General features: G+C 41.3%; 1 protein-coding gene and 2 pseudogenes across 1 annotated transcript; 1 reads left to right on the forward strand and 2 right to left on the reverse strand.

Moving 5' to 3' along the window:
- Positions 1-236: 236 nt before the first annotated feature.
- Positions 237-18,566, reverse strand: C4H21orf62 (chromosome 4 C21orf62 homolog). The gene is made up of 3 exons (XM_032630639.1): positions 18,490-18,566; positions 1,596-2,840; positions 237-1,431 (listed from the first exon to the last, which is right to left on the reverse strand). Exon 2 carries the CDS (start codon positions 2,779-2,781, stop codon positions 2,122-2,124), a length of 660 nt encoding a protein of 219 aa, XP_032486530.1. The 5' UTR covers positions 2,782-2,840; positions 18,490-18,566; the 3' UTR covers positions 237-1,431; positions 1,596-2,121.
- An 8,725-nt stretch (positions 18,567-27,291) lies between these two features.
- LOC116752716 lies at positions 27,292-27,947 on the reverse strand (annotated as a pseudogene).
- A 41,151-nt stretch (positions 27,948-69,098) lies between these two features.
- On the forward strand, positions 69,099-70,684 carry LOC116752763 (annotated as a pseudogene).
- The last annotated feature ends 1,405 nt before the right edge of the window (positions 70,685-72,089 follow it).

Genomic DNA, 72,089 nt, shown 5'->3' on the forward strand with positions numbered 1-72,089 from the left:
TCAGGCTTGATTTATAACTTAATTAGCTTTCCTCCTCTATTGATTTAAGTCCCATTGACCCACAATTATTTCTTATAAGAATCACATGTTATGCACACATTAAGATGCTCATAATGTCTAACGTCAGTTAATTTTATACTTTATTAATAAAAATCTATTAAAATTCAATTTGTTACATTTTCAGTAACTAATGACAGTAAATATATTTATTATTAATCTTTTCACTTGTATCCCTCTTGCCATTCTTTCTCCCTCTTTTTTTCTTCTTTGTCTTTTTCCATCACTTTAATCTTACCTCTCAAATACAATGTCAGTAATGAGGTCATTACATTTTTCTATTAAAATTCGTATTTTGGTCTTAGTTTTGGCCTAATTTAAACACTGACATTATAGATGCATGCTAATTAGCCCTAATGGCCAAATCCCCCACCAATTACGCAAATGTAGACATTTCAGGTTATTTCAGTCACCCTGTGTTAAGGTTAAGAGAAAAATGTGATGAATGTGATATAAAGTCATCAATTCCAAGACAGCCTGTCATTTCATAATAGAACTATTTCTTATTATGATATCATAAATTCAGTAATGTTTCAAATTCTTTGCACTCTGAATTTAGACATTTATACCATAATTGCCACAGATTCTTTATATTCCACTTTAATGGTAAGTTGGGTCTCTGGGAGAGAAGATTTTCTTCGTACAAGGATGAGTCAGTTTAATTAATTAATTTTTAAATGTATTTATTTATTTATTTTTTGGCCGTGCCACATGGCTTGCAGGATCCCACTTCCCCAACCAGGGATTGAACCAGGGCCCTCAGGTGTGAGACTGCAGCATCCTGACCTGGACCACCAGGGAATCCCCAAGTCAATTTAATTAAAAAAGAAATACGTTGTGTTAGTTCCTTGTATCAATGCACATAAAACCATTTTGTGTTAACCCCATCATACAAAGTATCTTGACTTTCGTTAAGTTCTTTCGTTAATTATTAGTTATTATCTATTAGTAATCTGGGCATATTTACCCATGGGAGTAATGTTATAAGGGACTGTTACATTCCCAGGCTAGTCCCTAGTGTAGTCAAACATAGTTCTCCTGGTATTAATCTAAGTTCTGATTTCTGGAGCAGGAGAAGGAGGTGGGGTATGAAGACAGAGGAGAAAGGGGGAAGTGGTACAGCGGGGCCTACGATAGTAGGCAAGACAAGAGAGGGACATGAAGGGCTAGAAGAGGAAAACTTTCCCTGGGTTTAGGCCTTGCTCTAAGGAAAAAACCCGATGCACTTGGCTTTTGTGACTGCCAATTTTGATTTCTGTATCCCTTCCTCGGGACCCTAGTGCCCTCATTCAGTCCTAAGGTCCCACCCTATTCTCCAAGCTTCAAACCTCCCTCACTAAACACACTCACAAGATTCCCCTTCCTCAATGTGGCCTCTCCCGTTGCGGAGCACAGGCTCCGGACGCGCAGGCCCAGCGGCCACGGCCCACGCGCTCCGCGGCACGTGGGATCCTCCCGGATCGGGATACGAACCCGTGTCCCCCGCATCGGCAGGCGGACTCCCAACCACTGCGCCACCAGGGAAGCCCCAATGTGACTATTCTTAACAAGTTATTTGGAAAATACCAGTCTAAGAGAGCCTAGGCATTCTGTGGCACTCACAGTCTCAAAATGCTGAAGTCTATCATTCTCTACTTAGGGGAATTCCAACCTATCTAACAAAATGAAGCAAAAAAAAAAAAAAGAAAAAAATTAAGGCAATGTTTTGAAGGAAGGCGCCTTTCTTGGGGGTCATCCCCTCTGCTGGGCTCCACTAAGCAGTTCCTGGGGTGCACTGGTCTCTCCATTTCTGATCTGACATTTCTCCACCTGCCCCCAGGAGCAAGGACCTAGCCTCTAGCTGGCCCTCAAGGCTCGTTTCTGGACTGAATCAAGTAGGTTTTTTGGTTTTTTAATTTTGTTTTACCATGGATGGGCATGGGCAGAGCAGAGAGGGCCAGCAGAATGGGGGCTGGGGGTGAAGTGAAGTTGAGGATAGGAATACCCATAACCTTGTTCACAGATTCCTTGTTGAAATGATCCATAACGTGCCAAAGGTCCCAAAGGTTGGACACAGCTACAATGTTAGTAAATGAATGTGACAACATAGTTATTGTTGCTTAGAACTGGGAAGGTTTTAAAGTAGGAAAAGTAGGGGAAGTTGCTGGCCATGCTGGCAGAGTTTGCAATACTGTATGATTTTAAGGATGACTCCCTGTTGAAAAGTGCCATATCTAAGAAGGAGATAGACATACAGGTTTGCCAGCCTTGGTGTAACAACATGGGCTTCTCTCTGGATTCTCTCTCCCCACCATCGTGGATGAGTAAACTCTGCTCTGGGGAGGGATGCTTGGCCTCGGTGCTGATGCGAAGCCTCTTCAGACCACAAATAGCCAGGTACTCAGTGGGGAGAATGTTGGCACTGCACAGAGAAAGCTTCAGGTCCCGGACCAGCGTGAAGTTCAACAGGGGTCCCAGTGCAGATGTGTCTGTGAACCAGATGGTCAGATGGTCATTGTAGCTGGTTTGCTCGACTGCAAAAGGCAGGACGGTTTTACAGCTGCACATCAGGTTGGCCAAACTGTAGTCACAGTCCCGGATGTCTGCAGAGCAGCTGCACTTCCGAATGGTGTTTTCCTTCGTGAAAATTAGCGTGCTGTTCTTCTGAGCTCTCGCGAAGCAGTCAAGTGCAAAGACGCCCAGTGCACCGATCACAAGGAGACTGCACCCAGAGGGTGGTGCCATTCTTGTCTCAGGGTGGGCCAGCGAGCTTCCCCTTCATGAGCCGATTCATTGGAACTCACCTGAAAGAAAATGTGCAGCTCTGTGATCACAGCCTCTCATTAGAAACGTGCAGCTTCCGGAAAAGGAGCCCCCTAAATAACCCGTCGTAAACTTTCTCTCTTGCAGTTTCTAGCAAAGGCAGACAATGCTAGGAGCCCAAGTGCAGGCAATGCTCTTTTCTCAGAACCTCCTGGGAGGCCTCAGCCAATTCCGTGAACTCTGCTCACCTGAGCTGTGAAACTCCCCGTGATGTCTGTTGGTAGTGAGACTAACATGCCAACAAGTAAGCAAGAGCAGATGCCGGACAGGAGACCTACCGCAGCCTGTCTGTGGGCAGGGATTTGGAGTGATCTAAGTGCGTATTTCCAAACTTCCTCCAAACTTCCCGTTGCCAGTACTGAATACCTGTCTACTCTCTAAACAGGCACATATCCCCACCCCCCCCTCAATATCTGACTTCCTGGAATTCAGGAGACAAACAGTTCCTTGTCGGAATCAGCTACCCACGTGCTACCTGTTAACACAGCATGAATACCGGTGAAACATTTAGTTAATGGTAAACTTCAATTTCTAACTAGACAAACATGCTCCCCTCGATCATATTAATCTGTTTGTAGGACCATTCATACTTTTCCTGGTCTCCTAGTCCAGTATTAGAATCCACTTTAACTGTGTTACTCGACAATGAAAAGATTAATCACACACCAGTTAATCACAATGATCCTGATTTATCTACGCCTTTCCCAGAACACATTTTATAAATTGACTTTATTAAATAACTTACTATAGGGCTCCAAAAGGAAGCAATATATAAGCACTGTTAAATGACCTAAATAAGGTAGGAATGCTTGTTTAATTTAAAGAGCAACCCTGATGTCCAATTTGGGGGGAAATGCCCTACAGTGCCTGGCATATAATAGACGTGTGATCTTCTTTTATGGTGTGAGTGGAATAAGACATTATGAAATAGGGCACCAGATTTCAGTTTTGCAAAACTAAGGAAATTTCTCCTGAGTTAGCTGATGACTGAACAGACAGACCAAACAATACGGTTCAGTGCATCTATACATATGGTGGTAGGCATGGCAAGATACTGGGGATAAGACCTCTGAATAGGAGAGTCCAGAGCTAGTGATGGCCCCCTGCAGGAAGCGTGGTAAGGAAGGATTGATGGAAGGTCGCTCCAGGGAGTTACACATGTGTCCAAAGAGGATGGTGACAGCAGGAAAGAAGCTAGGCAGACCTGCATCCCTCAGGGAGTAAGATGAGGCTACGAGATGGCAGAGTAAGTCAATGTGAAATCTAAGGTGGGGGGCAGGGCTAAAAACGCTGGGGTCAGGTACACAGGCAGACAGCACAAGTCCATCGGCAGGTTGGTGGCGTGAGTGCTGGGAGATTCAAAATCAGCTCAGCCAAGTAAACTTGAATGGATGGTAAGACATTGGTTCACAGCAATCCTAATACATTCATTCATTCAACAAATGCCCATTGGGAGTTTACTAGGTGGCAGGCACTTTGCTAGCCCAGGGGATACAGCCCAGAATAAGACAATGAGCTTATGTTCTAAAGGACTCGATTCTGCTTCCAGAGCCCAAGGTGGGTCAGGCCTACGTGTGAGGACCAGAGGCTATGAGAGTAGGGAAGGGGAAGGAGGCAAGGGCAGGAGTCAGGTAAGGCCAAGCAGAAGAAACAAAAATGGGCAAGAGCCAGACCCTGCCCCAAGGGCTCATCTGCAAAAGAGGAAGACCAGGAAGGCTGAACCGAGAAAGCTGTCCTGAATGTACCCACAAATACAGGATCATAGGGGAGAGGTAGGCTAAAATCCAGTCGGGAGACTGGATAAGGCGTCTGAGAGTGTTTGTGTTTATTTTGAAGTTGGCACAGGGTTTTCTTCTTTTTTTATTTTAAGTATAAGTAGTGTTTTTATTCTTTCTAAAAATGGATTTTTCAAATGGGTTTCTTAATTAATTTTTATTGGAGTATAGTTGATTTACAATGTTGTGTTAGTTTCAGGTGTACAGCAAAGTGAATCAGTTATACATATACATATATCCACTCTTTTTGAGATTCTATTCCTATATAGGCCATTACAGAGTATTGAGTAGAGTTCCCTGCACTATGCAGTAGGTTCTTATTAGTTATCTATTTTACATATAGTAGTGTGTATATGTCAATCCCAATCTCCCACTTTATCCCTCCCCCACCGTTCCCCTTGGTAACTGTTTGTTTAAAGTAAAAGTTTGTTTTCTACGTCCGTAACTCTACTTCTGTTTTGTAAATAGGTTCATTTGTACCATTTTTTTAGATTCCACATATGAGCGATATCATATGATATTTGTCTTTCTGTGTCTGACTTACTTCACTCAGTATGACAAACTCTAGGTCCATGGCACAGGGTTTTCTTAAAGGATTTATTCATTAGTTCATTTTGTAGTAAAAGAAAGGGCTTTGAGAAACATGTAGATCCAGAATTCTCCCTGAACGAGAGGCTTAACAATTTTAAATTGTGTTAGAATGTAGTGGCAAATACCCCACTTAGTAAGGAACAGTGCATAATGTATTAAATACAGATAATTTTAGATGATCACCTGTCCCAGATTCCACAGGAGGTTTCTAGGACTTCATGTCCCAGTAACCCCAGCATCCCAGAACTAGGAATGCTGTCATCAGTATCGATGACCTGCTCTGACCCCAGCCTTAGAGGGAAAGGGAGGGATGGGCATCTATACATCAGCTGGAACCTGGTGACCAAAGTGTCTACCTCATTCTTTCAGGTGCTGTTACCATTCAGAGGCGTGCATTGAAGAAGACAAGGGGTAAGAAGGGAAAAAGATATGGATTTCCTGGAGCTCTCCAGTGGAGCTGGAGATCCCCAAAGGGATTTGTGAGCAACTTCCTAGCAGTCAAGGCCCTGGCTGGGCCTCAGTAGCGAGGGCACTGCCTTCCGGACATCAGGGAACTTGAAGGCCAGAACAAGGAGGCCAGATGCCTGAAGCCTCATGAAGGGTCACAGAGGGGGACAAGTATCCCTGGTAACCAATTGATGGGGTTTCCGCAGAGATGCTAGTTGGACATTTTTCTCCTTCCGTTTTTTTTTTTTAATTTTTATTGGAGTATAGTTGATTTACAATGTTGTGTTAGTTTCAGGTATACAGCAAACTGAATCAGCTATACATATACATATATCCACTCTTTTTTTAGATTCTTTTCCCATATAGACCATTACAGAGTATTGAGTAGAGTTCCCTGTGCTATACAGTAGGTCCTTACTAGTTATCTATTTTATATATAGTAGTGTGTATATGTCAATCCCAAACTTCCAGTTTATTCCCCCCCGCTTATCCCCTGGTAACGGTAAGTTTATTTTCTATGTATGTGACTCTACTTCTCTTTCGTAAATAAGTTCACTTGTACCCTTGTTTTTAGATTCCACATATAAGCGATACCATATGATATTTGTCTTTGTCTGACTTACTTCACTCAGTATGACAATCTCTAGGTCCATCAATGTTCCTGCAAATGGCATTACTTTGTTCTTTTTTATGGCTGAGTAATGTTCCATTGTATATATGGACCACATCTTCTTTATCCATTTCTCTGTCGATGGACATTTAGGTTGCTTCCATGTCTTGGTTATTGAGAATAGTGCTGCAATGAACACTGGGGTGCATGTATCTTTTCGAATTATGGTTTTCTCCAGATATATGCCCAGGAGTGGGATTGCTGGATCATACAGTAGCTTTATTTTTAGTTTTTTAAGGATCTCCTTCAGCTTTATCGTGGATTTCTTTCTTTAGGTTTGTTGAACGTGGATTATGAACACCCTACTTGCACTATGTATCTATTCATCTGTGGGCAAATTCCAGCCTGGCACGAGCAGAGTGAGCACAGATACATCACATTGCCCCCGCCCCTTGACCTGCTCCTGCCCATGGTAGGGGGGGCACTGTTGGGAAAGACACTCCTTTCTCTGGGGGTTGCTCAGCTTGTAGAAGGGAAATACGAATCTATTGGTAACTGCCTTGTGTCCAGAATGGGTGAGCTTGAGAATGAAGCCAACACAGAGGAAAACAGAGACAAGAAGTAGAGAGACATTCCTAACAGTCCTTTTCTCAGCGCCCAGATCAAGCCACGCCTGACATTCTTCCTTGATTTTTTTTTTGGTTTTTTTATTTCTTCCTTGATTTTTAAAAATATATGAGCCAAGTTGTTTTCCCTACTCAAGCCAATCTGAACTGGGATATCTATAAGAAGCAATTAAAATTGTCTTGGTACACTGACATTTGGCGAACTATGCTTTTTTCAGTCACTCGGTAAACATTTGTCGAGCGCTTGCTTTGTGCCAGGCACTGTGCTAGAAGATAAAGCTAGTAGGAGCTTCGTCAAGGGGTTATACCCCAGTCAAAGACACACTGGAACCAGTGATCACAGAGTAATGTGATAATGATTATAATAACAATTTGTACGGGATATTAAGTCTGAACCTAGCACTTTGTTATAAAGCAGAAACTAACACACCATTGTAAAGCAATTATACCCCAATAAAGATGTTTAAAAAAAAAAAAAAAAAAAGTCTGAACCTAGGACTGCCTGGGAGTGGCTAAGTTCATAATATCTGATTAGAGAAATATTTCTTGAGTGAGAAACATAAAAGGGAAATTACCTACGTAATTAGCATAGAGTGACCAGAATTTTTAAAATCAAAAGTAAGATAGAGAGATTGACAGGATATGAGGTTGGCAGGGGTGGCAGTGGGAAGGGGCAGTCGAGGGGTCCTGTGGGGCTGGAATCCTCTGACTTCCTCTGACAGATCATTTCTCAGCATCCCAGTTTTTTGTGGGCTCCATCATTGAGACTTACAGACTGTGTCCTAATATAAGCCCCCTCCACACCCCTAGGGTTGGGGCATAGGGAGAGCCAGGGGCATAGGGAGGGGCAGGGGGCGTGGGTTCTGTGTGTGGCCATTCTGCTTATGCCATGCTGGAGTCTGCCCACTAATGAACAAATGCACAGTGAAACTAGGGCAAAGGTTCATTCCTCCCTTACATACAGCCTAATGCCATTAAAGGGGGGTGGAGTGAGGGAGGGTGTGCTCCGCTCCACAGTCATTCAGCGACTCAGGCTTTATGTATGTATGCATGTATGTATGTATGTATTTATTTAGGCCAACTTCTAGGGCCCTCAGCTCCTCCACAGTATTTTTTTTCTTTTTTCTTTTTGGCCGCACTGCGCGGCATGCAGGATCTTAGTTTCCTGAGCAGGGATCGAACCCGCGCACTCTGCAGGGGAAGCGGGGAGTCTTAACCACTGCACTGGTGGGGGAGTCCCCTCCACAGTATTTTCTGCCCACATTTCATGGGCCGGAACTCAGCCACATGATACCACGTGGCTGCAAGCAGCTCGGAAATGAAGCCCAGCACTTTGCCAGGAGAGGAGAGGAGAATGTGGGTATTGGTGGGCACTAGAAGTTTCTGACGTACCTAGGTTGTGAGATACAATGAACAGCTTTATGCAACCATGACAAAAGACGCTCAGGTGGTGTGAGTCCACCTAAACTTTTCAGGCGAGATGCTGAAAACCATGTATGGCCGTTAAATCTTTGATCTTTGAATCACTGAACATGTTTAGAAACCAGAGCTCCTATTCAGACTCATTTGAAATATTTTTATATCTCAGTTGGAGAAATCCTGAGAGCAATTACTACTAGCAGCTAGCTGCATGAAAGCAAAGACTCCTGAAGTGAGCAGATACAGACATCAGTTACTTCAAAACAAATTCCACACAGATTCCTTCTCAATCTAGGATTACACCCCAAATGTAGATAATGTTTATACTTGGCTCCAAAAGGAATGTTTCAAACTGGACTAGTTTTGTTTATAAGAAGTTATTACTAGTAAGGAGATATTGTGTCAGCGGGAGGATAGCATTTGGACCATTTGCCTGAAACAGATTTGAAATGTCATGAAGAATGATGCTTTGAATTCGATAGGCTTAACCCAAAAGACAAGACATAACGATTGTGGGAAAATAGAGTGACACTCTCCAAATCCTTACAGCAATCAAAAATTGAATGATTTCAAATTTTAATTCAGATGTAAGTTGAATTTGAAATTAGAAGTGAGTTTTTTTTTAAGTGCAAAGACAATTAAGGGAAAGACTCAATTGAAGAAACTGGAGAAGAGAAGCAGATGCTGATGAGATGCTCCAGCAAGAAGCAGACAGTCTGAAATATACATCTGAACACAGCACGGGGAAGAAAGGGAGAAGATATCCAGCGTGTGGGCATCCCAAGAAACCCGCTTTGAAGCAGGACTTGCGGAGCTAAGTGAGGATGTCTCTCGTAGATGTAATCCCCAGAGTGTGTCCCTGCAAAAATCCTTGAAGATTTGGAGGTGGCGAAAATGAGAGGAATTCCTGAAAAGGAGACAATTTGGAATCTTAGGTGTATCCCACAAAGTGAGACGTGTACCCATACTCTTGGAGTGTATTTTGTCAAAAGGGCACACACTGCCTGCTGACATGGACAGCAGTTAAGATGGCCTCGCTCACTGCTGGAGTCTAATGGGTTGCTCAAGGAACATCGCATGTACTCTGGGAACAAACAACTGGGCAACTAACTCTAAGGTGATGTGCATGGTGAGTGCTTATTAAAGACACAGACCAAGTGTTGGGCAGGGAGAAATGGGAAAGACTCGCAGAGATGGTGCTATGTGGACTGAGGAGAGAGGGGATGGGGTGAGGAAAGCTGAGGTGCTGCATATAGAGGAGTTGCTTGAGCAAACTCTCAGACTAGAGTACTTGGCATGTGTTGGGGCCATGAGGCCGGGGCTGTGCCAGCCAAGTTAAGTGGTTTGATCTCCAAACGCTTCTAATCTTCACCCCACCAATAAAACCCCTCCCCAGTAGATATAATTTTTAATTTATAAAGGTATTAGAAATACCATAATTATACTGTACACGAAGAGTAGAATTTTAAATACTTCAGATGAAAACTAAAAATGGAAGTTTGAGTATTGTCAGCTCTACCCCACTGGCTCGTGTACTCCCTTTGATGTACACACCCCCTTTGGAGGCCCCTGCTAGAGGCAAAAGTGAGGCGCTGAAGGTTTGTAAGCAGGGGAGACCCGTGTAGATCTGCGCTTAAGGAAGTTCATGGAGGTGCCAGGTGTAGATTGAATTAGAGGGGCAGAGACCAGAAAACAATGAGTTCTAAGTGAGAAAATGCTTTTCTTTTGTATTTTCTTTGAAGGTTTATCTCTCTCCACTTGCTGGCTCCTTCTAACTCCAGGCTCTCCAGATAAATTTATTTCAGTATCTGGAATCCTTGAGGGGGTAGAGGGCACAAGAGAGTGGGATTGAGGAGGTGGGAATGAGGTCGAGGCTCCTGCCCTACTGTCCCCTTGCTGTGCCTTCCTCTTAACTCCTTGGTCATCCCCTCATCCACTCTTTTCAGATGGCTGGTGCTAAAAGCCCACTCATACAGGGGTCTAATATCACTTGGTTAAGCCTTAGTACAGACTTAAGTAAACACATTCTTGCCCAAGGGGATTGCGCTTTAAGCCTTATCCCTACCTTGCCCCTTGTTAGAGGGATAGCGAGGGTTAAATAGAAATACAGGAGAAGTGTGGGGTGAGACTCCTTTCTAGGACCCAGAATTGTGTGGCCACCTGTTCTCAGGCCCAGTTCCCACTCGTTTGTGGCTGTGCAATCACCCTTCCCATGGAGGTCAGGGAGGAAATGTTGGCTACTCTGTGTTCTGTGGGTGAGAAGCTCGCAGAGATGCTGGATGAAGGCTTTAGGTGGAGGATCTTGAGAATGATTTTTTGAAAAAAAAAAGATTTTTAGCATTTTCCTTTTCCTTGGCTCTGCTCCACAAGTGCACTGCAGGGGACAGTTTAGAGAGAAGCACTACATAAGATGATACTGGAAAGAGGAATAATGTTCTTATTGCTTAATATTTCAAAGCTTATAATGTTGAAAGCGAATTTGGGTTTCTCCCCCATGTTTTCTTACTAGGATAATTGTTGTCTTTTCTTTCTTCTTCACATTCCACAACGGCACACTCCCCATCCCTGGTACGAGCCACTAAATTTTCACACACCCTTCCAAGTCATTCTGAAGTCACCACCTTGTAAAGTCTCTGTCGACAAAAATCACTTCCCCTTCATCGAAGTTCACGTGGTTCATCGTGAGAGGCAGGAAACAGGGTTCGCTGTGATTCTGATGGGATCAATTTCTCATTTGATTTATACAGTAAGACCTACACTATTTGCTATCATCTGATAGATTTCCTCATCTAGAAAAAGAGGAAATACAAGTTCATGTCTCCATAAGTTGGAATTTAGGCCAAATTAGCTTCAACATCCAATTCCGGTCTTCAGGAAGACCGGAAAGCATTTTTGTGATTGTTAAACTCACTGAATATTTTTGGGCCAAAGAGGTTTTCTGAGTCATTTTTCTCAATATGGCATGGGAATGATAATACCTACCACACAAGGTTATAATAAGAGTAAAGCAAGGTGCATGTCATAATATATAGTCTATCAGTGCTGTTCGTAAGTACTATTACTACCACTCATAAGCAACTATAATACACAGAGTACTATAGTACTATTCATAAACTATGGCATTTTGTAATGTCAGCATTATTGTGATAATAGGAATATATATATATATATATATATATATTTGGGGTATTAGAACATCCCAAAAGCCACCTTCCCAAAAATCCAAAGTAATGCTTAATTTAATGCACTGCTTGCATTGAAAATTTGAACAGAGAACAGGCTCAACATAAAACAAAAAGATCTTCCTGTATCATTTTTTCTTGAACCTAATTTACAAATGTCCTCCTGTAAATTCTGAAGAATGCGAGGCCTTGAAATTATTAGTAAGCAACTCTGGTAAACGGAAATAACTGTCCAATTCCCATTTCTACTCATTTAAATGTGTGTAAAATGTTTACAGAGACAGCAAGAGCGTGGGATATGATCAAAACACTTTCTTTCTGGTCTTCTACTGTGTTTGCTAGATATTGTGGTGGCTGAATAGCGGCCCCTAAAGATATCCATGTCCTTATCTTTAGAACCTGTGAATATTACCTTACAAAGCAAGGAGGATTTTACATATGTGATTGAGTTAAAGATCTTGAGATGGGGAAATTATCCTGGATTATCTGGGTAGGCCCAACGTAATCACAAAGGTCCTTCTAAGAGGGATACAGGAAGAGAGAGAGAAGAAAAAGTGACAACAGAAGCAGAGACTGGAGTGATGTGGCCATAAGCCAAGGAATGCCCGCAGCCTCTAGAAGCTGGGAGAGGCAAGAAATGGATTCTCCTTTGGAGTCTCCAGAAGGATTAGCCCTGCCAATACCTTGAATTTAGCCAAGTCAGACTGATTTTGGACCTCTGACCTCCAGAAATGTGAAAGAATAAATTTGTGTTGTTTTAAGCCACTAAGTTTGTGGGGATTTGTTAGAATGGTGATAGGAAAGGAATACGGAAATTATGGGGAAACAAAACCACCCAATCAAACCACTTTTGGATCAAGCACACTAGCTCCTCTTTATTCACAGCCCTGCAGTATTCACTAGTTGTGTCATGTGTCTTATTACTCTCACTAGACTGGATCATAAGCTCTTAGGGTAACAATGTCTTAATCTCCTTTCCATTCTTCTGTAGTACCAAGCTAGGAGCTGTCATAGAGTAGCCGCCCTGTATTGGACCCAGCCCAGTCTGAACAGATGCATCTGGACACGTCTCATGAGTTCAGAGGGTGACCATATCCAGGTGGTTATTTGTATATGTGGAATTGTTGAGAAAAAAGAAGGAAGAGTAAAGATGATGTGTGAGGGCCTGGGGCAGGAATGGGTGGAGGGACGGGACAGCACTTGCCTCTTCTTAACCCCGACTAATTAAAGCCTTGGGCTGAGTCCAGTGGAGTTGTAGGCAGATACTGTATGGACGGCTCTCAAGAACTTGGAGATGCGGGGCACAGTGGCACCTGCCCAGGTGAGAAAGTGTGACACCGAGCAGGGGACAGAGTCATTCTCCCCACTTCTGCACTGAGGGCAGCCCAGCTCTGGCACAGTGAGGGGATAAGGGGCAGATAGCATCATTTGGCCTCTCCTGGAGGACAGACTAGGATGTCCCCAGACCCTGCTCTCCGGGCAGCAAGTTAACAGGGAGCCCCATGGCAGTGGCATGTGGGGGGCAGTCAACATCCAATGGTGGCTGGGGACAGAGGCACATGAAAGGACCATTTGTGAATACAGGTGAGGCACTCCTGGGGACCCCAAGAAATGATTAGAGGAGACTCTATTGTGTAGACATGGGGGTGGGAAGGAGGCAAGGACCTGTATCAGGTAGATGGGAGCACAAACCAACCAGATACAAGCGATTAGTGTTAATTAAAACTTATTTGTGCCCACTGGTTGGTGAAGCCAGGAACTCTTCAAGTATCAATTGGATTACTGCTTTCAGATTAAACGTAGTTAATGATAGAAATGAACTAAAGTGCTCAAAAGCATCTAGACTAAGATAATTAAGAACTAACTGGGGACTTCCCTGGTGGTCCAGTAGTAAAGAATCCGCCTTCCAATGCAGGGGACACAGGTTCAGTCCCTGGCTGGGGAACTAAGATCCCACATGCTGCAGGGCACCTAAGCCCTCGCGCCACAGCTACTGAGTTTGTGTGCCACAACTAGAGAGAAACCCGAGCACCGCAACAAAGATCCCGCGTGCCACAACTCAGACCTGATGCAGCCAAGAAAATAAATAAATAGTTTTTAGAAATAGCTATATATATATATAAAGCTATTTTTTAAAAGAACGAACTGAAAAGCAGACGTTTTATGTTTTGAAAGCATTCAGCTTAATTGAATGTTGATTTCGCCCACGAGTTTGTCTATTGGATGCTGGAACAATTGCTGCTGGTACGCTGTGTCAGTCAGATTTCTGATGTGACAGACCCCTGGTCTTCACGTTGACCATGGTTTCCCCAGTCCTTAGCGCCTGACTCATAGAGGCACTCCGTAAATATTTCTATTATCCAAATAAATCCCTATATTAGCTAAGTCAGAGAGGCATGTTATTGATCCTTTGCTTCCTCTTTTACCTTTTACCTCCTGGAATTGTGGAGTGTATCATATCAAATTAGCAAGCAAAATCCATCTTCTTCTTTAGCAGGAATTTCAGCATGTGGTTCAGCCGTGACGGAGGAAGTATAAGGAGATTTTGTGTACTGGTGAGAGGGTGGCAATTTAAACTCAATATCTTACGCCTTGCTTGTGAGTCTCCTTGAAGGTCATCGAATGACATCTGGCAAAAGACCCATGAGGCATCCGCAACCTCTTGTGACTTTACCAGTGAGCATCGTCTAAGTTTGCAGTTGCCTTGGAACTTTTCTGTGAATCTGATGGGGACAAAGGGTGAAACACACTCACCTAGGATAGGGACCATGAGACCTGAGTCAGGACCCCAGATCACCGTCCTTCTACCTCACTCCACATGGCTTCCCCAGGCTTCAGGGAGGCATGAGTTGAGTTAGTATGTATTGATCTCACAGATATTTGTGGGCATCAGAAGCCATTGCCTTAATTGCTCTCCGTTGAGGGATTATAATAACCCCTGCTGCAAACTTCCCCACAATCTAACATTTAAGCATCCAGTCTTGTGAAACTAATTCAGGGAGAGCTTTGCTCAAATTACTGGGCCTGTATTATATGAGTGTGAGGTTGCCAAGGAAAATAAGTCTGAGTAATCCCTTTGCTAGGAGATGAGAAACAAAAAAATGCTGGCAGACCTTTAATATTTTAATTACCCGCTTCCAGAACAATAAAAAGGGATTCAGGCCTTCCACTTACAGTTGTACATTATTAGAGCCCATAAAATACCTTAAACTATGTCCTTAAGATGTAAGCCTTAAGCTTTTTCCTTTCATCTGTATTCAACCATTAGATTTTAGACAAGTAAGAGTTAAATTTTTCCTTTAGTGGTTTTAGTTACAAGTATTGGAACCAAAGGTCATTTGAACCTTGTTGCTTTCTTGGAAGATTTTTTAGGGTTTTTACGCGCCTACAACTAAAGGTAATATGGGATCCTGGAACAGAAAAAGGACATTAGGTATCTAAGAAAATCTGAATAAAATATAGATATTAGTTAAAATAATAATAATGTATCAATATTGATTCATTAATTGTGACAAATGTATAATACAGTAATGTAAGTTGTTAATAATAGGGGAGACTGGGTGCGGGGTATATGGGAACTCTCTGTGCTATCTTCACAACTTTTTTGTAAGTCTAAAACTATTCTAACATAAGAATTTTATTTGAAAAGAATGCCTTCTGACCTCATTGATGACTCATTGAAGGTTATTTTTGTGACAAGAGCAGAACTCTAGTGGATAATATGGGCAACACAATTGGGGCTAAACTGAATACCCATGAAATGGTGACTAGGCATGACTCCAAAGGAATCCTGTAAAACTCCTGGACACAGAGAAGATCCTGGCTTCCTGATGACCTTGGAGCCCAGGCAGTTCAGAAATGCAAGTGAGAAGTGATCATTTTACGCGAAATGGATCAAAACTGGAATGGAAAGGCATCAGGGAATATTGTTAGAACAAGTCCTGATGGATGTGTGTGTGTGTGTGTGTGTGTGTGTGTGTGTGTGTGTATTGTCTTCTTTTGTGTGTGTGTGATGCCTCCCTCATGCTGCTTATGTTGCCCCCTGTGTCAGGAGTGTTTTCTATTTCTCTTCTGCTAAGAAACCACCCTCATCTCTTAAACTGTCTTCACATCTTTCACGGATCTTTATTGGCTAGATTCATGGATGACAGTGCTTGCCTACCTCAGACATCTCATAGGTCCACATCAGTTAACCATAAAAGAAATTTAAAACCAAGCTTTTGCAAGCAAATCTATAATTATACTGAGAGCCCAGTGCCTGTTTTATGTTAGATTTTTTAAGCCACTCTAAGCGGGCTGTTCTTAGGGTCATTCCACTGGAGTGATTGTTATCAGATTCCCTGTGACTCCCACCCCCGAAATGTGCCAAAACCAATGGTTAATGTCCTCGTCTCATTTTGCTTGACTTCTCACCGGCATTCAACATGGTTGCCAGCTCCCTCCTTCCTGAGCAAAGGCCTTTCTGTTCTTCCTTGACAGCACATGCTCCTGTTTCTCTTGCTACCTCAATGCCAACTCCTTCTTAGTATCCGGCTGACGTCTGCTCGTCTTCCCTGAGTGTTGCATGCCCCTGGCTCGGCGCCTGGCTGTCTTCTCTGTGTATATCCACTCCCTTGGTGATTGCATGCTAACCCCTGGATTTCAGTATTATCTACATGCTGATGACTAACCGCTTCCACACCCTTCCCTGAGCTTCGTGCTCATGTATCCAACATCTCACTTGAATAGCTCTACCTGAATAGGTAACAGACACCTCAGGCTTAACTTGTGAAATATACAACTATACAACAAGAGTTCAGACCACTAGATAGAGAACAGCTGTTATTGTATTAACATTTTACTACACACACCTTTACTGCCGCTCAGCCCTGTGTTCCCAGGGCTAAACTAGCTAAATATAGAAAATGGTCATCGATAGGAGGCAACGTACTTTCACATAAGAAATGTGGGAGTTCCATGTGTGTTGAAAAATGACTGAAATCAGGAACTACACATATTTTTCAAAGATTAATAATATTTAATAAGTGCTTCTTTTGTACCAGGTACTGTTTGAAGTATTTTACACGTTTTATTTCATTTAATCCTTACAAAACTTGTAAAGGTAGAAATTATGGCCCCATTTTCTTATCAGAAAATGAAGACACAGAGAGGTTAAATAGCTTGGTCAAAGTCACAGAGCCAGAAAGAGACAACTGAGATTTGAACCCAGACAGCCAAATATGCTCTAAGGCGTCATGGTGGAAATTACAGTTTCATTTCCCACCCCAGGGTCAAGTTCCTACTCACATGACGTTCCATGCCTCGGATTCTATTACTAGAGTCCGTGGCCTCTAACCTCAAGCTAGATGCAAGCCAGCAGGAAGTCTTAACTAAAATATGTAGCTCCTGCACCCTTCTACTCAACACAGGTTCTTGTGAGAGTTTATTAACCAATGGTTGCAAACCCTTCAAGCATTTCCTGTGAATGGCTTGCTATACGTTTAGCTAATTAGATCATTGGTGCTCCAACCCCCATCTCGGCAGGTCTGGCCCCCTTAATCACACACCCATGGAACTGTGTGGTTTGTCTCTTCTCTCCATTGACACAGAGACACGAGCCACTGGACCCGGAATTTTTTTTCTTTTTTTTTGGCTGCACTGTGTGGCTTATGAGATCTTAGTTCCCTGACCAGGGATCGAACCCAGACCCCTGGCAGTGAGAGTGCCAAGTCCTAACCACTGGACTGCCAGGGAATTCCATAGACCCTGAATTTTAAAAGTGGATCATACACTAGGTTCAAGCGATAAAAATATTGATGCGAAAAAGAAAATTGGGAAGTGCTATGTCAACTGTTGAAAAGTATTCATTTCCATAGATACTGTATTGAATCTGTTATTTTCAGAAAATGCCCAATTTCTGTCAAAAAACATGATGAGAAATCTTTTATTCCTTTCAAGCATTATGTTTAAATAATGCATTACATTGAATTGTTTGGTATAAAAAATAAAAGTAAAAAACTTGTGAAATATCATCCTTTTCATTAAAAAACATTTCAAGCAAATGAGGTCTGATATTTTTGGTAGTTTTTAAGGACAGGTTTTTATAAATATTATGCACAATTCTTTTGAAACATTTCCTTTCCTCAATATACACCAGCACACTTATTGCTAAAAAACTGCCCCAAAACATATTTATTAAACAATGAATATATGCAGAACTGTGTAAGGATTACTGGTTTTGATTAAAACACCCCCATCACTGTTTTACTACAGTATTTATCGTGTTTGTTTCACTTTTGAATGCAAGAACCAAGTTTTTAAAAAGTTAACCAATCTGAATGTTGATGCTCATCTAAATTTGGTTTCTTCTTGTCCTCCTATGTTTTCTTACGAATAGTGTGTACATAAACAGTAAATATAATACCATTAGATAAAATCAGAGTGAAGAAACAATAAAAGCCAATGTTTTGAGAGTTCCTAGTTTTGCTGGTGATCACGGTAAGGAAAAGAGATATGACACAAATCTCTTTCATTTAATTGTCATTTAGCATTAAAGACCAACAGGGTAATATAGCCGGATATTTTTTGGTTTGTTTTCTTTTTTTATTTTATTTTAGCCAGATTTAAAAATAGAAACAGGAAGCTCAGATTCCACGGCGATATTTGTTATATAATATTAACCTAAGTGAGTTTATCTATTTAGGGACCGAGAAGACCATTTCATTCTTTGCTTAATGTACTGAAAACATTTCCTTTTAAAGGCAGAATCTCAGTAAAGAGCAACTCATATGCCTGGAAGCTTAAAGGAGTGTTTCACGGTGAAAGTGACTTATAAGTACGCGTTATATTCAGGAAATGCAAACACTACAAGAAGAAGGTGGTGCCGATGGTGATTCTTCAAAGCATCACAGAACTTTCCTGCCATGCAGCAGAAATTGTGAAGCTCTTAAAAACGGTTAAGCTAGACATGCTTTTCAAAAAAGAACAGAGAAATTACTTACCTCTCAAGCTCCACTGCAAGGCTGGCTCCGCCACTCCCAGACCTCTGCCTGATGCTTCACTCTGGCTTGACAGCTGCTATAATCTGCAAGTCAGGACGGACGGAATGCCTGTTCTTGCACTTGCTGTTCTTTTCCGTTTTCAGAGAGCCAGTGGCCCTGGTCATTTCCATGGCAACCAGAAGGAAGCTGCGCACCTACCGGTTTCATGAGCCACACAGTGGGAGACAACCCACCTTGGAGACTGCTGGCTACTCTTTTGGGGGTTCCAAAGTGGAAAGTTTCCAGAAGAAATGAAGGAGACTGCTGCTCTATGCTGACCTGAAGGGCTAACAGTAATGCGAGAAATTCTACTGTAGCAGGAAATTGAATGAATTAAGTGTAGAGCATGGAGACTCCTTGATGCTTTCACTATCATGATTTGTTCCACTCATTTTGGTCCAATGAATTGTTACTTATGGCAAATGCCTGAACTAGTATAAAAATTGTCCTATTGTGGTTGTTCCAGAGAGAAAGTGAACTCATTTCAACTCCAAAGTTGTAGTCCTAGAGTTTATTACACTATGTGAAGTAAGTCAGACAGAGAAAGACAAAGATCATATGATATCACTTATCTGTGGAATCTAAAATATGATACAATTTTAGTATATGTGCTGCCAAAGCCAGCCCTAAAATATGATACAAATGAACTTATTTACAAAACAGAAACAGACTCACGCACACAGAAAATAAACTTATGGTTACCAGGGATTTCCCTGGTGGTCCGGTGATTAAGACTCCACGCTTCCAATGCAGGGGGCGTGGGTTCGATCCTCGGTTGGGAAACTAAGATCCCGCAACCCCCCCCCCAACCCCCAGATAGCATCATACAACTATGCTTACCAAAGGGGAAAGGGGAGGAGGAGGGATAAATTAGGAGTTTGTGATTAGCAGATACAAACTACTATATGTAAAACAGATGAAGAACAAGGTCCTACTGTATAACACAGGGAGCTGTACCCACTATCTTGTAATAACATATAATGGAAAAGAATATGAAAAAGAACATACGTGTGTGTGTGTGTGTGTATGTGTGTGTGTGTGTATGTGTGTGTGTGTATAATTGAATCACTTTGCTCTACACCAGAAACTACATTTAATACAACATTGTAAATCAACTATACTTCAACAATAACGAACAACAAAGGTGTTGTCCTGTTTTAGTTCCTTTTATAAAAATGTTTAAATCAAATAAATATGTAAAAAACATTCTATTACATTAATTGATGAGGGCTCACTATGGAAGAAATCAGGTGAATGATGGTGATGGAGAAAAGTTTTTCTACTTAAAAACATTAGAAAACTAGAGCAATTGATTTATAATTACCCAGATACAGATTATCCAATACATTAAAGCAGGGAGCACCTCCCTAGGGAAATTTATTCATTTCTTTATTATTCGTCTGGTGAACCCTTTCTACACTCCTGCATTGTGCCCGAAGTTTTAAAGGACAATAGAGATAAATGTCGTCCGTCATTCTTGTCTTCAAGGAAGTTATAATGTGAAAGGGGTGATTATATGTGTTGAATGTGGGAAATGTTTGAAGGGAGGTACAAAGAAAACATGTAGGAGATTTGGAAAATGCAGGACTACATTTTGGCAGGGAGACCGGAGAAGTCTCTGTGGAAAGGTGCTTGATCTGGGCCTGAAAGGATGGCTGGATATGAGTAGTCGGATATGGGAGAAAAAGGACAATAATGCCTCATGGGATGATTCTTTGGCCAATGGAGGATGTGAGCTGATGGATGTTTCCTCCTTTCTCACCTCATACAGTCCTGACACATACATCATCAAGCTTCTCAGGTGGCCCATGGGATCAAGAAACACAGGCAATTAAGAAAATCGCCGGAGCAAAGGTTTCGAGATGGGAGAGCACCTGCGAGTATTCTTTGAAAGCCAGTGATTCATATTTAGAAGCAAGGGAATTAAGAATAGAGAGAATCCATTATTGTTGGTGTTTAGTTTCAGCAAAGCAAACATATTAATTTTACCACATGAGGATGGTCGAACATGGACTTCAGTTCAAATCTCGATTCTGCTACCTTCTAGAACATTATTACCTTTTAACTTTTTATTTATTGCAGTTAGCTGATTTACAGTATTGCATTAGTTTCAGGGGTATAACATAGTGATCCAGTTATTAGTTTTTGCAGATTATATTCCACTGAGGTTATGAAAGGATATTGAACATTATTATTTAAACTTTATAAGCCTCAGTTTCCTCATCTATAAAGTGGGGATAGCAATATGTCATTGAGAGGTTGAGGTGAGGATTAAATGAGATGATATGTGTGGCCGGGATGCCTTGGATGGAAGAAGGGAAGGATGACTGTCCATACACCAGCTTTCCCAACTTTCCAGGAAAATTGTGGCTAATACAATGGCTTGGTGCCCTCAACCTCTGTGCCAACGCTTTTCTCTCTCGCTTGCCTCTGCTACAGAGATTGGAAAACCAAAATAGTCAATTTGCAGAGTCCTCAACTGCCATGGCAGCTGGGGCTCCACACATGATTTAACTTTTATTGATCCTTTATCCTTGAGTTGGAACTGAGTCACAAGGAGAGAAGACCATGAGCGTCTGTTTGGGAACTGAGTTCAGTGGGGAGCAAGAGAAGGGTTGTGAGCATCTCTGTTGCTGGCCTGGGTCTCGGCAGAACTGGCCTAGTCTGGGAGCTAGTGCTGTGGGGGGTGTTTTCTGATTGACTTGCTTCCAGGTTGTGGCAGATGCCTTGGAGCTGATGACTGTGGCACTGGCTTCCTATAGGAGAAGATGGCCTCTTAATTCAGCAACTGTCTGATGATGGAAGAGGCAGCAGCTCCCTTGATGACCCAATTCTACGGTGGCATTCTGAGTTCAGCTAAAGTCTTTTCAGCCCTCCCCAATGATTTAAGAACTCTCTGTATATCTTAAGGAACTCCTTGTGTTTAAACCAGCTAAAATGGACTCTGTTGTCTCTAATCGACATGATCCCTGAGTGAAACACTAGTTCTGGCCAAGACAAGGTAAGTTTGCTGGTACTGCCTCTTCTGCTGCTTCTTCCTGCTTGAACACAGACACAGATTGGGGGAGTAATTCCTATCACTGAGGACAGAGCAGGAACGTGAAGGAGCCTGGTACCCTGAGGACACTGCTGAATCCCTACAGCAGCTCTGTACCACCCAGTCTTCAAGATAGAGTTAATATAACCTGCTCACAGTTATTTTAATGACTAACTGGGATAAACTACACACAGTATTGAGCCTAAACTGTGCACAGAGGAGGCATTCAATCATGGTAGCTATTATAATCATTACTCTTTGTCACCTTCTCTGTTTATGACATGGATGCTTTCCAGGACCTCTTGCCGAGTCAGGGGCTGGAATGAAGGCACAGAGAGTGTAGGGGTGGGTTCCTCCCTGGAAACTTGAAGTCCAAAAAAAAAAAAAAAACAAGACAGCTGCCGATGAAATATGGCTGGATCTCTGTGTGTGGCATGTTAAACATTTACCACAGGTTATATATCTCTCCATCTTTCTGAAACACTTCCATTTGCTCTTTGTGTTAATGGGGTCACATGGTTTAAGTTGATTTAGCAAAGATAAGTGTTTGGAAGACTAATGAAACCATTCCACTGCCTGTTCTGTCCAGCTGCAGAGTCAAGGGGGTAGTGGAAAAGTATTTGTTCCCTGTGGGCTTGAATCCTACTTTTGTCGTTGACTAATTTTGCTTCTTTCATTTTTTTCTCATCACAAGAGCAATGCAGGCTCCTGCTAGCACATTCAAACGATGCCCAGTGTATTAAGTAAGAGTGAAAATCTACACCTACCTCTCCAACACGTCCTGGAGAAATAGTGTTCGTGTAAGCCTTTATTGAAGCAAATCTTGCTTTGTCTTTAAACTTCAGCAGCTGCTTTGATTGTTCATTAACATGCTGGCTCCTTAAACTCCTTTATGATGAGGTCATACCCCACCACTTCCAACAGGCTTTCTTCTTTGTATTATCATCTGAGGACTCTACTACCACTGGCTTAGCCACCTCCAAATCATCACCAGTATCTTCTAATACTGTTTATTCTGTCCTGGACAACTTCAGGAACCATGTCAGTTTCCTTCTTCCCTTCTCAACTCCTTCTTGGCGATGTCAACAACCATATTACTCATTCACTGCAGGATACAGACACTCATGTCTTCACCTGGTAGCACTGAGTGTGCTGTAGACTTTGTCATCGGTGTACGGCTCCGTTCCGCCTTCCAGATGCCACTGCTTCCTTTTTTATTCTTTCTCCCATGCTCCTGCTCTGCTCCTATTGTCACAGAAACCTCTATACATTGGGGCCTTGGTTTTACTTTGTCTGTTGTACCTACTCTTGATTCTCCGGTCAGCTGCTTCCATGCTGCCCCCCCCACCACTCTGATGACCTTCCCACCCAACCATTGCTAGATGCCCCATATCACTCCACCAGACCCACAGAGTCTGCTTTCTCAGTTCCTACTCTTAGGGTGAAGGCACTCATGGAGAAAATGCAAAGAATGAAAAGTTCATGATGCTTGGCGTCAGGTAGACCCTACCACTATCCCATCATCCTTTCAGTCTGCTCTTCCCTGTGGTCTTGACAACTCTTCTCTACTTATAGTGAATGGTCATTCCTAACGCAGCATCCTCCTTCCTGTAAGAGCGCCTGGCATCTTTTTGCCCTGAGTGGAGCCAGGACCTGGTCTGAGTTTTCTTATCATCCTATTCACACCAACACACGTCTTCTTAAACCACAAACATCTTGGATCAGGCACCTCTCATGTACCACTTCAGATCCTTTCAGGCACACGTATCTTTTGTTCCAGCCACCCAACCAACTGCACATGGAGACATTCTGCCAGCACCTCCTGCCTCCCATCCTAGGACTTATCTGTTTTCACTGTGGCTTGGGACTCTGTAGGCACCCCTCGGTATCCTCATAAGTACAACCCAGAAGTGCTGGAGAGCTAATGCTTCCTGGAATGTTCTTTGACTAGTGAGGGATGCGAGCTGCTGGATAAATGCTTCCTCCTTTCTCCTCCCAGACTGGCAGTCCTGAGACGATGTCATATGGCTTCTCAAGAGGTCCATGGGATCAAGCAACTCAGTAACATATCTTGTGCAGCTTCTCACTGCTTCACTCTCTTTTACTCCTTCTTGAGATCACATGCAGATACAATAAAGGACATGCAGATACAATTTTTCTGAGGTCTGCTCTCTGGGGAAGTAGTCTGAGACACATCTTTTATTCTTCTTTCCAAATTCTTCCTTCTCTGAGCTAAAAACCAGCCCTTCCCATTTCCTGAGAGAGCTTTCTTCTACAGTGATAGCCTCACCTCTTCCAGTAAGTAGACTCTTAATTTTAAGAAATGTGTCCTGAGAGCTTCAAAAATCGCACTGTTTTGAGTATCTGTCATGTATGATTCCCCCCAGAAAATGGAGAGAATATCCAAGACATCATGGTGATGTTTTCAGGCACTTTGGTGGCTTTGTAAAGTACAGTTGATCCTTAAACAACATGGTTTGAACTGCGTGGGTCCACTTACATGTGGATTCTTTTTCATTAGTAAATATTATAGCACTACATGATCCATGGTTGGTTGAATCTATGGGCGGAGCTGTGGAGGAGGAACTGTGGATGGGAAGATATGGAGGAGCTGTGGATGCCGAGGGTCCACTTAAATTATATTAGGATTTTCTACTTCGAGGAGGGTCGGTGGCCCTAAACCCCACATTGGTCAAGCGTCACCTGGACTAAAGTAATTTGTCATAGTACATCACTGTAATAGCAACGTGATCCGTGAGCTTGTCTGGATCTATGAAGAAGTAGAGTTCCTACCACTTCATGACAGTTACAGCCTATTCAGAGATTAGTAGAGAATAACAAAGCCATGATATGATACAGATGTTGGGCAGCTGGCTAGGCTTGCTCTCCAAAAAAGTGACTCACTCCTGCACAGCACTTTCACAGCAGACATGATTCCAGTGTGTGCTTTGGCAACATTTAAAAATTACTACTTGCCTTGGATCGAGGGGTCATTGACAAACAGTTAGAACCATGAGTATCAAGGTTACAAACGCCAAGGTCTATTGTACTTTCTTTTTTTTTTTTTTTTTTTTTTAAAGAAGATGTTGGGGGTAGGAGTTTATTAATTAATTTATTTTTGCTGGGTTGGGTCTTCGTTTCTGTGCGAGGGCTTTCTTTTAGTCGTGGCAAGCGGGGGGCCACTCTTCATCACGGTGCGCAGGCCTCTCACTATCGCGGCCTTTCTTGTTGCGGAGCACAGGCTCCGGACGCGCAGGCTCAGCGGCCATGGCTCACGGGCCCAGCCGCTCCGCGGCACGTGGGATCCTCCCAGACCGGGGCACGAACCCGTGTCCCCCGCATCGGCAGGCGGACTCTCAACCACTACGCCACCAGGGAAGCCCTCTTCCTCTTCTTTTATCTCTTCTTTCTCCTTCCTTTGAGCACTACCCAAAGCCCATCCTTGACTCTGATCTTCTTTTACGTTTCTTCTTCATAAATTCCAGTTCCTTGTTTCAATTATACTAAGCCCATTTGGAGAACAAGTAGTCAGCACAGACGGTTAGAAATAGGAGGGCTGTCATCTTGATACTTGGTAATCCATCTTCATTTGAATGCCTCCGGAAATGAAGGGTTTACCTTCTCACACAACAGCTTTTTTTTTTTTTTTTTTCATTTTTGGAGAGCTCTACTATGTAAAATGGTTTAGTATGTTTGTCTGAATCTATCTCCTCATAATTTTGAGACATTGACTGTTTTTTTGTCCTCCAAAGTAACATTGAAAACATTTCCCTCTTCTTTCTGATAGCCCTTAGCAATACTCTGTTGGCTTGTATTGAGGTCCTCTTAGTCACTCAGACCCCGAGTCTCAGAAGCATTTTTGATTCTTCTTTTTCCTTTAGTTCATAGAGGAAACAAGTCACTAAGTACTCAAGACTTGTTCTGAAGTTTCTCCTGCAGAAATTGTATGTTTCAAGGTAGAAGACTTAAATATTGTAAAAATAATAACATCTCAAATTAACTTACAGAGTTAATGCAATAGTGATAAAATCCCGTTGGATTTTTTTTTTAAAGGAGTAAATACAAATTTTCTGAAGTTCAAACGACATAATAAACAAAGAATATTACAAAAATGTAGAGTGATAAGGAACGATTAGTAACATGCATTATTTAAAAAAAGTTACGGTCTTTAAAGTAACGTGGTATTGACTTGGACTGATCAAAGGAACAGCATGAACAACTCAGAATTATCATTTATTAAATATAAAAATGTGATATATAAAAGAATACATATCAAAGAGGAGATTAAAGATTACTCAACAATGATTCTGGAATCACTGGTGAGGAATTTGGAGGAAAATCCAAACTTCAAATTTATTGAATGAAGTCCATATGCGATTAGTGAATTTAAAATATAATATCATAGAAAAATAAGGAGAAAATTAATTGGATAGTGTAATTAAATCTCTGGAACACTGAGAAACTTTTTAGGTACGAAGTAATTGATGGTGCAGCCACCTTGGAAAACAGTCTGAAAGTTCCTTGAAAGATAAAATGCAGAGTTACCATATGACCCAACAATTTCACTGTTAGGTGTGTACCAAAGGAAGATGAAAACACACATTCACATGAAAACTTGTACACAGAGGTTCACAGAAGCATTATTCATAATACCCCCAAAGTGAAGACAACCCACGTTGTCTTCATCCATCAACTAACAAATGGATAAATAAAATGTGGTGTATTTATACCATGGAGTATTATTTGGCAATAAAAGGAATGAAGTACTGACACATGCTGCAGTATGGGTAAACCTTAAAAACATTACCTAAGTGAAAGAAGCCAGTCTGAAAATATTACATATGGTATGGTATTTATATAAATTTATATATGGTATTTATACCATATTTATATATGGTATTTATATAAAATACCCAGAGTAGGCAAATCTATAGAGACATAAAGTGGATTGGTGGTTGCCTAGGGCTGGGGGCTTGGGGTTAAACAGGAATGAATGCTAATGCATGTGGCTTTCTATTTGGGGTGACGAAAAGTTTCGAAAATTGACTATGGTGATGGATGCACAGTTCTGTGAATATACTAAAACCATTGAATTTTGCACTTTAAACAAGGGTATTGTATACCATATGAATTATATTTCAATAAATCTGTTAAAAAAGTAATTGAAAAAGTAAGAAAATATCAACCTATTATAATACATTCCAAAAATATTAACCTTATCCTAAATCCTTTCTCAAATGAGATAGGAGTATATGGTATTCAAAAGGACAGAGAGATTAAATGAAGTAAGAGCTGAAAATTTTTCATTGGATTTCTTTTTTCCTTCTTATTAATGGTGGTAAAAGTCATTAAAATGTTCTGTAACCGGATTTCACTGTAGCTTACTTCAATTCAGTCTTTGCATTTCTCTATGAAGTCTCCACCCCGTAACACATCCTCCCCAGAAATCATCGTTTGCCAGGAGCACAAAGGAGAGCTCCCAAGGTCAACCTCTTCATTTCTGAGGTGAACCCACTAGATGTTAATACTGTGCTGTAAGGAAAATGATCCCAACTCAAACTAATTGGAAAATAAATAACACTGCTGCAAAGGGCACTTTAAGAAGTGCTTTTTGCTTATGGAAAGAAACCAGCAAGTCCTCTAAGTATAATAAAGGAGAGTGTTTTACAGTTAAGCACGATTTGGAGTGAAGCATCCAGATGTTGCTGCTTTGCTGGTCTAGGCTGTTAATGCTCTGCTGGTCCTTCCCATGGGGCCCCTTCCTTAGGAATCACAAAGCTTCATCTGTGGTACAGAGATGCCACACTCCCAATACAGGACAATCTTCTTCCTCATTCTCCTGGCAATCAGTTCAAAGTTCCTTAGCTTTCCAAAGTAGAAATCCTTTGCTTCTCCTACTTGTCAGCTGTTTCAATACATTCACCTGCGGCATTAATCTCACAGCTTCATAATACCCATTGCCTAAGCCAAGATCTTTTCTCCCAGCCAGAACCTGTATTCGTATTTGAGTCTAACTGGCGTCCAAGGAGCTGCACTGCTGGTTTGTTCAAACTCTAACAACAAGGGAAGGTGCTCCTGATATATCTTGACCTTGTCTAGCAGCTACAGTAGGGTCATAGTCTTTTCCGTCGTACTCACATAAAGGTTTCCTTGAACCACTGAGCAAATTAGAATAGACTTGAAACTTTCCTTTCAATGATTTGTCCACAAGAATTACTTTGTCAACATCCATTCTCTTAAAACCTGCTTGTAATAGTTTAAAATTCTGGATATATTCATGATTTGGCTTAGTTTGGAATTTCCTTTTCTTCAAGTCAGTATAACCAGGGAACAGCATATCCATTAATTGACAGTCAGCAGCCCCCATGCATAACTGTTCCATCTTTTTTTGTGGCCGATTGCAGGAATCATTCATTAAAACCAGTATCACCTCTTTTTACTGGAAGTGGACTTAAAATTGGAATAAGATAATGGAAGGACACCCTTTATGCTGTGAACATAGAGATATTTTAGAGGTGCCACAGAAGTGGATGGCTGGTCATTTAGAAGGTGATCATGGCTCAGGATCTAGTCAAATTTTGAGGCAACAGAAATTCCACTTTTTCAGTGAACTGGGAAGAGATCGTGCTCTGAGGAACTGGCTCAAGCTACCTAAAGTCTTAGGAGACTGAAGTATAAACCTGGTGGGCATTTGACTGCCTGGGGCAGGGTACAGCTAATGAAGGGCAGGGGAAGAGAGGGGAAGGGAATGGACACCTATTAGCTTTTTTATTAACTTTGTACAGAGAGCCCAGCTAGCAAAATCTACATCCAGGAGGGAGGGGACTCTTAGGAGACCTGTGTTTAAACAGCCAGTGTAATGGTATCTGTAGGTTCATGTATCCCAGATGCGGGAACCTGCTGGGCCTAGTTCCTGAATCCCCACCAAGCCTGTGCCTTCAGCTAAGCTGGGGATCTACTGGCTGCCTGTTGAAGGGCAGTGGCTGGAATCCACCGACAGCTAGACGGAGAGAGCCCTGGCCCAGAGGACTAGAGACTGGGGCTCCATCACCCAAGAGAGAGCGCCTGTAGCACTCAAAGTGGAGGGCTGCTCCAGCTTAGTGGTGCCATCCTTCACTTACAGCCTACATTTTCGGTTAGTATTTTGCCTCAGTTATTAAATACCCACTTCCTGATATTTGCTAGTCTATCTGGGCCATGAGCATCTCTTCAGTTTCTGCTTCCAACGTTTGTAGCTGTCTGTAACCTCCATACATCCCCACAGCCTATGGATTTCTGACCAGGTACGCCACCTACTGGTGACACTGGATTCTCACAGAATCAGCCCTTAAACCCTGCTGTCCCAAAGGTTTGCCAGCAGCACTTACCTTAAGGAACGCTCTGTTAGAGGAGGTGCTCGCACTCGCTGGATCTCATTTCTTCTAGAAGTGTCAAACTATTGACAAAAAGTTAATGTCTGTTAGAGATGCTATCCATGAAGCAATAAGAGATTAATTTAGTTATAAACCAGACACTGATGTGATGAAACCAGAAACAAAAATCAGCTTCTTGTTTTGATGGGAGCGGGAGGGGGGCCCAGCTAGTCAAGAGGATGGGCAGAAAGGCCTACTGCACTAGTTATTCAACCTGATACTAATTCTGATTGATTTCTCCTAATATGTAGCTCTCAAATGGTGATTTGGGTGTCTATTATAAACCCTTAAAGTTTATTGGGGAGGAATTAGCAAACACTGGATATTTCAGATCATAGAACTATCATTTGTGGGACTTGCCCCAAATAATGTTTTTATAAACTCATGGAATCTGACTGGCTTTAGGTGACAAAGCAATGTTACTATTTGGTCAGTTAGAAATGAAATTAAGTGTTATGGTTCACAGAATTTAAAAAAAATCAGTTTTTCAGTATATTAAATGTCACTTGCAAAAGCAGGAAATGCTGTGTTCAACTGGCTGATAAAACTAGGATGACGGTAATAAATCTTTTAATAAAAAGCATGGTATAACAGTAAAATTACTGCAGAAAAAACACACCCTTATAGCGGCAAAATCACAAAATGTTGTATCTATGTAATGTCATTTGTTTGGGTTTGGGCCGGTGAGTCATAATTCTGTACACTGCCGTTTTTCTATGTTTTATGAACATGTAGTAAAAATACTGTGAAATTAAAGAACTATTTAAAACACTCTAGGTAGTCATAAATATTTACTTGTTATAATAGATGAGCATAAAAGACTTACTGCAAAGTCTACTGGACCTCCAAGAAGATTCTGTTTTGCTATGTTTCTGATTTCTGCAGCGTCTTACCAGAAAATGTGCCTCCAAATAGACAAAGAACACGCTGTTCGGTTCATGTTTGCACCATCAAGGTTGGAGATTCTGTCCCCTCGATCAAATGATTTTTATTGGATTTCCACGATGCACTGTGCGTTTCAGAATGTGGAAGTAGACAGAGAGAAGACAAAAATGCACCCCCACGGAGCTTGTTCTTGGTGGGGGCAGTTTGGGGGTAAGTAGCAGGGATGCACACAGATACAGATTAAATGAAATGATGGCTGGAGTAATTCAACCCATTTACATATGTTTGGCTTTTGATAGGAGTGGATCATAAATTCTTAATTTGTCCTTTCTTTATTATGTGTTTCTGTTGCTTTTCCGTCTTCTTTGCTACCCTCCAATATTGAATAGCCTTCTCTTCCCTTAGTTACTAAAGTTTCTGAACGTTGTTGGGCATAGATCTGCCTAGTTGAGAATGCCTGTCCCTTGTAACTGAGTGTAACTACTTCTACAGCAACAACAAATAATAATAATGACAAAAGCAAGAACCTCTATACCACTTAATAAGTGTCGGGCAGCGTTTTCAACACTTTTTGCGTATTCCTCATGGAAACCTCTCAACAACTCTATGTGGTGGGTGCTACAAGTATCCTTACTTTTCAGATGTGGAAACTAAAGAACAGGGAGTAACTTGCCCAGGATCTCACAGCCAGTGAATCCTAGGGCTGGGATGCCTAGGAGCCCTTCCCTAATCTGAAGTTTTAAAGACCTTTCTTAATATTTTCTTCTGAACATTTTAAAGTTTTGCTTTTCACATTTGAGTTATTAATCTATCTATAACGAATTTTGAGCATGATATGATGTAAGTCTCCATTTTTATGTGAATAGCTCATTTTCCCAGTTCCATTTATTGGTATGCAAACATAAAATTTCTATCTATGTCTGAGATTGTTTCTGCTTTCTATACTATTCTCCTGGCAAATTTGTGTATCCCTGTGCCGATATCAAATTGCCTTAGTTGATTTAGATCCCAATAAATTCCTTATACCACTTTATTCCTCTTCTCCAGGAGTGTACTGTACTGGTTACTCTAGACCCATGCTCCTCTCTAAAAATTTTAGATCCAGCTTTTCACACTTCCCAGAAAACCCCCTAAGGATTTTTAAAAATCAGGCTTGCAATAAAGCTGTAGATAAGTTTGTAGAGAATTTGAATTTTGTGATAGTGACGTTCCCTATCTGTGAATATGACATACACTTCCATTATCTGAATATTCTTTAATGTCTTTTAATAGAGTTTGAGACATTTCCATAGAGATCTTGCACGTTGTTCGTTAGACTGATTAAGCAAATTTTTTTTTTTTTTTTTAAATTTTATTTATTTATTTATTTATTTATTTATTTATTTATGGCTGTGTTGGGTCTTCGTTTCTGTGCGTGGGCTTTCTCTAGTTGCAGCAAGTGGGGGCCACTCTTCATCGCGGTGCGCGGGCCTCTCACTATCCCGGCCTCTCTTGTTGCGGAGCACAGGCTCCAGACGCGCAGGCTCAGTAGTTGTGGCTCACGGTCCTAGTTGCTCCGCGGCATGTGGGATCTTCCCAGACCAGGGCTCAAACCCGTGTCCTCTGCATTGGCAGGCAGATTCTCAACCACTGCGCCACCAGGGAAGCCCTAAGCAAATTTTTATTGGAATAAAACCTCTTTGCAACAGAGTTCCCAGGTCTTAATTGTGCATAAGCTCCATGAATTCTCACAAATTGAACATGCTTTTGTCACCAGCACTCAGGTCAAGGAAGAGACCTTTACGAGACTCAGAAGTCCCCTTCCAGTCTTTCCGCCTCCCCCAGATAACCACTGCTCTGACTTAGAACACCCTGGATCGATTTTATACCAGTTTTTGGATCTTATATATATGGAAACATTATTTTTGTATTTTGTTTGTTTCTTGCACTCCACATGATGGTTATAAGATCTGTTCATTTGACTCACTCTCACTGACTGCTTTATATTATTCCACTATGGGAATATAACACAATATATTTACCCATTCTCTCTCTCTTTTTTTATTTGCGGTACTCGGGACTCTCACTGCTGTGGCCTGTCCCGTTGCGGGCGTTTGGCTTATATTACGATTTCGGCTATTACAAATAATGAGGCCATGAGCATTCTTACGAATGTCTTCTGGTGACCGTTTGTATACATCGCTGTTGAATACATGCCTAGGGGTGGAATTGCTGGGTCATAGAGTACACAAGTGTTTCAGCTTTAGTACATCTTGTGAAGCACTTTCCAAAGATGGTTGGACCATTTTACACTCCCACGAGGAGTATATGAAGGCTCCAGGTTTTCCTTATCCTATCCATACTTGGTAATGTCTTATTTATTTTTGTCATTCTAGTGGGTATATAGCGGTATGGAATTGTGGGCTTAGTTGACCTTTTTTCTTTCAAATTAAAAAAAAAACTTTTTATTTTATATTGGAGTATAGTCGATTGACAACGTTGCGATAGTTCAGCCATGCATATACACGTAGCCATTCTCCCCCAAACTGCCCCCCACCCAGGTTGCCACATATTAGTTGACCTTTTCTTGATAACTATTTGATGGATATCTTCTTTGTGAAATGAATAATTGTCCATAATTTTGCCCATTTTTCTATTGGGTTTTCTAGCTTCTAAAAAATCACTTTATAGGAGGTATTTATTAATCTACATATAAGTCCTTTGTTGAGTACATGTATTTTAAATATATTTTCCCACACTGTGGCTTACCTCTTCACACTAAATGGTGTCTTTCTTTTTTTTTTAATAAGTGTTTTGGACTAGCACTCAATGATCTTATTTATTTATTTTTTATTATTTTTTTAATTAATTTATTTTTGGCTGTGTTGGGTCTTTTTTGCTGTGTGTGCATGGACTTTCTCTAGTTGCAGCGAGAAGGGGCTACTCTTCGTTGCGGTGTGCAGGCTTCTCATTGCGGTGGCTTCTCCTTTTGCGGAGCACGGGCTCTAGGCACGCAGGCTTCAGTAGCTGTGGCACGCGGGCTCAGTAGTTGTGGCTCACGGGCCCATTTGCTCCGTAGCATGTGGGATCTTCCCAGACCAGGGCTCGAACCTGTGTCCCCTGCATTGGCAGGCAGATTCTCAACCACTGAGCCACCAGGGAAGCCCACAAATCTTAAGTCTTTACTCTGAGCTTTGGATCATCAGTTCATTTGTATTTTTTAAATTAATTTTTATTGGAGTATAGTTGCTTTACAATGTTGTGTTAGTTCATCTCTAGTTTGAAAGTCATTTCTTAATAGCATATTCCCAAAACGAGATTGCCAAAGCAGACTGTCACATCAGGAAGTTTTGCTGACATGAACACATATGTAATCTTGAGTCCATGGGACTGGGTTAGGTGAAGCTTTCGACAAAGAATCAAAATATGTACACAAACAAGCGAAAGTAGCAGTAATAATGAGGGAGACAGCAAATTAATCATGAACTAAAGATACCTTTATTCTCTCCTCATTCCCTTTCCTGTCTAGCTCAGGTTTCTGGTGATTTCTATAGGAAAGAATCACCCAATTACGTGTTTTTTCTTTCTTTTTAAATAAATTTATTTATTTAATTTTTGGCTGTGTTGGGTCTTCGTTGCCGCTACTCTTTGTTGCGGTGTGCGGGCTTCTCATTGCGGTGGCTGCTGTTGTGGAGCACAGGCTCTAGGCACGTGGGCTGCAGTAGCTGTGGCACGTGGGCTCAGTAGTTGTTGCTTGCGGAGTTTAGAGCGCAGGCTCAGTAGTTGTGGCCTATGGGCTTAGTTGCTCCGCGGCAAGTGGGATCTTCCCGGACCAGGGCTCAAACCATTGTCCCCTGCATTGGCAGGCGGATTCTTAACCGCTGCGCCACCAGGGAAGTCCCACATGCTCTTTCAATTCACTGAAATGTACGTTTTACGGTAGAAAGAAGTTCAGACATTTTCCTGGGAAAGCTTAAATGTGATTCAGCCTAAAAGTGAGATTGTGCTATAAATATTTTATCCACCATTAGCTCAAGAAAATGAATGGAAACATTGCTTTTTCTTGCACTAGGTGGCAGTGTTTCTCTGCAAACCAAACCAGATCGACAGGCTAGCCAGCTTCCTCTAGGAGGTGCCCAAGCTCTCTCAGTAGCTTTCCTGACTCAGGAAGTCAATTTAGAAGTGGTACAAGCTTCTATTTTTGAGGAAGGAGTGACACTAACAGTCCCCTGAGGACTGAGACTGAGTTAGAAGTAGGGAAGGGAAGAGAATGAGTGAAAGAGAAGAGAGGGTATACTTAATTACAGCAAACTCTTCAGTGAAAACACAGCAGGAAGCAGATACTTTTCTGAGGAAGTGTCTTTGGACCTAACTTTGGATTTGACAATGAATCTTGCTTTCCTTCTTTCTGATGTTCTATATTCACAAGCTTTCTTTATCCGATTGTCTTGGAAAGAATCTGAATAACAGGCAGTGCAGCTTTAGGTCTTAATATGACTCAGCTAGGAATCAATTCACCTTATAAGATGCTTACTTTATGTTATTGTGCCTATTAATTAAAAAAAAATTTTTTTTCCAGAACATTTCTTTTAGTATTGCCACTTTTCATCAATAGACATTGATGGAGATAATTCTATGTTCAAAATATTGTGCTAGCCAGGGAACTATATTCAATATCCTGTAATAAACCATAACGGACAAGAATATGAAAAAAGTATATATATATGAATCACTTTGCTGTACACCAGAAACTAACATAATATTTTACATCAACTATACTTCAATAAAAAATAAATTTACAAAATTTAAAAAAAGAGAGATAAGGGAAAGTAATAAAAAACAACTGCGCTAGCACTTTGGTATATACAAAGAAGTACTTGGTAGGTACTGAAAAAGTGCTATGTATCAGCATATTGGGTTGTCAAAAATGGCCCAGCCAGCCACCTCTCTATGAAGGGGCTGTACTTTCAAATGTTTTGGAACTCAAAATATACTTTCTAATTAAAATGTTCCTACTGCGTGGCTGTCAGTTTTCTGAATTAACCCATAATATTAATACTTCATATTTTTTTATCATTTTCCTTTATCATCAATCCATGATTATTTTTAAAAATATAAATATTGTAATCATCCCAAATTCCAACCCCAGAGATAACCGCTGCTAACATTTTGATGTCAATATTTTTCTCTGTTCATTACAAAAAAATTGTCATAATTTTTAATTATCAGGAGCATTTCGCTTCATCAATTAAAATTCTTCAAACATGTGCGCTCTGGAGAGAGACTGCCTGATTTGATTTCTGGAGCCAACACTGAGTTTGATCTTTTTATCTGTAAAGTGGAAGTAATGAGAATCCCTCCAACACAAGATTATCTGTAAATGAGATAATGCAGGTAATGTGCCTGGCATGTAAGAAATGCCCAATAAACGTTAGTTTTTATGTTGTTATTACCATTGTTACATAAAATTTTCTCCTATTATAAAATCGATTAAAAGTTTAGAAAAGTCAAAGGAGTATAAATAAGAATATAAAAATCACGTATAGGGCTTCCCTGGTGGCACAGTGGTTGGGAGTCCGCCTGCCGATGCAGGGGGCGCGGGTTCGTGCCCCGGTCCGGGAGGATCCCGCATGATGCGGAGCGGCTGGGCCCGTGAGCCATGGTCGCTGAGCCTGCGCGTCCGGAGCCTGTGCTCCGCGACGGGAGGGGCCACAGCAGTGAGAGGCCCGCGTACCGCAAAAAAAAAAAAAAAAAAAAAAAAAAAAAAAAAAAAAAAATTTAAAAAAAAAATCACGTATAGTCTCACTACACAGAGATGATCATTGTTAATCTTCCAATTCTTTTTTAACGGTTTTCTTAAAAAAAAATCCAAATAGGGATCCTACTGTATGGTTTTGTTTGCTGCTATTTGACTTATTATTATCTCACCAAAAAAACATCCTGATTTTATTGGCTGCAAGATAGTCTATTGTACGGAAGTATTGTAATGTAATTAACTATTTCCCTATTACTGGATGTTTGAGTGACTTCCAGTGTTTTGTTACTATAAACAATGATGTGATGAATAGTTTAGATAAAGCTTTGTTTGCATTTGGCTTATTTATCTAGATTAATGTCATAGAACTGGAATTATTAAGTTGATGTATATGAACTGTTTGTTTATTCTTTGGCTGCGTTGGGTCTTTGTTGCTGAGCGCGGGCTTTCTCTAGTTGCGGCGAGCAGGGGCTACTCTTCGTTGCGGTGTGCAGGCTTCTCACCGCGGTAGCTTCTCTTGTTGCGGAGCACGGGCTCTAGGAGCGCAGGCTCAGTAGTTGTGGCGCACAGGCTTAGTTGCTCCGCAGCATGTGGGATCTTCCCAGACCAGGGCTTGAACCCGTGTCTTCTGCATTGGCAGGCGGATTCTTAACCACTGCACCACCAGGGAAGTCCTATGAACTGTTTTTCAATTCTTGATGTACACTGGCTAAATTCTTTTTAGAGCATTTCAACTGATTCATATTTCCTCCAGCCTCAGTGAGAGTGCCTGTTACTTTAAGTACTCACCCATTTCAAATTTTGGCTAATTTGAAAAGTAAAAAGTGCAATCTCGTCTCACTTGGCATGACTGATGGATGATGCAGCAAACTGACAGCCATGCAGTAGGAACATTTTAATTAGAAATTACTTTTTTTCCTATTATCACATGTTCTGTGAAATAGCTTTTTCCTTTGTCCATTTTCCTATTGTGATCTTACTTTTTAAAAGTCAATTTGTGTCAGTTTTTTATATAATACATATGCTAACTCATTACCACATTCATAGTAGTTATTCTTTGAAATTTGAAGATTACTTTTTCTTAGGCTTACAGTGGAATTTTCTTGAGGGAAAGAAAATTTGAATTTGTGTGCAATCAGACCTGTTTAATTTGTATGTGTGTCGGTGGCGGGGTGGATTTCGTCTTTTGTTTTTATGCTTGAAAACATCCTTCCTCACCCAGAGATCAGGTTAAATTTTCTTCCACAATTAAAAAGTAATCTGTGGGGTGAAGCTTTGAGACTGTGTGACTCTCTTGTTCCCCCCAAAAACTCTCACTACTTGCTTTTTAAATCCATTGATAGCTCTTGCTTGAATCAATTATTTCATTGATGATTGCAATATATAATTAATTCTTAAAAATGTAACAATTTTAATCCTTCTGGACTTTGGTTTGAATACAGTATGAGAGGAAAAGTTAAACTGACTTTATTCTTTCCAAGTGTGCATATTTACTTTTTATTGATTAGTTTTTTTTAACCGAAAAAGTAACACCGTGTGATAAAAATGCAAACAGTAAAAAAGGAAATACAATAAAAGTAAGTTCTCCTCTTGCAGTCTTGGTGGGAATGTAAATTGATGGAAACTCTATGGAGAACACTATGGAGGTTACTTAAAAAACTTAAAATAGAGTTACCATATGATCCAGCAGTCCTACTCCTGGGCATATATCTGGAGAAAACCATAATTCGAAAAGATATATACATCCAGTGTTCATTGCAGCACTGTTTACAATAGCCAAGACATGGAAGCAACCTAAATGTCCATCAACAGATAAATGGATAAAGAAGATGAGGTGTGTGTGTATATATATATATATATTACTCAGCCATAAAAAAGAAAGAAATGATGCCATTTGCAGCAACATGGATGGACCTAAAGATTATCATACTAAGTGAAGTAAGTCAGACAGAGAAAGACAAATATCATATTATAATCACGTATATGGAATCTAAAGTATGATACAAATGAACTTATTTACAAAATGGGAACCGACTCACAGACATAGAGAACAAACTTATGGTTACCAAAGGGGATAGCTGGGGTGGGGGGATAAATTAGGGATTTGGGATTAGCAGATCCAGACTCATATATAAAATAGATAAACAACAAGGTCCTACTCTATAGCACAGGGAACTATATTCAATGTCTTGTAATAAACTATAATGGAAAAGAATAGATATATACATATAACTGAATCACTTTGCTGTACATCTGAAACTAACACATTATAAGTCAACTATACTCCAATTAAAAAAAAAGTTAAGTTCTCTTCTCACCCTGGTCCTTCAGTTCCCCTCTTCAGAGTCAGTGTTGCCTGTTTCTTGTATAACTTTCCAGAAGTATTCTAATACACAAGTTCGTGTGTGTGTAAGTCCAAGTGTGTGTGTATGTTCGCCCATTTTTACATAATGGAAGCATACTACAGATACTGTTGTGTCCCTGGATTCTTTTTTTTAAAATAAATTTATTTATTTATTTTTGGGTGTGTTGGGTCTTCGTTTCTGCGCGAGGGCTTTCTCTAGTTGCGGCGAGCGGGGGCCACTCTTCGTCACGGTGTGCGGGCCTCTCACTGTTGCGGCCTTTCTTGTTGCGGAGCACAGGCTCCAGACGCGCAGGCTCAGTAGTTGTGGCTCATGGGCCTAGTTGCTCTGCGGCATGTGGGATCTTCCCAGACCAGGGCTCCAACCCGTGTCCCCTGCATTGGCAGGCGGATTCTCAACCACTGCGCCACCAGGGAAGCCCCTGTCCCTGGATTCTTTCTTAACATTTCTGAAATTCATTTCTTATCAGTACGTAAAGGGTTACCTTAGTCTTTTTTTTTTTTTTTTTTTTGGATGACTGCAAGAGAGCTGTATTTGAAAGATGTATGGTTTATCTGACCCATTTCTAACTTCAAAATAGACTTTCATGAGCTGGACTGGGAATGTGCCATGCCTTATTTTGACTTTTCTGTGGGAATAGATGTACTGTCACCAGTGGCCCCTGGAGCGTTTGCAACCCCTACTAGTAGGTAAGCTCACTGAGGGCACTGGGTTTCTTCTTCTCTGCTGTGCCCCCAGTGTCTGTCGCTGGGGTAGGTGTAAGTTAGCTCCCTGTGCTCCCCTAATCTTCTGTTTTACAGGCTTCATCCTCACCTTGTAGCCCTGAATCGATGAGCCCTTTGACAAATCTCCTTTCCCTTGCCCCGCTGGAGGCTACTAAGTACTGGATAGTGAATGTGGTAACTGGGAGGTGCTCGAACAACTGGGACAATTCAAAAATTGTTAGCAACTAGCCTCTGAGAGATTGATCATAAGTGCAACTTAAAGTGCCAGTTGAAGAGCAAACCACTGGATGTGACCCCTTGTCATGACTGCCTCTTCTGCTCATCCCAATCTCCCACTATGACCACTTATCTTTGGAACTCCCAACTCCCACAAGTTTTGACCCAACTTGGACCTGTAATCCATTGTTGCTATCGATTTGACACTACACATTTTTTTTTTTTTTTTGCCTGCGCTGTGCAGCATGTGGGATCTTAGCTCCCCAGTCAGGGATCAAACCCGCATCCGCTGCAGTGGAAGCAAGCTCGGAGCCCTAACCACTGGACTGCCAGTGAAGTCCCTGTCACTACTTCTTATCACTGTCACATCCTCATGTCTTTCCTTGCCCAGCTGAACTCTCAATAGTTCCGGCATGATATTCAGAGAAAGGGGAGAACAGGATAGACAAGAGCAGTCAGGGAATGTGGGACTCAAATGGATCCTTTGGTGAGCGGGTGATACTGATGTGTGAGTTCTGGGGCTGTGTAACAAAGTACCAGAGACTGGTGGGCATCGACATCAGATATTATTTCCTTACAATTATGAAGACTAGGTCTTGGAACTCCAAGATCAAGGTATCAGCAAAATGGTTGTCTTCTGAGGCCTCTCTCCTTGGCTTGTAGGTGGCTGTCTTCTCCTCATATCCTCACATGCTCTCCCCTCCGTGCACGTCTGTATCCTCTTCTCCTCTTCTTATGAAGACACCAGTCATATTGGATTAGCCCCACCCATATGACCTCATTTTAACTTAATTATTCCTTTAAAACACAATCTCCAAGTAGAGTCAGATTCTGAGGTTCTGGGGTTTGGACTTTGGCATATGAATTTCGAGGGAACAGTTAAGCCCATAACACTTGGAAGGGTTGGAGAAGGAGAAGGATTTCTCAGGAAAAGAAACAGCGTGAACAAACAGCTGATCAAGAGCGAGCAGGGTGTAATGAGCTAGAGAGTGGAGTCCTGGAGGAGAGGGTTGATTGACATCAGGGAGGCAATAAGGAGTACAAGTGGGCAGGGGCGTAGGCCAGAACATGGGGAGGGGCGGTGCTCTGTGGATCAGAGCAGTGACGTGATGGAAGTGACATTTTAGGCAGGGAAATCTCGTCTCACATTAAGCACCTAAGAGTGGCCCAGACGTGTAGGGGAGGTGATAGGATGCGTGTGCAATAATATAACTGGAAGGAGAAGCTAAAGACTTGAGAAACAATTTGAAGAAGGAAATAATAAGACTTGGCGACAAGGGGCATAAGGGCTGGAGGTGGGGATGGGGGATGGGGTGGGGAAGCAGAGAATTTTCTAGCTAAGAAATTGGAATGTAGGAGGTACCAGGGAGCAGGAAGCTAGATGGTGTTCTCGATTTAAAAGCAGGAAAAGACAACCCTCAGACTGGGAGAAAGTAGTTGCAAATGAAGCAACTGACAAAGGATTAATCTCCAAAACATACAAGCAACTCATGTAGCTAAGCTAAATATCCAAAAAACAAACAACCGAATCTAAAAATGGGCAGAAGACCTAAATAGACATTTCTCCAAAGAAGATATACAGACTGCCAACAAACACATGAAAGAATGCTCAACATCATTAATCATTAGAGAAATGCAAATCAAAACTACAATGAGGTATCATCTCACACCGGTCAGAATGGCCATCATCAAAAAATCTACAAACAATAAATGCTGGAGAGGATGTGGAGAAAAGGGAACACTCTTGCACTGCTGGTGGGAATGTAAATTGATATAGCCACTATGGAGAACAGTATGGAAGTTCCTTAAAGAACTAAAAATAGAGCTACCATATGACCCAGCATTCCCACTACTGGGCATATACCCTGAGAAAACCATAATTCAAAAGCGTCATGTACCAAAATGTTCATTGTAGCTCTATTTACAATAGCCAGGACATGGAAGCAACCTAAGTGTCCATCATTGGATGAATGCATAAAGAAGATGTGGCACATATATACAATGGAATATTACTCAGCCATAAAAATGAACGAAACTGGGTTATTTGTAGTGAGGTGGCTGGACCTAGAGACTGTCATACAGAGTGAAGGAAGTCAGAAAGAGAAAAAAAATACCGTATGCTAACACATATATTGGAATCCAAAAAAAAAAAGAAAACAAAGAAAAATAAATGGTCAGAAGAACCTAGGGGTAAGACAGGAATAAAGATGCAGACCTACTAGAGAATGGACTTGAGGATATGGGCAGGGGGGGAAGGGTAAGCTGGGACAAAGCGAGAGAGTGTCATGGACATAGATACACTACCAAACGTAAAATAGATAGCTAGTGGGAGGCAGCCACATAGCACAGGGAGATCAGCTCTGTGCTTTGTGACCACCTAGAGGGGTGGGATAGGGAGGGTGGGAGGGAGGGAGATGCAAGAGGGAAGAGATATGGGAACATATGTATATGTATAACGGATTCACTTTGTTATAAAGCAGAAACTAACACACCATTGTAAAGCAATTATACTCCAATAAAGATGTTAAAAAAATAAAAAAAATAAAAGCAGTCTTTGCCATAGAGAACAGACTTGGGGTTGCCAAGTGGAGGGGGGCAGGGAGAGGGTTGGACTGGGAGTTTGGGGTTAACAGATGCAAACTATTACATATAGAATGGATAAACAGCAAGGTCCTACTGTATAGCACAGGGAACTATATTCAACATCCTGCGATAAACCATAATGGAAAAGAATATTAAAAAAAAGAATGTCTGCATGTGTGTAACTGAGTCACTTTGCTGTACAGCAGAGGCTGGCACAACACCGTAAATCAACTACACTTTAATAAAAAAGAAAAAAAACCAGCCTTTGCCCTAATTGTTTTGAGTCTCAGAACTGGAGGGCTCAGAAGGACCTGAGAAGTCGTTTAATCCATGCTCTTCATTTTGTCTACAAGGGCCTGGCCTGTTTGATTACAGCCTGCTATTTCACTGTTTCCTCTCAGTGCCGCCACGGAAATTCTAGTCTTCACGAAATCCACAGAAAGTAAGTGCTGTGTAGCTCATTACAGGGAGGAGCTCACTCCACCAGCAGGTGGGGCCGGTGTCGGGGGGCTGGCATTGCCCCAGCGCTACTGCCCTGCTGGACTGACAAACCTAGGCGGTCGCCAGGCCCATCACCTTACCTGCCTCAAGGCTGAAAGCTGAAGGCCCAACCAGATGGCCCCTGGAGGCCTTTGCAGCTTTGAGACTTGGGACATTAGCAGGCTTGGTCACCAGGGCCCGAGGCTCTGCTACCCCATCTGTGTTCTCATAGTTTCATGAGTGAACTTTAACTTCAACCCCCTCTATCTATTTAAGAGATGAGTTTTCAGATTTAAATAGCAGAAGCAACCCAACTACTTAAAATGACAGGGGGGCATAAATGTGGATATCAGATCTTTAACCAAGAGCTGGGACTAAGAGGGGGTGCAAAGGATGAGAAAAGAGGCCATGGGCATTCAAGATAAACGGGAGAACTCACCCATGTTTGCCTGTTGCACGTGGTCTTTCAGCCCTGTGTTCCCAGCTCTGGAGCTGAACCATGAAAGGTGGGCAAAGCCAAGTCCCCCTTGGCAGATGGGTGAAGGGCTCCAGGCCGAGGTGTCCTAATGAACCTGGCAGAGCTGGGGCCTGGCGCTGGGAGATTACCTGCGTCGGGCTTTGATTTCTCCCCAGAGCGTTGCATAGCTCTCTTGTATTTTAATTATGTCCCCAGCGTTACGCTCTAATGCTGTCAATGTGGTTACAGGTAGCAAACAATCACAAATCATCACTCACTTCATTTTTCCCTCAGAACATACTCATCAGCCATACACGCGCGCCATAAACTGAGCCCAGCCAGTTAAATCTGACTGTAAAGTTTTTAAAACCGTGTTCAGACAAAAACCACACTTCTTTGCAGACTATTGTTATTATTCCCTTTGTAATTTCATGGCTGTTGAAATATGGGAAAAATATTTTGAAACTCAAGAAATCAATTGTTTCAAAAATCTAAAATATTTCTGTGCTTGTTCAATGGATTTGCAAGGGTGCTAAATAAAACTTACAAAGGCCCACAGTCTGCAGCTCCAGAGACCACAGTCCTATCCTCTGTGATTCATACAAATCCTCTCCTGCTTGTAGTTGAAAATGCAGGAAATCTGTTTTTTTTTTTTTTTTTTTTTTTTTTTTTTTTATGCGTTACGCGGGCCTCTCACTGTTGTGGCCTCTCCCGTTGCGGAGGACAGGCTCCGGACGCGCAGGCTCAGCGGCCACGGCTCACGGGCCCAGCCGCTCCGCGGCACGCGGGATCCTCCCAGACCGGGGCACGAACCCGCGTCCCCTGCATCGGCAGGCGGACTCTCAACCACTGCGCCACCAGGGAAGCCCGGAAATCTGTTTTAAAATTGTGCCTTTAACATGTTTTTCCCAGGGCAAACTTAATTCTGTAAACCGTTCTCCACCACATTCAACTGATGCTAATCATCCACAGTTCAAGGTCAAACTGTGTTTTGTAACTTGCTCTATTAATGAAACAAAGTTTTGTTTCAGTTTATTTCAAAATCATCTCTGGTTTTAACAGACTTAAAAAAAATTTTTTTTTTGCATAAAATTCAACTAATGATAGATATGGAGAAATAGCATAATTAAAAAGAATTTCATTAAAGTATAGTTGATTCACCATGTTGTGTTACTTTCAGGTGTACAGCAATGGCATAATTTTTTTAAACATCTTTATTGGAGTATAATTGCTTTACAATGGTGTGTTAGCTTCTGCTTTATAACAAAGTGAATCAGTTATACATATACATACGTCCCCATATCTCTTCCCCCTTGAGTCTCCCTCCCTCCCACCCTCCCTATCCCACCCCTCTAGGTGGTCACAAAGCACAGAGCTGATCTCCCTGTGCTATGCGGCTGCCTCCCACTAGCTATCTATTTTATGTTTGGTAGTGTATATATGTCCATGCCTCTCTCTCGCTTTGTCCCAGCTTACCCTTCCCCCTCCCCATATCCTCAAGTCCATTCTCTAGTAGGTCTGCATCTTTATTCCTATCTTGCCCCTAGGTTCTTCACGACAATTTTTTTTTTTAGATTCCATACATATGTGTTAGCATACGGTATTTGTTTTTCTTTTTTTGACTTACTTCACTCAACATGACAGTCTCTTAAGTCCAGCCACCTCACTACAAATAACTCAGTTTTGTTCATTTTTATGGCTGAGTAATATTGCATTGTATATATGTGCCACATCTTCTTTATCCATTCATCTGTCGATGGACACTTAGGTTGCTCCCATGTCTTGGCTATTGTAAATAGAGCTGCAGTGAACATTGTGGTACATGACTCTTTTTGAATTATGGTTTTCTCAGGGTATATGCCCAGTAGTGGGATTGCTGGGTCATATGGTAGCTCTATTTTTAGTTTTTTAAGGAACATCCATACTGTTCTCCATAGTGGCTATATCAATTTACATTCCCACCAACTCTGCAAGAGGGTTCCCTTTTCTCCATACCCTCTCCAGCACTTATTGTTTGTAGATTTTTTGGTGATGGCCATTCTGACCAGTGTGAGATGATATCTCATTGTAGTTTTGATTTGCATTTCTCTGATGATTAATGATGTTGAGCGTTCTTTCATGTGTCTGTTGGCGGCATAGTTTTTTTTTTTTTTGGCATAGTTTTTTAAAGCCATCAAACTGTAAATAAAATGAAAACTGATAATATAAATAGATTTCAAGTTAATTTGCTATAATATGATATTAATTTAATATGACTTCCATTTCCCTTTGTAACTAACAATTATATTTTAATAGCATCTGTTTTAATATGGGAGGACTAACAGTTTAGCTGTATTTTTTTTAAAAAAGAAACCTTATGAAAAGATTTTGTTTTTAAAATATTAAATGTTTACCTACAGTCATTTGCAATGATCATAAATCAAGCATGGCCTTTCTAATATTTGTACTGGATGCTAAGGAACGAAATGAAAATCAATAACAAAGCATATTATATTTAATTCATATGATTAATGCAATCACAATGTTGTTACATCTCCTGAAAAAGGAAGGAATGCAAATTAACATGGAATTTTGTGAGAATAATACAAAAATTTTCCTTAATAAACCACACTTTTTTTTTATTAAAATTTTTTTAAAAAATAAATTTATTTATTTATTTTTTGGCTGTGTTGGGTCTTCATTGCTGCGCGTGTGCTTTCTCTAGTTGCGGCGAGCGGGGGCTACTCTTCATTGCGGTGCACGGGCTTCTCACTGCGGTGGCTTCTCTTGTTGCGGAGCACAGGCTCTAGGCGCGCAGGCTTCAGTAGTTGTGGCATGCGGGCTCAGTAGTTGTGGCGCATTGGCTTAGTTGCTCAGTGGCATGTGGGATCTTCCCTGACCAGGGATCATACCCATGTCCCCTGCGTTAGGCAGGTGTATTCTTAACCACTGTACCACCAGGGAAGTCCTAAATCACACACTTTAAAAAGCAGAACCCTAAACCTGAAGAATAAATTTTCTCTATTTAAATGAGGTGAGAAGAGCATTTTCATTTTTACTCGAAAACTTTTTACTCCATTAATTGTTACTTTACTTTGTTGGAGTTTTACAAAGTACACCATAATCAGAAGGCAAAAACCAAAGAAATAGAAACTTGCATTAAACCTATTTAACAACAAGCTAATAATGATAGTGTATTGTTTATTTGTGTGTGTCTTAAGGTTTAGGAAAAGAAAGAGATTCGTTACCTTGAGTGAGCAAACAATCTGTTTTCAGTGATTAGCTCAAATGGCAAAGAACTTTTTGCTCACGTTTCGTCTTCTTTGTCCATCCCAAACGAAATAATAAGTATCGGGATTTTGGCTTTGTTTTCAATGATGTGCTATGAAGATGGGAGCACACATGTGAGAACCAACCTGTTGGTTGGTTGAGCTATAGATAAAAGCTGTTGGCCTCTGTGGTCCCCAACCCACTCAGCGCTTCTGCAGAAAGTCACAGTGCCCCTGTCTCATGTGGCTCCAGCAGCCTCCTGAGTCTCTCCCCCAGCCAAGATGCATCATCTCCCGGGGAGGCTGGATGTGCCGTGGAATAAACACAGCCTTTGGAGTCAGATAGACCACAGCTCAACCTGCTCTGCCATCAACTCCCTGGGCGATTACATCTCCCTGAGCCTCAGTGTCATTCTATGGGCCAGGGCTAAGTAGGACTGACCACTCATCTGGAGAGGCTGGAGGGTTGCACGAGACAACGTAAGTAAATATAAGCTTGCCACATACTTAGGAGATACAAAATAAAATATCATTTGATGTAGACGTCTAGGCCTGGGTTTAATCTGGCTCCTGTAACCTTAGGCAATTCACATGACTTCTCTGAACCTCCGTGTTTTCATCTGTAAAATAAGTCCATAAGGTTCAATCAAGACAGGGTCATGAGAGTGCTTTGTAAATGGTAAAGCATTAAATAATATTACAAACGCATCTTTCAACACACATTTTTCTCATGTTACCTTGAGAAAAAATATCTTCCCACAGATGAGGAAATTGAGGCTCAAGTACATTAACGTGGAGTCCTCCAGCTAGGATGTAGCCCAAATATTATAATTGCAATGCTATTCTTAAACATTATACTCAAAAGTTATAGTATTAATATTACACTCAAATACTAATACTCAAATGTTATAAGATTAATACCATACTCAAAGAATATACTATAGGACCAGTATTCACGTATTATAATGCCATACTCAGATATTATTCTAATATACTAATACTCAAATATTGTAATTATAACACCATACTCAAATATTATACTATTATATTTACACTCACATATTGTGATTATAATACTATCATTTGAGTTTTCTTATAGTTATCTCTTTGTTTTGCCATTTATTTCCAAGTTTTGACTCTGTGAACACCCATCTCCTGGATGGAATGGAAGTTCCCCATAGACAGGACAGCAGAGCACTGAATGCTTTAGGTGGACCAGCTCCTCACATCTGTGTTTTGCTGTTGTTGATCCAAGGCAGGGCAATTTTGCCACCTCTCTCAAGACTTTCCAGCTTGTTCCTTAAAAAACTAAAAATAGAATTACCATATGACCCAGAAATCTCACTACTGGGCATATACCCTGAGAAAACCATAACTCAAAAAGAGTCATGTACCACAATGTTCATTGCAGCTCTATTTACAATAGCCAGGACATGGAAGCAACCTAAGTGTCCACTGACAGATGAGTGGATAAAGAAGATGTGGCACATATATACAGTGGAGTATTACTCAGCCGTAAAAAGAAAAGAAATTGAATTATTTGTAGTGAGGTGGATGGACCTAGAGACTGTCATGCAGAAAAAATTGGTCAGAAGAACCTAGGGGCAAGACGGGAATAAAGATGCAGGCCTACTAGAGAATGGACTTGAGGACACGGGTAGGGGGAAGGGTAAGCCGGGACGAAGTGAGAGAGTGGCATGGACATAGATACACTAACAAATGTAAAATAGATAGATAGTGGGAGGCGGCCGCATAGCACAGGGAGATCAGCCTGGTGCTTTGTGACCACCTGGAGGGGTGGGATAGGGAGGGTGGGAGGGAGATGCAAGAGGGAGGAGATATGGGGATATATGTATATGTATAGCTGATTCACTCTGTTATAAAGCAGAAACTAACACACCATTGTAAAGCAATTATACTCCAATAAAGATGTTAAAAAAAAAAAAAAAAGACTTTCCCACTCAATCCAGGCTGCATGGTCTCCCAGTTTCTTGATCTCCTGGGACACACAGAGTCAACACCATTTGATTACACCACACTGCAGAAAAGGACCAAAGATTCAGGGTCAGGCATCAGACGTGGATAAACCATAGCGGAGGGAGGCATTTCAAGAAAAAATTTGAGACTTGGGTTCTTGGTTTTTGAGAGCTCATTGACTACAGAATCCTGCAAGTATGTATATAAGTGATGTTTTAAAGCTCAAGCTGGTTTCTCTACATGCTGCAGTCTCTTTCTTGCTACCTTGGGGAATTTGCGATCCTTAAAAAATGGTCTTAATACTGTATAAAAGCTCACTTAGTGACAAATAGATAAGCAATCACACACAAAAGGAATTCTTTTTCATAAAGGAAGACATGAAAAATATTCAGACTTCACCAGTAGTCCAGCAATGGAAATGGCGGCAACTTATGTGATTAGCCAACATGTTTTAGGATGAAAATTTGCTGTGTCCGTGAGGTCTTGGCAAAAGGCTACATAGCCAGTTACCATGTAAATTGGTTCAAAGCATTTGAAAATCAGGCAGCAATTCGGATCTGAGATCTAATGACATGAAATACACGTTCGTAATATTTGGTCCAGTAATCAGACTTCTTGGAATCTGTCTTAGGCAAAGAATTCAAAAGAAGTTGAATAATATGTGTTTGAAAATGTTCACTATAACCTTTACTGTTAAGGTTGAACATTTGGAAACAAGCTAATAATAACTACCACTTGCATGGGCTCTGCAGCTCAGAAACAGCTCTCATGCACATCATCTCTGATTTTATGGTGGCCCTGGGAAGTACAGTGCTGTTACCCTCACTTCATAGACAAAGAAACTCATGTTCAGAGTGGTTAAGGTACACAGATCACACTGTTGGAAAAAGGCAGCCCAGGGCTGAAGCTGTCTCGCCTATAGTATAACATCCCTTTATATATATATATCTATCTCCAGCAGTAGGGTACAGGTTAACTATATGAGCTTGATGAAATAAATATCTAGACATTAAAACAATTGTTACAAAAGCAGCATAGCAATATTCAACAACACATGGCTGAAAAAACGCAAAATACAAAAATCCCGTCTTTGCTGCAATTATATAGAATTGCAGCCATAGCAGTTAAGGACTTAGAAGGGGAAGGAAGAGATTAAAATCACTGAGAAGTTTCCTTTTATTTTAGTGCCGCTGGGTTTATAATTTCATATTGCTATGAACCACCTGGCACCCCTAACTCTTCAGCGGAATCGTAATTTTCTTAGGAAAAATAATGTATGTCGAAAATAACTCCACTGGTTGTACTTGCTTTGAGAACTTTAAATATAAAGGTGACTGGAAATCAAAATAAAGCTTTTCAGGGAATTATGGATCCATAGAGTAACAAAGGCCTGTGGAGGATGGGCTGGGGCTGGTCGCAGAGGCTGGGCCCCACAGTCCTAAGTCCCCTGGACTGGCTGTTTCATCTCAATGACACTTGTGAAGCGAATCTTGTGTGGAGCGTGGGGAGGTGGGGCTCCTTGGGAGGCTGACGAAAGAGGGCTGGTCTTGCCAAATGGAATTGGACTCTGGGAGGCTGGAGGAGCCTCCATTGTCCTCAGCTCCAGTGATTAAATGCCGGATTAAAGAGGAAGCACTCCTTCCAACCTTCCCCGCCCCCCAACCTCGGCTCATCAGGCCCATTCACAAGGCTCCTTCCAAAAAATATTGACAGGGTTGCCTTCTATTCATCGCCCTCACAGCTGACACTGCCACCCAGACAAAGGGGCTTCAGGAGGTTAATTAAAACCAGGTAATAGAAGGTATCAAGGACCAACACTTCAAAAATGCCACAGGGGCTGTGGGGCAGGGGAAAAGACATATGGTGTGAAAGCCACCTCCTGGCCACGGCTCCACTCTCAAGCTTTGTTTGGAACTTGCACTCAGTGATTTTCCTGTGCTGAAGGATGTGAGGAAGTACTTTCTCCCTGTTTTTTACCCTCCTCCCGACCAAGCACGCTGTGTCTATGGCACATCTTAGCCTAGCTAGTTTTCTACCTTTTCCAGACAAGACGTGTTGTGTCTGCCAGCATCACCTGCAGCCTCTTTATCAAACTGATATTTGATGACGTTTGGTATTTAGTTCTCCCTTGTCACCGTGGGCACCCACACAGGATCTGCCAGGATGCCATCAGACTAAGCTAGTATCTTGGGCTAAACTTAATATTCCCTCAGTCTACATACTGGGTCTCAGTAGGCGGGACAGAAATATTAAAAGGTTGGGGAGAAAGATTTATGGAAATACTGCCTGGACTAAAGGGATAGAGATATTAGATTCATTACATAGGCTTAAATATTCATTTGCTTATTTAAAGGCAAATGCATTGTGCAGTGCCTTCAAAATAGTAGGCACTCAGTAAGTACATGTTACAGTTGAATAAATGAGTGACTTAGGGAATCAAAGCATAAACTTTCAAGGTAAATTGCCTGGACTTTGTCACTTACTACCTGTGTGACATTGGACATGTTACTTAAGCTCAGTTTCCTCATCTGAAAAACAAAGATGATGATGGTGATGATGATAGTACTTTCTTTACAGGCTGCTCTGAGGATTGAAGGTATTAATACATGCAAAGCTGTTAGATTAGCATCTGTCACAGAATACATGCTATATAAGTGTGAACTACAATTATTATTATTATTTGCTTTCAGCAAAAATTTCTAGAGGTGTATTAACAGCATCCCCCTTGCTACAGTGCCAAAGAGAATAGAAACATCAGTGTGGAGAGGGATAATACTATTTCTTTATTGTATATCCTTAGGTACAATTCTAAAAGAAAATATTAGCATATAAGATTCAGGAGTTTATTAAAATGCAAAAGTCGGGCTTCCCTGGTGGCGCAGTGGTTGAGAGTCCGCCTGCCGATGCGGGGGACGCGGGTTCGTGCCCCGGTCCGGGAGGATCCCACGTGCCGCGGAGCGGCTGGGCCCGTGAGCCATGGCCGCTGAGCCTGCGCGTCCGGAGCCTGTGCTCCGCAACGGGAGAGGCCACAACAGTGAGAGGCCCACGTACCACAAAAAAAAAAAATAAAATAAAATAAAAATGCAAAAGTCATAGGAATGAAATGATAGTTTGACAGTATGAAATCTGATATCAAAATTCACTATATTAATAGGTCACAGGGCAAAAACTCCATAAGTATATTTTTGGTGGCCAAAAGAACTTTTTATCAAAATTTAACAGCCATTTTTTATTTAAAAAGTTTTAATTAGGAATAGATCCTAGACACAATGGAAAAAAACATTTTCCTATTATCAAAGATAAGACAATATTGACCACTAGGAAAACTATTACTTAATATTATTCTGGAAGTACTAGCCAATGCAATAAGAAAAGAGAAGACAAAAGAGAAGAGAAACAAGCAAACAAAAAACCTCTGTACATATGGGGTTAGGAATTATTTGCAGATGATATTATTATATATTTCTAAAATTCATAAAAGTCTATTGAAAAGCTGTTAGAAATAAGATAGTTAACTAAAGTGCCTGGTTACAAAGTTAGTTATACAAAAGTTAATAGGTTTTTCTATAAGTAGGTAAACTGGGATGAAATTGAACACTTCCAAGTCTGATAGGCTATATTATTTTTTGCCTCAGCAAACCAGGCTTCATTCTGCCTCTGAGCAGTGGGCTGTGACATGACGAATTTCTGTTGGATAAACTGAAGTGGTGCCTTGGACAACAAGGCAATTCCTCATCAAGAGACACTTTTTGTTGCCTCTGATTACCTGCTGGCAGGAACTAAGTTTGTCTGTTATATGTGTGCCATGTGTTTTAAATCAGAGTCTTTGAAGTTGTTCACATAAAGAGGATTAGTCATAGTTCTAGGGAGATATAAAGACTAAGCCAAAAGAAGCAGAGTTCATATGGCTTCATGCATCTGTTAACCTGGCTTTGACACATTTCCTTGTTGTAGTATGGGTATTTCATGCACTGTTTGCCTTGAAATGGTCACAGATTTAATCAATTCTTTATGGTACTAGACCTCTTGTATCCACAAAGAAAGAAGATGTTCCATCAGTATCTTAATAGCACATCTAAAACAGAGTGGCAGTGCAATCCAATGAGAAAGTTATTTCTCAGACCATTACATTTGTACAGAAACTCCAAACACCATATATTGCTTTTAAGCTTACTTTCTGATCTCCTGCCATCAAACCTGACTTATTGCTTTATTATGATTAACTCTGTATAAGAGTTTACTTTTTCCTCTAAAATGTGTTTTAAGGGCTGAGGCTATTTTAATAACATTTTTGAAGTTATGTGATTTATTCTTATTTACTTGACACTGTCAAATATACATTTCAAAGATGTGCTATCATTTTCAAATGCTAACTATTTAGGGAACATAGAACTTGGTAAGTGATATAAAGCTTCATTCATTAATCCCAAACCCTAATTTTGCATACCCACTTCATCCACAGTATCAGAGGAAACCTATATATAACATATATGCTGAAAAAACAGAAGCGCTTGTATATGTTTGTAGAAATTTCTAATTTTAAAAATGTTAATCATTTAGAAAAGATCTAAATATTTACTTTAAAAATCAGCTTGAAAAATTCTGTTTATTTATTATTGTTTTGACAGTAGATACTTGATAAATATGCAAAAGGCAAAAATAATTATAAAATATCACACCATTCGTCTTTGTGCTCCCTATGTATATATCACCATATAAACAAAGGGAAGTGAGACTTAACTTTACCATAAAATTTCATTTCTTTGTTTCATTATATGATCCCCGCACACATAAAAAGTGATTCATTTAAATAGCAATCTCCTTTAGTATAACTAAAATAGTTAATTTACAAAAATTAAAAATACACACATTTATTTAAGAGCCCATCCAATAATTTTTTGAGTAAAATTTTTCTGGCAGATATATTTTTGCTTCCCTAATTTCTACTTCCTCCTCTGTTGAGCTCGTAATCAACTTTGAATATGCTATAAAATAAAAATGTATAGCAAAAGTATTTAACTTTTCTATATGTCTAATTTTGAATTTCTTTCATTCGTTCAACAAAGATGTACTGAAAACCTACTATGTGCCAGGTATATATGTTATAGCAGTGAACAAAATTCTTGTCCTCATTGAGTTTATATTCTGATTCTGGTAGAGATAAGAAACTGATGACATAAAAAATTGTTTAAGTCTATCAGATACTGAGTTTCTCAGAAAAGAAAAGAAGAGAAAAGAAATGAAAGCTCAGGTCAATACGTGTATCTTGCTAAGCTAAATCCTTCTTGGAAGTAGCAAGGTACTTATCCCTCAGTTATCAACCGTTTGCGCATTCTGTGATGATTGGGTTACCTCTGTGATTGCAGTGCACAAACAGAAAAAAGTTCTTTTCCAACAGTCGTTCCTATTTGATGAGTCATTTGGTGGGAACAATGGGCTGTTGGAATTTGCCTGCAGTTTCGTACCAGTTAAGTGTCATTCTGGGGAGGATATTTACTTTGATGTCAAAACAGCCCACCTTCAAATCTCCCCTCTTACTATGACATTAGGCTAATTACTTGATTTCTCTGAATCCAATTTTTCATCTGGTAAATGGATAGATTAATCCTCCCTCAAAGGACTATCATTCAGATTCTGAAATAATCTGTGGAGAGTGCTTGGCAGGTGGGAATTATCTTATACAAGGTCCCCATTTAGTGGCAGAACCGGGATTAGAATTCACCTTCCTTTGAGCCCGTCCTTTGTCTTGGTGCCATATTTGCGTTTAGCAATCTCTGGTGATTTTACCCACGTGACAGGACAGTAGATCTATTCACTCTTTATTAAAAAGACCTGAGCTCCATGCTGTGCTGCTCATGGACCCCACTGGGCCTCAGTTTCCCCTTATATAAGATGGAGTTGGATGAGATTGTCTTTGGGGTCCCTGTCCACTATGCACTTCTGTGACTCCAGGAAGGTGACCAGTTGTCCTGGTCTGGGGCTGAGCGGTTTCCCTGGGCATTGGATTTCTAGTGCTGAAACTGGCAGAGTTTCAGCTGAAACTGACAAACAGGGATGAGTTCACCCCAAATTCAGGCTTCCTCTCCCCTTGGTTTCCACCATCACCCTTCCCCATATTCCACTGCACACCTAAAATTGAACCTAATCCTACAAAAGAACTCAAGCATAAAGTTAGCAAACCAACCATGCTGCAGCCATGCGGCCTCTCCACCTCTTCACTCATCCTTTCTTCTCCCTTAGCAGTTTCCTAGCTGAAAGCTGGTTTGCAAACCTGTTTTTCATCATCTTCGGCTGTGGTTTTAGTTTTGGTAGCTAGTAGCTCTAAAGCAGCTGACCGGTTATCTCAGCTGACTAAGGAACAGTCCAAGAGACTTTCTTCTCTGCTAGGCTGATGTCCCCATTTACCTTGGGGGCAAGAAACCAGTATTTCCAAAATCCCACCACCCGGCCTCATCAGAAATGTTCCCTAGTGAGTGTAAATGCAAGTTTTGTCTCCTGCGCTTCCCCTTCTTCTTTATTTTTATTCTCCTCAGTATTACTATCATTACTACCAAAAGGCAGTCACGTCTATGGGAACCGCACGAGAAAGGGAGCGCTCAGAGCACGATGTTTTGATTCTGCACAGAGGCTGCACACCTTTCTGCTATTCCCTGGTAGGGACGCTGGCTCTGCCAGCCCCAGCTGAGATATCACTTAACAGTGAGAGCCTTCAGGGGCCGGGTCCACTCAACATGTTTACAAGATGTGTAGCTATTAGCAACATCTTAGAGCTCACGCTAATTAATGGGGAGAGCGGCTGATGCAGCCTGGCTCTAAAGAGGGCCAAATTGCATCAGTGTTTGGGCTTTAAACTGATACCAAAAAATAACTCATCACAGGTGTGTTTTGAGTAGCGCCTTCTCCCAGCAAGTTGGTTGCTCGCTACGCTTCAGGTACAGCAGATCCCTAAGTGGCCAAAACACCAGGGTTACGAGTTTATTAAGGTCATTGAAATTGGTTAAGACTATCTATTATTTCAGCTGAGTGACAAAGGCTCTACATGCACACCAACCCCCATGAATCCCACACCAGGAGCAGCCTGGTCGTTAGGTCCTGCCCCTGTCGTGGTTGAGGGCGTAGATTTGTGTTACGTTCTGAGCCTTGTAACAGAGGGGCCACGCTCCACTCTAAGACACACACGCCCCTGTTATTCCAGCAGGAACACAATGTTTCCCTCACATGTATAATGATATCTCTCCACGCTGAATTTTCTTAATAGACCAGTAGATGAGTTTTATTTCTTATTAAAATCATCCTTTTACTTTACGAATAGCTTCTTTGGCAGATAACGACCTTGATGATTGTTTATTCAACTTCTGCCTATTTAAATGTTTAAAGCTTTCACTGGGTTAAGGAAAACAACTTGGAATTTTGAGGTCACTAAAACTGCCACTGTCCTGGATTTTATCATCCTGGATACCTAGTTATTTATTGCTTCTTGTCCTGTGGTAAGAAGGTGGTGGGTTTTATCATGTCCATTTTATGAAGAGCAAAATAACATCCCTATGATCCTACCAGAGTTTAAAAAAAATCAATCAAGATAAAAATCAGTATCTCCCAACTTCCAGTGTAAAAGGCTATGTTATTTGTGAGATATTCTCACCAGGGTGAAGTTACAGGGACATTTTTCGCTCATTCTCAGCATCGTAGAGGAGATTCCAATAACCATTGGGAAAGTGATGAGGCACCACCTAAGATCCTTTTCAGAATAGCTAACATACCCAGTAACAGTGGTGTCCTTAGGCAGAAGGGAGAGGGGTGATCAGAGCGGATGGTCAGTTGACAAAACTTTCACTTTTTATTTTATCCTCTACAGTATATTTAAAAAATTTAGAAAACAATCATGTCTTCTTTTTCAACAATACAAAAAAAAAAAAAAGATTTATTTTTTTCAGGCTGTGATTCAAAGATCCCCTACCTGCTTGTTTGTGTTTGCCTCTGCATAGACACAGAAGGGGCTATGGACCTAGGGCTGCCCCCTAAGGGTGGTGGCAACTGTTCCATAACATGTGACAAAGTGTTACACACAAACCAGAAGGTTGGAGGTACCTCATGGTAAAATCTTTTTCTTCCCCAGTTTTATTGAGATATAATTGACATACAGCTCCGTATAAATTTAAGGCGTACCACAGAATGACTTGACATACACCGTGGCGATCTAAATCCCACACCCAGTTTGGTCAAGCCCTCTTATTTTGGGGGTGCTTTGAGGGGAGAGTAGGGAAAAAAGTTGCAACCAGAAGAAAGGAAGATGGCTTTGATGCCATCCCACACTGGGCTCACAGGGGCTCTGTGAGGATTGCTGTTTGGTAACTGTACTTTGGTGAGGAAAGGTCAGACACATAAATGCAAAATAACAACCAAACGTTACTCCTAATATTGCCTAATGACTTTTCTCTTGAGATTCAGTCTTGGGCTGGTCTCACCTTTCAATGGCGTATAAAATGCCTCTTATAAACTCTGAAGGTACCCCTGGGCCCAGCAGAGGCTGACAAAGCTACCTTGAGCCTGGCTCTTCCACAGAACACTGTCCTCTCTCTCTCCTGATCATTAAAGAAAATCTTCTCCCTTTCAACAAGTCTTTTAATTGCATGTAATTATTCATATCTTGATTCTAAAACCTACGTCCTGTCTGCTATGCCTAATAGAGAGGGTAAAAAATAGTCTGAGAGCTCCACATCCATCCAAGTGGCAGTTCTGAGAACAGACATCTTTTCTCCTATGATTGCTGCCACCATCATGGTCTCCCAGGAAAAGATGAACAGTTGATTTCCCCCTCCTAACCTGATTCCCTCTGCTCTCCTTCACATCTCATATCCTGGCTGTGCTTCTGACAACAGCAACCCTGCAATTAGAAGCAACTACTTTTATGAGACATTGCTTTGCAAAAGCAAATACCCTCAATGCATTGATTTAGAAGGTTTCAGGGAAGCCACGATGAGGCCACTTGTGCAATGTCAGGCTAACTACTTTTGAAAGAGGACCATATGTTGCCTTTACAACATCCCTCTGGTGTTTAATTTGATGAAACAATGTGCCATGATAAGCCGTGAGGACAGCAGTGGTGAGTGATGGAGAGAGACTCACGTGGTACAGCTCTGATTTCAGTATCACCACACTAATCCCATTAATCGCTTGAGTTGGCTTGTTTTGGGCTACCTTAAAAAAAGTTATTTCTTTAATGGTCAAATTACCTTGATGTCTGGAAGATTCAATGTATCATAAAACTCATTAAATAACCGCCTGGCAACCCCTACTGCTGGGTAGTGTTCTGGTGTATGGGGGATCCTCGTCGAAATCTCTAGCCTTCATTTATACACCACCCAGCCAAAGCCTCAAGGTATAAGTTGAGAGTGTAGAGAAAAGTGTATTCTAAGCCGGCATTTCTCAAACTTTAGCATGTGTATGAATCATAGGAGTGTCTTATTAAAAAAGATTCTGATTCTGCAGGTGGAACGGGGCCTGAGATTCTGCATTCCTAAGAAGGTCGTGTGGATACTGCTGGTCCAAGGACCTCAATTAGAAGAGCAGGGCACTGGAGGAGCTTGAGAATATCCAACATCACCCCACCTTATAGATGAAGAAACCATGCACAACCTAGTTTAATAACTTAAACAAGGTGCGGCCACTGTGGAAAACAGCATGGAAGCTCCTCAAAAAAATAAAAATAGAACTACCGTATGATCCAGCAATTCCACTCCTGGGCATATAACCAGAAAAAAGCAAAAACACTAATTTGAAAAGATTCATGCACCCCAATGTTCATAGCAGGGCTCTTTACAATAGACAAGACAGGGAAGCAACCCAAGTGCCCCTCAACAGGTGATTGGATTAAGAAGATGTGTTACATATACACAATGGAACATTACTCAGCCATAAAAAAATAAAAGAAAATTTTGCCATTTGCAGCAATGTGGATGGACCTAAAGAGTATTATGCTTAGTGAAATCAGACAAAGACAAATGTATGATATCACTTATATGTGGAATCTAAAAAATAATACAAATGAATGTATAGGCAAAAGAGAAACAGACTCACAGACATAGAAAACAAACTTGTGGTTACCAAAGGGGGAGGGAGGGGCAAATTAGGGGTATGGGGTTAATAAGAGATACAATCTACTAAGTACAAAATAGATAGGCAATAGGGATATACTATGTAGCACAGGGAATTATAGTCATTATCTTGTAATAACCGACAATGGAGTATTAACTGCAAAAATACTGAATCACTATGCTGTATACCTGAAATTAATAAAATGTTGTAAATCAACTACACTTCGACAAAAAATTAACTAAAAAGAAGTCTATACATGCAGAAAAGAATAACCAAGGTCAGATAGCTTTTGAGTAGTTGAAATAAAATTCAAAGCCTTGTCCTCTGACTGCACAGCCTTTTTGTTTTTTGTTTTGGTTTTCAACCTCCTACACCATATTCCTTCTCACACGGGATTGAATATCCAGGTCCCATCTTTAGTTAAACAGTGGTGGCTCTCGTATGCATCTTCTGTGAGCTGGTACTGGGAGAATGGACGAAATTCATCTTGGGGGCTCTAGCTTTCTCTTTCTGTACCCCTTTCTCTAAAAGATAATCTCTGCCGAACTGGTGTGCTGATAATACTTGAATTTTACAAGGAGTCTGTTGAATCGATGCAATATGTAGTCCAAGCGATGAGCTGCTAATATTCTAACCTGGGCCCCGAGGGGTAGTCGTTTTAGCTTCTGTCCCTTCTTGTTGAATTGGTGCTTGTGGTGAAGTTGGTCTGGCAGCCGCCCCAGAAAGGGAATGGAAAGGAGAAAACAAAAACCTTTTAGAGGTTTCTAGGGGAGCTGAGGGCATCTTAGAAAACCTGTGTAAGGTGAAGCAAGTACATTTCTCATAAAACCTGTTTTAATTGGCATTCCTGTTTGCCATTCATTTTTCCCTTGGGCCCAGGTTTAGGTACAGTTTTCTCAAATCAATAATTCTTTTATGTGAAAAATGTATTTTCAGTGTTAAATGTTTAAAAGATGTTAAGAAAAAAGAATAGATGTGTTTAGTTTGGTTTATTTGACTTCGCAAGTAACAAGACAATAACCACCACCTCAGCATTTACCTGGAAAGATTAGACACTGTAATTAACTTCTAAAAATAGCTCTTACAAATCTGCAAACACACTCAGAAGGCAAAAAGTGGCCAAAGAGTGTCAATTAGAACACGCACTGAGCTCACCCAAATGTCCCTTTTTATACAAATAAAATTAGAATTAAGTACCCAAAAGATAAACCAGTTTACAGCATTTACAGTATTTCCTTTAAAATGAATGTGCTGAAGACATTATTAGACTGGGGGTTAGAGGACCTGAGTTTTAACCCCATGTGAATTTGAACCTCGGTTTCCTCATCTGTGAAATGAGGGAGGCAGACATCCAGACCTGACATTTGATGAATTAAGTCTTACCTGGTAGTCTAGCACCAGAGTGGGATTTACCAGTTAGGTTAACTTATTAGGCTACAACCATGGCCCTGTGTTTTCCGTTGGGTTTTTTGGATGCCTCAGAAGACACTAGTACTTTTCTGCTTTGGATAGATACAGATCTAGATATAGGTACTGATTTTATATATTTTTTTAATTGCTGGACCAGGCGACCAGACATAGCGTTTGTTACACATAGATTATTCATCACAACAACAGTAGGAAATACTATTCTTCCCATGTTGCAGGGACAGGGTAGCTCTTAGAGGGGTCACTTTGCCACCCTGGAAGACTGTACATGTAGGTCAATGGCACTTCCTTCCACAGAGACCTGCATACAGTGCCCATCCCCTACCCTGCTAATTATGCCGTTTTCTTTAGCACCAGGTCTCCTTTTTTGAGCAGAAAAGCTTTGTATTTTAGTCTACCACTTGCTATTAAAAATGGCTTCCACCAGCAACTTTCGTATCTCATCAGTACTAAGGCAAAGAGGCAGCTCTAAGAATTTATTCATTTTTCTTCAATCTTTGCATGGAACTTGGATCAGCTTTCGTCTTACTCATCCCTGGGTTCTTTTTAATCCTAGTGGATTGTAAAGAGAAGCCTGCCCCAAACAGGTGACTGATTACTGAAGCCCTTGAGTTTTCCAACAGCTTTCCATGGTAAAGGAGTCATTCCATGGCAAAATTCACGGGGAAATGCCATTTTTCTAAGCATAATTCTCTAAAAAGATTTCACTAAACATACGCGTTTTCTCAGCCCAAAGTTCTTCACAAGTCATGGCATCTGTCTTTGAAATGCCTTAAAATGTCATGATGAAGTAGGAAAAAGTCTTAGGTTTGCTGAGAAAAGAATGGCCATTGCAGGGAAATATTGGCAAAGTTTTGGGGGAGAGATGGAAAATGGAAAGAGACTCCCCCGGGGATGGTTTTTGTGCAGCCCTAGTGTACAGTTCTTTGTTGAGTTGTTTGAAACTTTCTTTCCTACTCGTGCCCCCAGATTTAAAGGACCACTGTTGACATCAGGGCTCATGTGTGCGGTATATACTTGAACAACATCATAGAAAATGATTCAACCACATCAGGGATGGAGGCTGTCCCTCCTACCCTCTAGCAGCCTAATGTTTTTGCTCTATGCAGATTTCCAACAGCCAAATATCATTGACCTTGCACATTTATGAGTTAAGATTATACTTATTGTTTGGAACTCTTAATGTTGCAAAATAACAGTACAGGATTTAGACACTGATAAGGGTAAAGGTTTTAAGGGATGTTTGAACTAATTCATAATGGCTGCTTGCAAAGTTGCCAAAAGATCTGGTTTTTTAAAATTGTCTTTAGAGTACACAGAAACGTGATAACGAACTTACTAAAATATGAAGTGCTAACTGCTAGTATTACAGGGAGTTTGGCCTTCCTGGGGCTGTATCTGATCAAGAAGGAAAGAGTTCTTAAGTCAAAAATGTTAGTTAGATCAAGCTTGAGTTTGAAAAAAATCTTAGTCTGTTACCTTTGTTTGTTTCTCCTATAAAGTGATAGAAATATGTGATATTAATTTTGTCTGCTAGTCTCCTGCATTTATAATAAATCAAAGAGTTATACTTAAGCCAATCCAGACTAAAAATTATCACGAAACTGATGATAAATCACATGGTAAAAATATTCACTTTATTACCTGTAAAGCATTCTGCCTCAATACATTAGTTTAATGTACTCACAAAACAATTGAAACGCCATAGAAAAATAAAACGGGTTTTATCTAATTTACACATAATTGCCTATGAGAAAGGTCCAGAAATCTAAATGACTCATTTTAAAAGACCAATGCAATTAAAAGGAAGGGAAGTATTGTGACTACTTTTAAGCAACAGGTACTAAAATGAATAGAAATGAAAGTTTTTGATCTCCTCCCCACCATCTTTTAAAACCATGCATCTTAAATTAATTCCATTAGATCTTCAGCTGCTTTCTGGGAAGCAGGGTGCCCGAACAGAACAAAATGTTTCCTGCCAAACAATGATCCTGCTTAATTTGATGTCTTAAGCAAAAACCCAACAATATTCCATGAGACCATTACACACTATTTTATCCTTTTCTTTCTTTTTTTTTTTAATGTTTCACTTGCAGGAGCGGGGAGGTTGGGGAAAGGCTAACACAAACTAATTTTTGGTCATTTTATTCCTTTTGCCAACAGTTTGAAGGCTAACCAATCTGTACTTACAAATCTGGGGCATTAGCAGGCGGGGACCCTAAATCCGCATGCATACAAGCAGTAACTGTTTGTATGCCAAGCTGTTTGTAAGCCTGATTTGACAGGAGAGAGCTATTCATTCTTTTGTCAACTGTCAGTCTAAAAACCTTAACCTGCCCGGGGCCCGGGGTATGGGAGCTCTAAATCTTCCGTCCTACAACTGTATAATGAACAGACTGTTTCATTAGTGGGACAATTCCCTCGACAAATCCAGCCCAAACAACTTATTTCACAATTTGTGAGCAGAATTAAATTTAGGGGGAGCCGCGAGACGGGGGGAGGCAGGGGAGGCGGGGGAGTAGGTGAGCGGCACACAATGTACCCAGGGAGCTGTATGTTGGGACAAGTGTTGCAAGCAGTTTGGCCGGCAGTTGGGGGCTGAGGCTTGCGAAGCCACGGCATGCAGATCAGCGGATTAGGGGGGGCCAAAGCATTAGGTCAAGTGTCTCGAGGGGGGCTGATAAACACCCCAAACCTAACAACAGATTTTCCTTTCTTCCTTCACCACTTGTTAAGTGTCAGAGCAAATCTTTTGAATGGCAGTCGAGTTCACTTAGAGGCCCTTTCTTTAAGAAGACACTCTATCCGTTTTCTGAAGCCCATTCCAGGCTGCCTCGGGAATAAATTTGCCCCGCATCTCGCACACAAAAAAACGTCTTTTTCACATCTTGACTATGAGCCTTTGTCTCAAGGTGTGTGAACCAGAACAAAAATCCACATGGAGAGCCCCGAAGGTTTCAGAGCCTCTGGATTTAGCTTTAATACAAATTAAACACTTTGAAGATTATACAATCAAATACTTTTTTTTTTCTTTTTTGGTCTCACAAAAAAACTCATTTTTAACATTAGCCATGTATGGATTCTGCTAAATGGGAAAAATTTTAAGCGGTGAACAGCCAGAGAATAAGTTGATCTCAATAATATCCTATAAATACATTGCTATTAATTCAAACCAAGTAAATAGGCAGCATGCTATATTTCTCATCTCTTAAGAATTCCCAGTGGGAGAAGCCATGCTTCTTGTATTAGGTCGTATCTCTGTGTTAACTCAAAGTGCATGATAGAAAATCTGTGTTGTAACATCAAATATTTTCTAACTAGGTTTGAGCAGAGACGTTTTTCACTTTGAGATGTTCTAAAATGTTTAAAGAGGCTCAAATGTTTGAAGATTCTTTGTTGCAGCTTGGTTTTACTTTATGGTTTTATCTTTTATTTCTTTTGGCAGTTAAGTTTGAAAAGGATCAAATAGGAAAGCCCTCTGAAAATTAGGATGTCATTTTCCCAGACATTTAAATTGGAACTCTTTGGGATAATAATTCTGGAGATATTTTCCTTTGAAATAAGTATTTTGGGTATATCTTTATGACACGTTTGTGAATTTAGGTAATGGAAAATATGTTATTGAAGATTCTTTGAAAAGTGAATACTTTAAATTTCTGTTGCTAGCTCTACCCACTCTGTAAGGAATCTCCAATCAGGCAAACTAGTAACCAGGCCCAAAATGCTTCTCATTTACCCACCCAGAGAATTTCGCCCATTAGAGCTCTTACACTTCTAGTAGATAACTACGCACATCTTTGGTTTATGAGTATTTCAAACCTAAATATAATAGTTACAGGATATTCCATGATCACTGTTGGATTCCTGTCATAGTAAGAAATACATCCTTTGATCTCTTTTTTCATCCTTTTTTAGGAAAGAAAAACTTAGTATATCTCATAGTGATGAATGCAACTGCCATTCAAGACAGTTTTGAGCCTACCTGTGGACCTTGATGATTTAGCATTTCTCCTCCATCTCGAAAGATGGTGGTATTTCTTGAGAAAGTTAACTTGGTATTTGTTTTTCCTGCACAGGCTCTAAGCTAACAGAGGAAATCTCGGTTAGCCAGGCTGTTCCAGTGGCCCACTGAGTCCTCTGATGGCAGGAATTCTATGAATAATAATGGGGACACGCAATCCCATGCAGACTCAAAGAGAATTCAGTCTAATCGCCCGGAAATTCTGCTTCGTCACAGTCCTTCCTCTTGCCATAAACTGCCTTGGCTTTCTCTTTGCTTCCACATCATTTAAGCCTTTCTGCCTACCCTCCAATCTATCCTCGGGGCCTCCCACTGGTATCCCGGGGTTTCCCGGGACTTTCCAAGAGGCTCCAGCGGTGGTCCTTTCCCCGTCCTTCCAGGACTAGATGATAAAATCCACATGCACTCTTTTAGAAGGTTGGAATAACACAGGACAGAATAAGAAACAAAGTAAAGGTTTTCCTAAATTCTCCACCTAGAGATATCCACTGCCAATTGACTGGAGACCATTCTTCCAAAAGTCTCTCTATCATTTGTACATCTCGTTGAATAAAAATGACACCATACCATGCATGTCTTTTTATAAACTGCTTGTTTTTGCTCAGCAACATGTCATGGAGATATTTTTCATATCACTGATTTTATGCCTGCGTATTTCCTTTTAAAGGCAGCGTGAGTCCCTCATATAGCCCTTTTTTGGGACATTGAGGGCATGTCCATTTTTTTCATGTTATAAAGAATGCTGAAATGAGCATCTTCTACGCAGACTTTTTTTTTTTTTTTGCGGTACGCGGGCCTCTCACCGCTGTGCCCTCTCCCGCCGCGGAGCACAGGCTCCGGACGCGCATGCTCAGCGGCCATGGCTCACGGGCCTAGCCGCTCCGCGGCATGTGGGATCTTCCCGGACCGGGGCACGAACCTGCGTCCCCTGCATCGGCAGGCGGACTCTCAACCACTGCGCCACCAGGGAAGCCCTATGCAGACATTTTTGTGTGCTTCTCTGATTAGCTCTTAAAGACTTAAAAAAGGAATTATTGGGTTGAAGGATATACATGTTTTTATATACGTAGTCAAGCTGTCCTCTGGGAATTTATTATATGATACAAGTCCTGCCAGCTGACTTTTGTGGGCCAGAGCACACGGTGGCTGGGAAGCCATATTTGCCTCTATCGATTCAGCCTCGTGCAGCCTGCAACTCAGAACTGTGGCTTGTCCTGTGTCCTCTCTAGGTTCTCATCAGAGTGATTTACAATGCAGCTCGAGTGCCTTCCCCCTCTTTCTTCTTCTTATCTTAATAGCCTATGACATTTTAGGGACCAATTTCCTAATGCTTACAAAAGTCCCTTGAATTATTTGAATGACTAGGTGATGTAAGAGAAAAAACTCAACCCTTGTATATCCCATGTTCTATGACTTGGTTGACCTGTGGATAATCTCTCCATTGCTTTCTATGGCTTCGTCGCCTTCCTTTGTCACTTTATGTGAAAGGGGGAACCTTAGCACATACATGCCTCTTCTAGCTGTAGTGGAGATTCACTCCATTTTATTTTTAGTAAACATTTATTGAAATTGTAAAACTAACATGGTCAAATTCCACAAAGATTGAAAAACAGAGAAACAAAGCATATCACCATTTCTCCAAATTGTGAAACTGTCACCTAGGAGGTTGCATAGTCTTTGACCCATTAGTGAATTTAGCCGCTCCTTTGTGCCTGGAATGTGGTATTTTCACTTAAACCAAAGAACTACAGGGTTGTATGAACTTTCAGAATATCAGCTTCTCAAAATAAAAATGTTTTTTTCTTTATAAGATAGGATCAACATTTGGATTTTAAGAATAACGATTTCTTTTGGTGCAGTAAATATGAGATTTCTTTAAAAAAGAAAAAAAAAAAAACACAAAAAGAAAAAAGGGAGCCCTGCCTAAGTTTTCCTGATGTCATCATTGAGTAAATAAATGCACCTTGTACAGAATGAAGTAACAGCCACAGGCCTTGTATCTTATTAAAATGGATTTCCGAATGTCTGAGACAGTTTTCCATGACGGTACAGGAGACATGAACACAGGCCAGGTTCTGGTTGTGACATTAAGATTGGTTGGTCTTCTACATGGTCCAGGACCTCTTATTCCTGCGTCTCCTCGTGAGCTCCATCTATCGTCCACTTCGATGCTGGGTGCGCCCCGGAGATTTGCTTCTTTGATGTGTGTGCATGGATTCTTACTTTTGCGTATTTTGACATCCTTCATTTCCAACAGCTGTGGGATAAACACTTGCAGGCAGTGAGTGGTTTCATCCTGCAAGCTGCCAAGATGCTTGCCAAAAGTTTCATGTTTTCTTACCCTGCACGGAAAGCCTTTAAAAATGCTTAGTTTTCTTTTCTCTTATTTCTAACAGTCTTTCCCTCTGTTTTAGGAGATGTGGCTGGTGAATCTGGATGTCATATTGGAACATTGTTTTTTCATGGGGTTTAATTTCTCCTTTAAAAAATTGAACGTGCACTGCTTTCTTGTCTCTTTGTAATCAATAGAGTTGACTCATTTTTGTAATTCCTACGCTCATCAAATTATGTCAGTGGAGCATTTTGTTCAACATCTTTGATTCTAATCAGGTGGTTCCTGAGAACTGTTAAAATAGTAACCTTAGAATAGAAAATAGAATCAGGAATTTAAATTTTATTGAATCCCTGGAATGTGAACTCCGTGAAGATGTGCCATTTTTTGTCTGTTTTGTTCACCGCTATATCCTCAGCAGTGCCGGGCATGTACTCAGTAAATATTTGTGGAATGAATGAATGAGGGGATCCGATAAAAAAGAATTATATATGTTGAACAATTCAATGAAGTGGTGGTTCAAATCCCTTTTCTCATTCTCTCATTGATTTTTAAGTGAATGAAAGCTCTGTGACTTTGTCAACTGTCTTAAATTTTCTGGATCTCAGTTTTCTCATCCATAAAATAAAGACTTGATAAACTGTAAAGTCCCTTCCAAGCCTAAACCTTTATCATGGCAGGTGACACACATATATCAGTGATGGGCTAAGTTGTACACCTCCTGCCAAGCAGGACTGTCACAGAAAAGATAGTTCCAAATGGAAATTTTCCCAAAATAATTGCGGATGGAGTTACTGAAGAATAAATGCATGGTCTCCAGGGAACACTCTTGAATGATAATACTAATTTGAATGCATAGATTCCCTCCTTCCTTGCTTTCATCAGTCTCACTGCTACATCAGGCTCCTAACTGATGGGTACTCTGAATAAAATGAATTTGAAAATGACCCAAACAAAGAAAGAAGGCATTTCCCATTTTCCCATACTTAAAGCACAATCCTTTGTGCTTTCATACCCGGGAAAACGATGTACGGCGTCGGTGGTGTAGAGTTTTGTTGGTCAATACCATTTTACTTATATTATTAACGCAGTGCTCTGCAAAATAAATTTTAAGACAGTATATTGAATATAATCACATTTCATAGGTAGCTGGGTATGTTCTAGAATGAATTTATTTTGTCTATTTTAAATCGACTTAAAAGTGCTAGAAATGGTATTGCTTTTCTCAGGTTACTCTCTATTTTAACAATTCTCAACTTTAAATGTTTCCTGTTTGCTTGGATATTTCCATGTCATTATATTTTTCTCACTAGCTCTTTCTTAGTTCATTAAAGGAAAATGTTTAAGCAGTAAATCTCTTGACATCATGTTACAATTTCTTTACAGTCACTTAATCCTATACGTGAAAGATCTAGCTATTTGTCTAGTTGCCTTTCTTAGTTATATGCCTAGTTCCAGTATATTAGCTTGATCGGTATTATTGCACCGAAATGTAGGGGAGATTGTAAGATCCATCCACATAATATAAATGGAAACATCCTTGAGAAGGAAAGGAGGGTGGAAGGAGGAAAATCCCTGTGACTCTCTGTAAAAAATGGTAAAAATGTCTTGTGTGCCCAACACAGATGTTTCATTTTAAAATTTAAGGATAATTGAATGTTTTGATGCTGGTTCTATTTAATAATTTACTTCTGTTTTATGGAGATTTAAAAAAAGGAATAAGGAAATAGGAAGGTAGACATACAAAGAGAAAGGAAGGAAGGAAGGGAGGGAGGGAGGAAAGAAGGGAGGAAATAAGCTAGCCATTGCTAAGGCCAAGGCCCTTGCTTATTTGAGTGAAAAATGTTACAGTGTTGAAAGTGGCAACTCGGAGGAGCCCCACAATCCCTTCCTTCCTTCCAACCTTCTCCCAGTTTCACTTGCCTTCCTTCCGTCCAACTTTTTCTTCCCCCCTCAACTTCCTTCCTCCCGCTTTTCCCCGAATATTTGCCCACCATTGCCGATGATACGCCTGTCTGTCGCTGGGGACACCTTAGTGACGACACAGACGTGATCCCTCACACGTGGAGCTGAGCCTCTCCTTGGGGAGGACAGAGACAAAGCAGCAAGTCACACCGACTGATGGGATTATCCATTCTGATAAAGGCTGTGACAAAGGTGACAGGGAAGAGGGTGATGGTGGGACAAACTTAGACTAACAGGTCAGCAAAGAACTTGCTGAGAAAGTAAAATGTTTACACTGAGACTTGAAGGATGAGCTGAAGTTATGTAGGAGTAAGGGTGTGTGTGTGTGTGTGTGTGTGTGTGTGTGTGTCTGTCTGTCTGTCTGAGGGGAGAGGGGAAGGTGTGAGCCCAGGCAGAATGAAAAGCAGGTGCAAAGGCCTTGAGATGAAAAAGACTGAATGTTAGAGGAATGGGAAGGTGGTCAGAGTGGCCAGAGTGGTCACTAGCATGGGGACAGGGCTGGAAATGACTGTGGGGTAACACAGGCAGAGCCTTGTGGGCTGTGTCCGTTATTTTGGGTGCTCTCTAGAACAACCACGGGAATCCACTGAAGGGCACTGAGTGGAGGTTAATATGATTTGAGTCTTAAGGAGATTTTAATAGTTTAGAGATTTTTCTGACCACCCTCTAGGGAATGGATTGCAGTTATCTGAACTAAGGAGTGCCACAGTGCACCTAGCCAAAGCGTACCTACACAGCATAATGTAGGAGCCAACTGTTCAGGTTCAAATCCCAGTTGCTAGCCTTGGGCAAGGGAATTAAATTTTCTGTGCCTCTGTTTCTGCATTTGTAAAAGGAGGGTGATAACAGTACCAGGCTGAGGGCTGTTGTGTAGATTACAACAGCGTAATAGTGTCTGGCCTGTAATAAGTACTCAATAACCATCTGCCTTTGTGACGACCTATTCCTGAACTTTGCTGTGTAACACACAGGCTGCCAAAAGGTAATAGTAAAAGACATTTAAAATGTTTTCTAGGAAAAGTAGCCCATGAGGAATCCTTTAACAAAACAAGCAAGGAAACAAACAAAAAGACCCTGTATCTTTCTAGCTGGAAAAATCTTTTCGTGTATGAGGTTGCTTAGCATGGGGGACAGTCATGCTGCCTAAGGAGTCCTCTGAGGGCAGTGAACCAGCCCCGTCGTCCTACTTTAATTCATCCAGCAAACTTCAGAGTATCTCCTGTCTGCAAGGTACTGGTGTTGGTTAAGGTGGTTTTGGAGGCAAGAGACAGAAAACTCCTACTCAGCCAGCTTGAACCATGAAGCACTCTATTATCTTATATGGTGAGGGATCCAAAGGCAGCGTGACTCTGGCTCTTCCTCTGTCTTTCCGGATTCCTTTGCCTCTGCCCCTTTCTGGTGCTGTCTTAACCCTCAGACTGGTGTCAAGAGAGCGGCTTTCATCCCCTGTGTCTCATTTGGGCGGACAACATCCCTCCTAAGCAGAGGAACAAGCTCTTCCTTGTGTCTTCTTTTAAAAGCAAGGAAATCGAGATATGTTCGGTAGATGGGCTTTGTGCCCATGGATGCTGCTGAGTAAGCATCGTTGACATCTCCCCCCTCCACTGCCGTCATGTCCAAGTCAGAGTGTCCCAAAGAGCCCGAACAGCTGTGGAAGCTCTTCATTGGAGGTATGAGCTTTGAAACAACCAATGAGTGTCTGAGGAGCCATTTTGAGCAGCGGGGAGCGCTCACAGATTGTGTGGTGATGAGGGATCCGAGCACCAAGCACTGCAGAGGCTTCTGGTTTGTCACATACGCCACTGTGGAGGAGGTGGATGCGGCCATGAACGCAAGGCCACACGAGGTGCATGGAAGAGTGGTGGAACCAAAGAGGGCCATCTCAAGAGAAGATTCTCAAAGACCTGGTGCCCATTTACCTGTGAAAAAGGTTTTTGGGGCTTCCCTGGTGGCGCAGTGGTTGAGAGTCCGCCTGCCGATGCAGGGGACACGGGTTCGTGCCCCGGTCTGGGAAGATCCCACATGCCGCGGAGCGGCTGCGCGGGTGAGCCATGACGGCTGAGCCTGCGCATCCGGAGCTTGTTGCTCCGCAACGGGAGAGGCCACAGCAGTGAGAGGTCCGCATACCGGGGGGGGGAAAAAAAAAAAAGGTTTTTGGTGGTGACATTAAAGAAGACACTGAAGAACATCACCTAAGAGATTATTTTGAACGGTATGGGAAAATCGAAGTGACCGAATTCATGACTGACCTAGGCAGTGGCAAAAGGAGAGGCGCTGCTTTCCTAACTTTTGATGACCATGACTCCGTAGACAAGATTGTCATTCAGAAACACCACACTGTGGGGCTTCCCTGGTGGCACAGTGGTTAAGAATCCACCTGCCAATGCAGGGGATATGGGTTCGAGCCCTGGTCTGGGAAGATCCCACACGCCGCGGAGCAGCTAAGCCCGTGCACCACAACTACTGAGCTTGTGCTCTAGAGCCCGTGAGCCACAACTACTGAGCCTGTGTGCTGCAACTACTGAAGCCCACGTACCTGGAGCCCATGCTCCACAACAAGAGAATCCACCGCAATGAGAAGCCCGCGCACCACAAGGAAGAGTAGCCCCCACTCGCTGCAACTAAAGAAAACCTGTGCACAGCAACAAAGACAAAAATAAATAAATTAAATAAGTTAATTTAAAAAAAAGAACACAGGTTTAAAAAAACAAAAACAAAACAAACAGAAAAGAAATACCACCCTGTGAATGGCCACAACTGTGAAGAAAGGAAAGCCCTACCTAAGCAAGAGATGACAGTGTTTCATCCAGCCAAAGAGGTCGAAGTGGTTCTGGAAACTTTGGTGGTGGTCTTGGAGGGGGTTTTGGTGGGAATGACATCTTTGGTCGTGGAGGAAACTTCAGTGGCCGAGGTTGCTTTGGTGGCAGCCGTGGTAGCGGTGGATATGGTGGCAGTGGCGATGGCTATAATGGGTTTGGTAACGATGGAAGCCATTTTGGAGGTGGCAGAAGCTACGATGATTTTGGCAGTTATGACAATCAATCTTCAAATTTTGGACCCGTGAAAGGAGGAAACTTTGGAGGCAGAAGTGCTGGTCCCTGTGGTGGTAGAGGCCAATACTTTGCCGAACCATGAAACCAAGGTGGCTGTGGTGGTTCCAGCAGCAGCAGGAGCTATGGCGGGGGCAGAAGATTTTAATTACTGCTGGGAAACAAAGCTTAGCAGGAGAGGAGAGCCAGAGAAGTGACGGGGAAGCTCCAGGCTACAACAGATTTGTGAACTCAGCCAAGCACGGTGGTGGCAGGGCCTAGCTGCTACAAAGAAGACATATTTTACACAATACTCATGTGCTTGGGCAAAAAAAACTGGAAGACTGTATTTGTGACCAATTGTATAACAGATTATTTTAGTTTCTGTTCTGTGGAAAGTATAAAGCATTCCAACAAAGGGTTTTAATGTAGATTTTTTTTTTTTTGCACCCATGCTGCTGATGGCTAAATGTAATGGTCTGATCATGAAGCTGACTAAATGTGTCTTTAAAAAAAAAAAAAAAAGGCAAGGAAATCTTTTCCTGAAGCTCCTCAGCAGAACCCCCTCCTATCTCGTTGACCACAAAATTGGCCCATGACTATGTTGGAACCAGTCCTTGACAAGGGGAATGGCGCCATCATGATTGACTTGGACTCCTCATGGCCCACGCACTGAGGGCCCAGCCTCCTCTGAAGCATGTGGACAGATTGGAGAAGGGGAGACACCAGATTAAAATGGGGATTGTGACAGGAAGGAGGAGAGAAGAAGTGCCTGAGGGTTCGACCTCCAGCAGCATCTACCAAATAGCTGTAGGGCAAATCATCACCTTCAAAACCTCACATTCGAGAGAGTGAGGTGGAGACACACAGAATCTGAACATTGATCAGAATACAATAATTACTGAAATAGAGTTTTGATCAGAGGACATGGGAGTGTGGAAGAAAAATTGATTAATCCTTCTTTGGCTGGTATCAGGACTGGTGACAGCTGAGCAGCCCATGGAAGAATTGAATAAGAGGCAGCTGAAATATGGCTTTCTTGGTAGAAAAAGAATTTTTTTTTAATGATGTTTCTAAAACCAAGATTTTTTTCCAATTTATTAAAAACATTAAAAAATGTGTGGTAAAATGCCCATAACATAAAATTTACCATCTTAACCATATTTAAGTGTGTAGTTCAGTATTGTCGAGTCTATTCACGTTATGCAACCAATCCCCAGAACTTTTTCATTTTGCAAAACCAAAACTCTGTATCCATTAAACGACTCCCCATTTCCTCTTCCCTCCAGCCCCTGGCAACCACCATTCTTTCTGTTTCTGTGAGTTTGACTCTTCTAGATACTTCATCTAAGTGGAATCATACAATATGTGTCCTTTGGTGTCTGGTTTATTTCACTTAGCATAACGTCCTCAAGGTTCTTTCATGTTGCAGCCTGTCCCAGAATTTCCTTCCTTTTTAAGATTGAATAACATTCCATTACATTTATATATCACATTCTGTTTATCAGGTCATCCAGGGATGGACACTTGGGTTGCTTCCTTGTCTCGGCTATCGCAAATAATGCTACCGTGAA

This window comes from Phocoena sinus, chromosome 4, assembly GCF_008692025.1.
Source record: "Phocoena sinus isolate mPhoSin1 chromosome 4, mPhoSin1.pri, whole genome shotgun sequence".
NCBI classification, from domain to species: Eukaryota; Metazoa; Chordata; class Mammalia; order Artiodactyla; family Phocoenidae; genus Phocoena; species Phocoena sinus.

Coding starts and splice junctions, on each gene's coding strand:
- C4H21orf62 (XM_032630639.1), bottom strand. CDS start 2,781: ATGGCACCACCCTCTGGGTGCAGTCTCCTTGTGATCGGTGCACTGGGC.